Source organism: Saimiri boliviensis, chromosome X (genome assembly GCF_048565385.1).
Source record: "Saimiri boliviensis isolate mSaiBol1 chromosome X, mSaiBol1.pri, whole genome shotgun sequence".
NCBI classification, from domain to species: domain Eukaryota; kingdom Metazoa; phylum Chordata; class Mammalia; order Primates; family Cebidae; genus Saimiri; species Saimiri boliviensis.
The window spans coordinates 45,455,698-45,527,786 of NC_133470.1; the positions used below are offsets into that span (position 1 = coordinate 45,455,698).

The following is a 72,089-nucleotide window of genomic DNA, read 5'->3' on the forward strand; positions in this document are numbered from 1 at the left end:
GTTCTATTTTTAGTCCATTTTATAAAACCCAAACTGTGGTGTCCTTTGCATGCCTTTAGGGTCATCTAAATAATCTGTTGCTAAGTCATATTCCCAATTGTTATATTTCTGTTACAGGTGAAGAGCAATCAGAGTGTTAAAAAGAGACATGCTGAAATGATGCAGGCTGCTCCTATGTCGGAAATTTATTCATTAAAGTTCTCTTAATAAAGCTTTATAGTTTTCTGCAAGGAAGTTTAGCTCATCTTTTGTGAACTTTATTTCTAGGTATTTAATGCTGTGAAATATATATCATTCTTTGAAATCTTATATTCTAACTGTTTGAACTGGTATGTAGAGACATAATTCTTATATATTCATTTTCTATCCAGCAACCTGTTAAATATGCTTATGAATTCTAAAAGTTTACTTTGAGATTGTTTTCATTATTCAACATACAGAATCATATAATTTTTGAATAAGAACAATTTCATTTCTGCCATTTTTTTTTCTTTTGTATTTTTTTAGAGATGGGGTTTTGTCATGTTTCCCAGGGTGTCCTTGAACTAATGAATGCAAGTGATGCAACTGTTTCAGCCACCCGAAGTGCTGAGAGTACAGGTGTGGGCCACTGCACCTGGCCTGTTACTGGTGTTTTAAAGAGTTTTTTTTTTTTTTTTTCTTTCTGATTTTATATCATTGGGCAGATCTACCTGGCACAATGGTAATAGTGGACATCCTTTTCTTATCCCTGACGAGAAACTGACCCATTTCAACGTTTTGCCATCATATTTACTGTACTTTTTAGGTGGACTTTATCAGACTAAGTCATTGCATTCTGCTCGAATTTGTTGAGAGTATTTATTGTGAAGATATGTTGAGTTTCATCAAACAGTGAATCTATGTTGACTACCACAGCAATTTTCCCACTAATCTGTTAATGTAGTTAATTAGATTGAAAAGTTTGTACTTTTTTATTTTTCATTTTTAAAAAATTGAGACAGGGTCTCACTCTGTCACCCAGGCTGGAGAAGCGATAATCCCATCTCAGCATCCTGAGTAGCTGTGACTATAATTACATGCCACCATGCTCAGCTAATTTCCCCCCAAACTTTTTTTTTTTGGAGTAATGAGATTTTTTCATTTTTCTTAGGCTGGTCTCAAACTCCTGAACTCAGGTAATCTGCCCAGCTCAGCCTCTCAAAATACAGATTACAGGATTACAGGTGTGAGCCTTGGCCTGGCCAGGTTTTCCTTATGTAAGGGTCTTATCTATGTAAAGCCTAAACTTATCAGTCCCTCTGTGCAGATGGGCTAACAGCATGATGACATTTATCATTCCGTTGATTTTTTTTTTTTTTTTTTTTTTGAGACGGAGTCTCACTGGGTCACCCAGGCTGGAGGGTAGTGGTGCGATCTTGGCTCATTGCAGCCTCCGCTTCCCAGATTTAAGCAATTCTTTGCCTTAGCCTCCAGAGTCCCTCCAGAGTACATGCCACAATGCCTGGCTAATTTTTTGTATTTTTAGTAGAGACGGGGTTTCATCGTCTTGGCCAGGCTGGTCTTGAATTCCTGACCTCATGATCCACCCACCTCAGCCTCCCAAAGTGTTGGGATTACGGGTGCAGTCTGTTGATTTAAAGAAAACTATCCTTGACTTTCCAGCGCGTAAGCACGTGAAAACATAATTATTTTGAAAGCATATATTGTTATGGGTGTTGGGACCCCTGCACTTTCCGATGCTGTGGGAGCATGTCCTTGTAGGTACCTTTAGTCTGTTTTCTTAACTACAAACATCTTAGGACCATGTATTGTGACTGGTAAGGAAAGTGTCTTGATAGTTTCAAGATGGAGTTGATTTTCAAATGGTGTCGCTCTGGCTGTCCTTGGCTCCTGTTTCACAGGTACTGTCACTTTTCCTTCTGTGATTCTGATACTACAAATGATAGATGTTTTAGTATTTTCTTACAGGTCCTTGAGGTTGTATTCATTTTTCTTTCAGTCTCTTTCTCTGACTTGTTCATAGTGAAGAATTTCTTTTTGGGGTAGGTTGCTGTTTCTGTTTAAGCAGATGGTCTATCAGTCTTTCCAGGCAGTCACCATGGTCCTTTTCCCGATGGTAGGGCCGGGGCAAGAATGGGCCCTGGAGGGAAGGGGGGTTCAGTTGAAGATGGAGTGTTTTGAGGGGAGCACTATTTGAGATATCTGAGTCCCAGAAGCATAGAAAACAGCAGAGGGAAGTTGGTCGGATTCCGTTATCCTCAGTGGGGATGGAATCCGGGACTTGGGGTGTGTGGGTGCGAATGGCAGCCCTCCCCTCTCCGTCCCCCAGGTGCGCTTGCTCCTTGGGCTCCTGCCTCAGTGCGCACGCTCACTGGGCGTCTTCCGGTCAGCTCCTTCGCGAGCGTGGAGAACGCCAGGTACTTGTGAGGGTGTGTGGTCGTGTTCCCTCTGTCTGGGCTCTTTTTTGTCTACTCAGACTCATCTGGTAGGTCCGCAGGCTAGTCCTCCCGGGGGCTGAAGTGTGAGTGAGGCTGAGGAGGAAGCAGTGGACGTCGGGCGTGTTTGGTGGGTCCCACTGCATGGCCTGTGGCCTTTGATGGGAAATGGCCTCGTGGCTCTTGAAAGAGAAGAGCCTCTTGGCCTCCGAGGGAGAAGGGCCTCCTGATGTCCAAAAGAGTAGGTCCTTGAGGCCATCCTCCTCCACCTCACAGGCTGTGAGGCCACCATTGTCTTTGTGGTTGTGAAGGGGCCAGGAAAGGGAGGAAGGTGGGCTGCAGAGGGGAGGCAGTCAGGGATTCAGTTGAAGATGGGACGCGTGCTGGGGGTGATGTTGGAGGGATGAAAGTTCCGAGGTCCCAGGAACTCCGACACAGGGCAAATCCCTGAGTCTTGAATGGGGTCCTGGGTGGTAGGGCAGGGAGATGGGGGTGAGGCACACGGTAAAGAAGGGGCATGGCGTTTGGGAAGGCTGCGGCCTGGTGAGCAGCCCCAGCGGCGTGGAGTGGGAGTGCCAGAGTGAGAAGCCATGCAAGGTCTCACCTCTACCATGGAAGGTCTGGAAACAATGGGAAGGACTGGGCAAGGCTGTGGAGTCCAAGCAAGCTTGATTTGAGGGGCGTGAATGGCTCTAGTAAGTAGGAGTGTGCCAAAAGCAACAGTCACAAATTTGTGATTCACTGGTATTTTTATGTGGAGTCCATTTGTGAAACTAAACCTCATCTGAGGAGGGCGGTTCCCTTGAGCAGAGAGGTCGAGGCTGTAGTGTGGTGTGATTTCGCCACTGCACTCCAGCCTGAGCAACAGAGCCAGACTGCGTGTTCAAAAGAAATTTAGAAAATAATGTCCTCTGCCTTTTGCCACACACCTTAAGATGATTGTTCTGCCAGCATGGCCAGCATAAGTGGCTTTGCAGGTACTCAGAAAAGGTACACACGTATGCTTAACTGTGGGACTTATTGTGAGAGTATGTTCAAAAATACAATGACAAATTAAAATTTAGCCATGGAGGTGATAAAATATAGCTGTCCTCTCAAGTGCATGCTCCCAATCACGGTTTTCTGTTTTCAGTGTTTCAGTGTGAAATATGAGTTGGCGAGGAAGATCAACCTATCAGCCTAGACCAAGACGCTATGTGGAACCTCCTGAGGTGATTGGGCCTATGCTGGTGAGTGCTTTAATGTTAGTTTGATGTTTTCTATTAGCAGAAATTAATATTTGTGATAGTGTTGTTGCATTAGTATATAGACACTGATAAAATTCTTACATGCTGATAAAAATGATTATGGCATCTCATGAAGGAAACATTGACTCAGGAGGATTTTGTTTTTCTCTTGTGTTCTTCAGCTTTTGCCCATGACTTCTTTCTCATGTTGCCCAGGCTGGAGTGTGATTGGGCAATCTCGGCTCACTGCAACCTCCGTCTCCCGGGTTCAAGTGATTCTCCTGCCTCAGCTTCCCAAGTACTGGGATTACAGGCGCCTGCCACCATACCCAACTTTTTTTGTATTTTTAGTAGAGGTGGGGTTTCATTATGTTGGTCAGGCTAGTCCTGACCTCAGGTGATCCACCTGCCTCGGCCTCCCTAAGTGCTGGGATTACAGGTGTGAGCCACTGTGCCCGGCCACTTTGCTTGTTAATGACAGATTGTACACAGCGATTCCAACACAGAATATGATAGCTTCCAAAGTCTTTGTGAGTCACTTTTCTCACAGTAACCTTCCTGTGGGTAGAGTAACCTTATTGAGCATAGACAATAGAGTTGGAGAAATGTCTTTAGGCTAGTTATGATCAGATATATCTCTGTATTCTGTGTATATTTGTATAATCATGTATTAATAACAAATCTTTTTTTTATTTGCGCGCGCGCACACACACACACACACACACACACACACACACTTCCTAGCCCGAGCAGTTCAGTGATGAAGAATTGGAACCACCAAAACCTGAAGAAGGGGAACCAGCAACTGAAAGTCAGGATCCTGCACCTGCTCAGGAGGGAGAGGATGAGGGAGCATCTGCAGGTCAAGGTGAATGGAAAGGGAAGAAGAATGACTCTTGGGATGTGTGTATGTGTATGTGTGTCATGCATTGTCACATAGCAGGAACAGGAGGAAGTAAAACAATGGAAAGAATACCTGAAATGGACTGGAAAAGTGAGGAGGGTGTATAGTTTGCAGCTTAGCTTAGGGAAACCCCTCACTATGATAAAGTGTGTCCACTTTATGAATAAGAGAATGAAGGCTTGGGGGTCGTGAACAGTTGAGTGGTGAATGCAAAATTTTTATTTCGTTTTTTACTGTAAAGTAGCTTAGTACTGTCCCAAGAATAGACCCAGCTCAGAAGAGCAGGAGCAACTCTAAAAACCAAGTCGCTGAATGTTGGCCACTGTTTCCATTGATTGTTATTTTTATATGGTAAGTTTATTAAAAACTGGATAAATCAGGATACTGCCATACAGGTAGCTGGTTTAGTATGATTTTCCAAGTGGGTTTAGGATGTGATTCGATCCTGTTATGATTAGAAAAACCAAAAAAAAAAAAAAAAAAAAAAAAAAAGAATTATCCTTCCTGAGATTAACATGAGATAGAAATAATTTCTCCTAGATAAAATAGTTTGAAACAAATCATTTATGTAACTCAGATCATGGATTATTCTAGGGATTCACTGTTAACAGTTTCTAGACTATGAGTGACAACAATGCCCATTAATTGCTGTCCACCCACTCCCTTATTCTCCATGCAGGACAGTATATTTGCTGTGATTCACAAACCATGCTATTTTGGTGCTTTGTTCTACATGTGGTTCATTTATGGAATATTACATTTAGGACCTTTGGACCTAAATATAACTTTATTTGAAGAAATTTACATTTCTCTTTATACCAATAGGTAATGGATGTCATGAATGGAAGATTTTTCATAGTCTTCAAATCCAATCAGCTAATGAATCCTCAGAAATTTAAATTGTAATTATAACAGAATTCCTATCCATGTTGTAGTCTTCAGATTTCTTAGCTGATGCCCACTGCTTTTAGTACTTTATGGCTGAATATAGGCATTGTACAAGTCCTGTGGTTTATCCTTAGACTGTCATTTGAGAGAAAGGTCTCAACCTGGGCTGAATGCCATGCACACATAGTCCCAGCTAATTGGGAGGCTGAGGTGAGAGGATTGCTTGAGCCCAGGAGTTCAAGCCCAGCCTGGGAAACATAGTGAAACCTCATTGCTAACAAATAAAGAAATACGTAAAGGTTTCATGATATAGAAAAACAAACATAGAAAGTTTGTTCCTAGTTGCTGGTAATGTTGCAAATACAGCTCCTTCCTGAACTGTGACACTTAAAAATAGTTAAGATGGTAAATTTTATGTCGTGTATTTTTTTTTTTACCACAACAAACAAAAAAACTGTCTACCCAAATTTAGTGTAGTTGTCATATAGTCCTCTAAATTTTCATTCGTATATTTTCAAGACATAACATTTATAGAAAATTTGCAGTTATAGTACAATTAACTCATATACTTTTCACCTAGATTCACCAATTGTTAATAGCTTTTGCTCCATTGGTTTGATATATCTACCCTCCCTGTCTTACCCTGCTGCCCACACACTTGCACACACGCTCATGGATATTATGTTTATTGTTATTAATGGTGAATTGTTTAGATAAAACTTCAGGTATTATGACCCTTTACTCTATGTACTTGAGTGTGTGTATGTCATCAGAAGAAAGAACAAGTTATTCCTTGGATCAGCACTGCACAAAGATCAAAATCAGGAAATTTAACAATGTGAAAATGCAGTCATTTCATACACAGCGTGTACTCAGATTTTCCCAATTATTCAGACAATGTTTTTTCTTTCTTTCTTTATTTGAGATGGAATCTCACTCTATTGGCCAGGTTGGAGTGCAGTATTGCTATCTTGGCTCAATGCAACCTACACGTCCCAAGTTCAAGGGATTCTTATGCCTCAGCCTCCTGATTAGCTGGGACTACAGTTGCCGACTACTGCGCCTGGCTAATGTTTCTTCTTTTTTTTGTAGTTTTAGTAGATATGGGGTTTCACCACGTTGGCCAGGGTGGTATTGAACTTCTGACCCCACCCGAACTGCCCACCTTGACATCCCAAAATGCTGGGATTACAAGCGTGAGCCACCACGTCTGGCCCAGATAATTTCCTTTATAGAATTTCTTTTTCTAATGCAGAGTTCAGTTCAGGATCACGTATTGCATATGCTTATCATGTGGTTTTACTTTCCTTTAATCGTGAATGGTTCCTTAATTTTCTTTGTCATTCATGATACGGATGTTTTTGAAGAGGATAGATCCGTTGGTTTGCAGAATGTTCAGCAGTTTGGGCTTTTTCTTGTATGATTTAAAGATTTTTCACTCAGCGTTTATTGGTGGCTACTCAGGCCATATAAGAGTCTAAGTGTTGGGAGTGTAAGTGCTATGAGAGACAGGATTTCTGCCTTGAGTCATTTAATATGATAAGGACACTCAGAAGGCCAATAACAGAGCGGTGCAAAGGAGGCAACAATGTTGTGTGACGACAGTCTTCAGAAGAGGGTAATATTTGGAAAACCCTGTTTTCCTGTTTTCTGCTAACAGACTCCTGAAATAATGTTCCTGGGATTGTTATGAACACATTTATTATGACACTAGCTAAATCTTTTATTTAATACACTGAGAGCATGAATATGATTTCCTTATTCATATTTCATGTTTTACTGCTTAAATTGATAATTTTTTTTTTAATTTTAAAGGGCGGGAGCCTGAAGCTGATAGCCAGGAGCAGGTTCACCCGAAGACTGGATGTGAGCGTGGAGATGGTCCTGATGTCCAGGAGAAGCGCCTGCCAAATCCAGAGCAGGTGAAACCGCCAGAAGCAGGTAGGCAATTTATGAGGCATGCAAATTGTAGGGTGTCTGTTTCCACAGTATTACCTTCTTCTTCTTTTATTGTTTTTGAGATGGAACCTCACTCTGTGGCCCAGGGTGGAGTGCAGGGGTGCCGTCTTAGCTTACTGGAACTTTCAACTCCCAGGGTCAAGTGATTCTCCTGACTGAGCCTCCCGAGTAGCTAGGATTACAGGCGTGTGTTAATGCACCCAGCTAATTTTTGTATTTTGAGTAGAGATGGGCTTTTGTCATGTTGTACAGGCTTGTCCCAAACTCCTGACCTCAGGTGATCCACCTGCCTCGGCCTTCCAAAGTGCCGGGATTACAGGCGTGAGCCTCCCTGCCTGACCCAGTATTACATTTTTAATAACAGAGAGGTAACAGTACTGACTCCTTAATAATTGAGTTCTTATAACATAAAGGTTATTTGAAACATAGTTTAGGCCCCAGCACCTGACCTCTAGACTGTCAGATATAGAAACACACTGAGTCAAAGTCATCTTGAATGAAAACATTTGATTTTAAGTCCTTAAACCAATAGTCCCTAATTATAAGATGCTTTTGTAAAGGTCTGCTTTGAACAAATACATAACACATTGCTTCTTTCACACTCTGACCCTGTTGAATAGAATGCATAGGATATAGAGATCATCTGTTTGTATGATTTCTTTTTCATAAATCATGAAACCCTGGCCTGTGTCATCTGCAAACCTGTGAATTGAGATTTCATTGCTACGAAGAAAGTGAGCAGGCACTCTGCTTCATGTTTGTTTTTCTGTGTGGAGACCTGAATGCCTGTTGTTAGATCCTGTCAAATTCTGAATTTTCAGGCTTCTTTTTTTTGTTTGTTTGTTTGAGACAGAGTCTCACTCTGTCACCTGGGCTGGAGTACACTGGTGCGATTTAAGCTCAATGCAACTTCTGCCTCCCAGACTCAAGCAATCCTCCCACCTCAGCCTCCTGAGTGGCTGGAACTACATGCACAAGCTACTGTGCCTAATTTTGTTTTTGTTTTTGTTCTTTTTTTTTTTTTAATTTATTATAGAGATGAGGTCTCACTATGTTGTCCAGGCCTGGATTCTCTGGCTATTAATGAATAATCGCTTTTTCAATATTCTTTCAAGAAAACCTTAAGTGACTGAATTATCAAGTGGCGAGAGACTGTTTACTTTCTATTATCTGTGGCATGTTGATCAGTGATGCTTAGCATGGGTGCAAGTAAGATTCTTCTGGGCTGGGTGCAGTGGCTCACGCCTGTAATCCCAGCACTTTGGGAGACCGAGGTGGGTAGATCACGAGGTCAGGAGATCAAGACTATCCTGGCCAATATGGTGAAACCCCATCTCTACTAAAAATACAAAAATTAGCCACGCGTTTTGGCAGGTGCCTGTAATCCCAGCTACTCGGGAGGCTGAGGCAGGGGAATCTCTTGAACCGGGAAGCGGAGGTTGCAGTGAGCCGCGATCGCACCATTGTACTCCAGCGTGGGTGACAGAGCAAGACTCAGTGTCCAAAAAAAAAAAAAGATGTTAAACACCCTCCCTTCCCTACTGTCAGTCTTCATGAGGCTATTTCTAAGAACACTGTAGACACATATATGATACAATCACCTCTAACCATATCAAATGTTATATGTAAGTTTCAGCTTTTGAGACATGAGTTGATAAGATTTGAAGTTCAAAGACCATGACTTGAATACTTTCTGAGTAATCAACTGAAGTATGTTTTTCACATGTGTTTTCTGAATTACTGACTGTTAATTATAAGTGCTTTTGAATTTAAAGGAAGCACTTGATGTTTAGGGAGGAAATTACCCTTAAGTTCTGCAGGTCTACCCTCAAAGTGTGTACAGAGGTTTAACTGGATGTAAGACACAGAATCACCCTTGGGGTTCTGTTTTTAGTCCATTTTAGAAAACCCAAAGTGTAATGTGCTTTGTATGCCTTTAGGGTCATTTGAATTATCTGTTGCTAAGTCATGTTCCCAACTGTTGTGTTTCTGTTACAGCTGAAAAGCAATCACAGCCTTAAAAGAAGACACGCTGAAATGATGCTCCTTTCATGTTGGAAAGTTGTTCATTAAAGTTCTCTCAATAAAGCTTTACAGCCTTCTGCAAAGAAGTCTTGCACATCTTTTGTAAACTTTATTTCTAAGTATTTGATGCTGTGAAATATATATCATTCTTTGAAATATTATATTCTGTTTGAGGTGGTATGTAGAGACCTAATACTTATATATGGAGTTTTCTATCCAGCAACCTGTTAAATATGCTTATGAATTCTAAAAGTTTACTTCTAGATGCTTTTCAGTCTTCAACATACAGAGTCATATCATCTTTGAATAAGAGCAGTTTTGTTTCTGCCATTTTTTTCTATTTCCTTTTGTATTTTTTGTAGAGATGGGGTTTTGATATGTTTCCAGGGCTGTTCTTGAACTCTTTAGTGCAAGTGATGCACCCCTCTCAGTCTCCCACAATGATGGGATTACAGGCATGGGCCACCGCACCAGGCCTGCTGCTGCCATTTTGAAGAGTTTTATTTCCTTTTCTGAATTTATGGCATTGGGCAGACCCACCTGGTACAATGGTGATAGTGGACACCCTTGTCTTATTCATGCTGAAAAATGAAAATATTTAAGCATTTCACCATCATATTTTCTATAGTAGTTTGGACTTTATCAGAGTAAGTCATTCCATTCTGTTCTAATTTGCTAAGAGTATTCATTTTGAATATATATTGAATTTCATCAAACAGTGCATCTATTTTGATTACCAAGGAATTTTTTCCTATTAATCTGTTAATGTAATGAATTAGGTTGATACATTTGTGCTTTTTTATATTGTATGTTTAAAAATTGAGACAGGGTCTCACTCTGTCACACAGGCTGGAGTCCAGTGGTGTTATCCGAGCTCACTGCAGCCTTGACCTTCTGGGCCCAAGCAATAATTGCACCTCAGCCTCCTGAGTAGCTGTGGCTATAGGTACATCCCACCATGCCCAGCTAATTTTTCTATTTTTTTTTTCTTTTTGTAGTGATGAGATTTTGTCATGTTGCTTACGCTGATCTTGAACTCCTGGACTCCGGCGATATGCCCAGCTCAGCCTTCCAAAATACTAGGATTTCAGGCATGAGCCTTGGCCTGGCCAGGTTTTTCTTATATCGGGGTCTTACCCATGTAAAGACTAACCTTATCTGTACCTTTTTGAGGGTGGGCTAACAGCATGATGAAATTTATCATTCTATTAATTTAAAGAAAACTGTCCTTGACTTTCCAGTGTGTAAGTACATGAAAGCATAATGATTTTTAAAGCATACATTGCTATGGGTGTTGGGACCCCTGCACTTTTCACTGCTGTGGGACCATGTCCTTATAAGTACCTTTAGACTGTTTTCTCAACTACAAACATGTTAGGGCCATGGGTTGTGACTGGTAAGGAATGTGTCTTGCTAGTTTCAAGATGGAGTTGATTTTCAAATGATGTCACTCTGGCTGTCCTAGGCTCTTGTTTTCCTGGTACTGTTACTTCTGTGATTCTGATGCTATAAATGATAGACGTTTTAGTATTTTCCTACAGGCGCTTGAGCTTGTATTCATTTTTCTTTCAGTCTCTTTCTGTGACTTGTTCATGTTGAACAATTTCTTTTTGGGATAGGTCGTTATTTCTGTTTTAGCAGGTGGTCTACCTGTCTTTCTAGTCAGTCACCATGGTCCTTGTCCCCATGGTGAGGCCAGGGCAAGAGAGGGTCCTGTAGGGGCGGGGGCTTCAGTTGAAGATGGAGTGAGTTTTGAGGGAAGCACTATTTGAGGTATTTGAGTCCCCGAGGCACAGGAAACAGCAGAAGGAGGTCGGATTCCATTATCCTCAGTGGAGATGGGAATCAGGAGTTTGGGGTATGGGGCTAGGAAAGGCAGCACTCCCTTCCCCCCAGCTGCACGTGCTCCTTGGGCTCCCGTCTCAGTGCGCATGTTCCCTAGTTGTCTTCCGCTCAGCGTGTTCGCCCACTTGGAGAACTCTAGGGAGCTGGGAGGACCCTGTTCCTGCCGTCTGGACACTTTTTCTTTTACTGAGACTCATCTGGTAGGCCCGCATGGCAGTCCTCCTGAGGGCTGAAGTGTGAGTGAGGGTGAGGAGGAGGCAGTGAGCATCAGGCGGGTCCAGCGGGTCCTGCTGCGTGGTCTGTGGTCTCTTAAAGGAGAAGGGCCTCCTGACCTTGAAAGAGCAGGGCCATGAGATAATCTTCCTTCTCTTCACAGGCTGCAAGGCCACAATTGGCTTTGTGTTTTTGAAGGGGCCAGGAAAGGGAGGAAGGTGGGCCATGGAAGTCAAGGTGAAGATGGGGCAAGTGCTGTGGGTGATATTGGCGGGATGGAAGTCCTGAGGTGCCGGGAACCGCTAACACAGGGCAGATCCCTGAGTCTTGAATGGGGCCCTGGGAGTGGGGACGTAGAGGGAGGCTTGGCGGGTGGTAAAGAATGGTTCTGGCATTTGGGAAGGCTGTGGGCTGTTGAGCACTCCCCAGCGGTGTGGAGATCTGAATGCCTATTGTTAGATCCTGTTAAATTCTGAATTCTCTGGCTTCTTTTGTTTGTCTGTTTGTTTGAGACAGAGTCTCACTCTGTCACCTGGGCTGGAGTGCAGTGTGTGCTTACTGCAACCTCTGCTTCCCAGGCTCAAGCAATCCTCTCATCTCAGCCACTCATTTTGAAGAGTTTTATTTCCTTTGTGATTTTATGGCATTGGGCAGACCCATCTGGTACGATTGTCTTAGTGGACATTTTTGACTTATCACTGATGAGAAATGGAAAAAAATTCAACATTTCACCAGTATATTTACTATATTTTTAAATACACTGACTATCGGAGTAAGCCATTTCATTCTGTTCTAATTTGCTGGAAGTATCTATATTGAATATATGTTGAGTTTCATCAAACAGTACATCTATTTAAGTTTTTCTTTCTTTCTTTCTTTCTTTCTTTTTTTTGTAGTGATGAGATTTTTTCATGTTGCTTAGGCTGTTCTCAAACTCCTCAGCTCAGGCAATCTGCCCAGCTCAATCTCCCAAAATACTAAGATTACAGGCGTTAGCCTTGGCCTGGCCATTTTTTTCTTACATAGGGGTCTTACCTATATAAAGACTAAACTTATCTGTATTTTTGTGTGGGTGGGCTAATAGCATGATGAAATTTATCATTATATTGATTTAAAGGAAACAACTATCTTTGACCTTCCTGTGTGTAAGCACGTGAAAGCATAATTATTTTGAAAGCATACATTGCTATGGGTGTTGGGACCCCTGCACTTTGCGCTGCTGTGGGAGCATGTCCTTGTAAGATACCTTTAGTTTGTTTTCTCAACTATGAACATCTTAGGACCATGGGTTGTGAATGGTAAAGAATGTGTCTTGCTAGTTTCAAGATGGGGCTGATTTTCAAATGGTGTCACTCTGGCTGTCCTAGGCTCCTGTTTCCCTAATACTGTCACTTATCCTTCTGCAATTCTGGTGCTACAAATGATAGATATTTTAGTATTTTCTTACAGGTCCTTGAGGTTGTATTCGTTTTTCTTTCAGTCTCTTTTTCTGACTTGTTCATATTGAAGAATTTCTATTTGGGGTAGGTTGCTATTTCCGTTTAAGCAGGTGGTCTACCTGTCTTCCCAGGCAGTTACCATGGTCCTTGTCTGCATGGTGGGGCCAGGGCCAGAGAGGGCCCTGAAGGGAAGGGGGATCAGTCCAAGATGAAGTGAGTTTTGAGGGAAGCACTATTTGAAGTATTTGAGTCCCAGAGGCATAGGAAACAGCAGAGGGAGGTCGGTCAGATTCCATTATCCTAAGTGGGGATGGGAATCGGGGGTTTGGGGTATAGGGCTGGGAACTGCAGCCCTCCCCTCCCCTGCCAGCCGCGCAAGCTCTTTGGACTCCCGCCTCAGTGCGCATGTTCACTGGGCGTCTTCCGGTCAGCAGTTTAGTCCACTTGGAGAACGGCAGTGAACTGTGAAGGTGTGCAGTCACGTTCCTGCATTCCAGACTCTTTTTCTTCTATTGAGACTTACCTGGTAGGCCCACAGTCCAGTCTTCCCGAGAGTTTAAGTGTGAGTGAGGCTGAGGAGGAGGCAGCGGGCTTCCGGCATTCTGCGGGTCCGCTGCATGGCCTGTGGCCTCTGAGGGAGAAGGGCCTCGTCGCCTTGGAAGGTGAAGAGCCCCCTGACCTCTGAAAGAGCGGGGCCTCAAGGTCGTCGTCCTCCTCTTCACAGGCTGTGATGCCACTATCGGTTTTGTGGTCATAAAGGGACCAGGGCAGAGAGGAAGGTGGGCCATGGAGGGGAGGCGGACAGGGGCTCAGGTGAAGATGGGGCCATTGCTGGTGGTGATGTTGGAAGGATGGATATCCTGAAGTGCCTGGAACCCTTGACACAGGGCAGATTCCTGAGTCCAAAATGGGGGCCCCTGTGGGGGGCAAGGCAGTTGGCAAAGAAGCAGCCTGGAACCTGAGAATGCTGGTGAGCAACCTTTAGCCATGTGGAGTGAGGAGGGCCAGAGTGAAAAGCATTGCAAGTTCTCACCTCCGCCATGGATGGTCTAGAAATAATGGGAAGGACTGGGCGAGGCTGTGTGGTCCAAACAAACTTGATTTGAGGGGGGTGAATGGCTCCGTAAGTGGGCGTGTGCCAAAAGTAGCAGTCACAGAAATTGTGATTCACTAGTGTTTTCATGTGGGACCACTTGTGAAACTAAACGTCATCAGAAATGTCCTCTGTCAGTGGGGCCCAGTGGTCCCAGATCCTCAGGACGCTGAGGCGGGAGGATCGGTTGAGTGGAAGGTTAAGGTTGCAATGAGCTGTGATTACGCCGCTGCACTGCAACACAGCAAGAACTCACATCCAGAATACATTTTAAATAATGTCCTCTGCCTTTTGCCACATGCCTTAAGCTGATTGCTCTGCCACCTTGGCCACCATATATGGCTTTGCAAGCACTTAGGAAATGTACACACTTATGCTTAAGTCTCGGCCTTATTTTGAAAGTATTTTCAAAATTAAAATGACAGCATTTGGCCATGGAAGTGATCGAATACAGTTATCCTCTCAAGTGCATGTTGCCAGTCATGGTTTTCTGTTTTCAGTGTAAAATATGAGTTGGCGAGGAAGACCAACCTATCGGCGTAGAGTGCTACGATATATACAACTTTCTGAGGTGACTGGGACTATGCTGGTAAGTGCTTTAACATTTGATGTTTTCTATTAGCAGAAATTAATTTTTGTGATAGTGTTGTTGCCTTAGTATAGATATACTAAGTATAGGATACTTAGTATACTTAATATAGGTACACTAAGTATAGATATACTAACTATACTAGTATAGATATACTTAGTATATACCTTTATATATATACTGATAAAGGTCTTTCATGCTGATAAAAAATGATTATGGCATCCCATGAAGTAAACATTGATTCAGGAAGATTTTTTTTTCTCTTGTGTTGTCCAGCTTTTGCCCAGGACTTCCTTCTCATGCTTGTTAATTTCGAATTGTACACATCTATTCTACCAAAGAGTATAATAGCTTCCAAAGTTCTTATGGGTAACTTTTCTCAGAGTTACCTTTCTGTGGGTAGAGTAACCTTATTAAGCACATAGAATAGAGTGGGAGAAATGTCTTTAGGACTAGTTATGATCAGAAGAAGCATTTATGTATTCTCTGTGTTTGTGTGTATGTATATATATATATATGTACATATGTATGTATTTTATTGACATGTATTGATAATGAAACTTTTTTTTTTTTAATTTACACACACATTTTGTAGCAGGAGCAGTACAGTCATGAACCACCTCGGGAAGTGGAACCACCATCTCAAAGTCTGGATCCTGCACCTGCTCAAAAGAGAAAGGATGAAGGAGCATTGGCAGCTCAAGGTGAAGGGAAAGGAAAGAAGAATGCCTTTTGGGGTGTGTGTGTGTGTGTGTGTGTGTGTGTGTGTGTGTGTGTGATGCATTGTTACATACCAGGAACAGGATGGAAGAGAACAATGTAAACAATGCCTGGAAATTGACTGGAAAAGTGAAGAGGGTATAGTTTGCAGCTTAGATTAAGAGAAATCCCTCACTATGATAAAATTTCTCCACTTTGTAAACGACAGAATAAACGCTTGGGGAACACTTGACTGGTGAATACAGAATTTGTATATATTTTCTGAAGTCTGTGTCTTCCTACCGTCTATGTTGCCATAAAAGTAGTAAATGATTTTGCTTAAACTGCTTAGAACGGAAATGCTTTACTGTAAGGTAGCTTAGTACTGGTCCCAAAATAGACCCAATTCATAGGAGCAGGAGCAACTCCAAAAACCATGTTGCTGAATGTTGGCCACTCTTTCCTTTGATTTATATTTTTATATGGTATGTTTGATAAAAACTGGATGAAGCAGGATATTACCATACAGGAAGTTGGTTTACTATGATTTTATAAGTGGCTTTTAAGAAGTGATTAAATCCATTTATGGTTAGAGAAACTAAGAAATAATTATCCTGAGATTAACATGAGATAGAAATAATCAGAAGATAAAATATTTTGAAGCAAAACATTTATGCAACTCAGGTCATGGATTATTCTAGTAATTCGCTGTTAAAGATTTCTAGAATATGACTGACAATTCCCGCTAATTGCTGTTCATCCCCTCCCTTATTCTTAGTTTGGGACAATATATTTTCTGTGATTGACAAATAATGTTATTTTTTAAATGTGGGGTTCATTTATGGAATATTACATTTAGGACCTTTGGACTTGAATATGACTTCATTTGAACAAAGTTGAGTTTCCATTTACCCCAACAGGGAATGGATGTCCTGACTGAGATTTTCCATAATCCTCAAATCAATTTCCTTTAGAAATTTACAGTCAATTATAATTGAAATGGTTTTTGTGTTGTAGACTTCAGATTTTTAATTAGATGCACACGGCTCTTAGTACTCAATGGCTGAATGTAAGAATTATACCTGTTCTGTGGTTTATCCTTAGTTGTAATTTAAGAGAAAGTTCTCATCTGGGGTCAATAGGCTCAGTGCTGTGTACTCATAGTCCCAGCTACTTGGGAGGCTAAGGCGAGAGGATTGCTTGAGTCTAGTAGTTCAAGCCCAGCCTCAGAAACATAGTGAGGCCTTATTACTAAGAAATAAGTAAATAAGTAAGTTAGTAAGGAAGGAAGGAAGGAAGTAAATAAATAAGTAAATGTTTCTTGATATTGGAAATCAATCATGTAAAGTTTGTTCCTAGTTTCTGGTAATGTTGGAAACTTAACTCTTGACTGAACTGTAACACTTAAAAATAGTTAAAGATGGTAAATTCTATGTTATGTGTGATTTTTACCACAGTTAAAGAAAATTTCCTGTCTTCATAATGTTCAGTGTAGTTTTCATATATTCTTTAAGTTTTCACTTTATATATTTTGAAAATATAATGTTTATAGAAAAGTTTCAAGAATCTTACAATTAACTCATATACTTTTTACCTAAATTCGTCGATTGTTCATAGTTTTTGCTGCTTGGTTTCACAGCTCTTCTCTCCCTCTCTTTCCCTGCATCCCATATACTCACACACACACTTATTGGTATTATATTTATTGTTATTAATGCTGAATTGTTTAGATAAAATCTCAGGTATTAATGGCCCTTTACCCTAAGTACTTGAGTGTGTGTATGTTCTGACAACAAAGAAAAAGTCATTTCTTGGATAATCACTGCACAATGATCAAAATCAGGATATTTAACAATTAGAAAAAGCAGTCATTTAACATACGGTGTATACTCAAATTTTGCCAGTTATTCAGGTACTTTCCCATTTTTTGTTTTTAGAGAGGGAGTTTCACTCTGTCAACCAAGCTGGAGTGCAGTGGCTTATCGCAACCTGAGCCTCCCAGGTTCAAGGAATTCTCATGCCTCAGTGTCCTGAGTAACTCAGATTGCAGGTGCCTGCCATGGCAGCCGGCTAATGTTTTTGTTGCTGATGTCGTTTTGTATTTTCAGTAGAGACAGGGTTTCACCATGTTGGCCAGGCTGCCCTTGAATGCCTGACCTCAAATGATCTGCCTTCCTCGGCCTTTCAGACTGCTGGAATTGTAGGCGTGAGTCACCACGTCCAGTCCAGATAATTTCCTCTATAGAATTTAATTTTCTGATCCAGAGTCCAGATCAGGATCATGTCTTGCATGTAGTTGTCATGTCTTTTAAATTTCCTTTCATCTGGCATAGTTCCTTAAGTTTCCTTTGTCATTCATGATACTGACGTTTTTGAAGAGGATAGGTAGACCAGTTGGTTTTCAGAATGTTCACCAGTTTAGGGTTTTTGTGTATTATTTAAAGACCTTTTTTCACTCACCATTTATGGGTGCCTACTCATGCCATATAATCTGCTAGGTGCTAGTAGTCTAATTGCTAATGAGAGACAGGTTTAATATGATAAGAACAGTGAGAAGTTCAATAACAGAGAAGTGCAAAGGAGGCAACAAAGGTGTCAGAGGGCGGTCTTCGGGAAGGAAGAGGGTAGTATTTGGAAAACCCTGCTTTCCTATTTTCTGGCAACAGACTCCTGAAATAATGTTCTTGTGATTCTTATCCACACACTTATTATTAAACTAGCCTAAGGCTTTCATTGAATAACACTGTGAGCATGATTATTATTTTCTTATTCATATTTCATGGTTTACTGCTTAAATTGTTGTTGTTGTTTTTCTTTTAAGAGCCTGCACTGGAAGCTGATAGCCAGGAACTGGTTCAGTTGAAGACTGCGTGTGAGTGTGGAGATGGTCCTGCTGTGAAGAGGATCTGCCTGCCAAATCCAGAGCCTGGGAAACTGCCAGAAGAAGGTAGGCAATCTATTAAGCATGCAAATAGCAGGGTGTCTGTTTGTACAGTATTATATTTTTAATAACACAGAGGTAATAATACTGCCTCTTTAATAATAAGAGTTCTCTTTCTCTCTCTCCTCTCTCTCTCTCTTTTATTTTTTATTTATTTTTTTTGAGACAGAGTCTCATTCTGTCACCCAGCCTGGAGTACAGCTGCCTGATCTTGGAGGTCACTGCAGTCACGCCTCACAGGCTCAAACAATTCTGTCTCAGCCTCCGGAGTAGCTGGGACTGCAGGCACACGCCACCACGCCTTGCTAATTTTTGTATTTTAGGTAGAGACAGGGGTTTCAGCATATTTTTCAGGCAGATGTTGAACTTCTGACCTCAGGTATTCCGTCCACCTTGGGCTTCCAGAGTCCAGCTATTACAGGCATAAGCCACTGTGTCTGGCCAGTAATACAGTTCTTCCATAAAGTTTATTTGAAATGTAGTTCAGGCGTCAGCAACCGACTTATATACTGTCATATAGAAACAAACTGAGTCAAAGCCCTATTAAGTTACAGCTTTTGAGACTAAGTCCTTAAATCAATAGCTTATAATTTTCAGATGCTTTTGTAAAGGTCTGCTTTTGACAAATACACAATACATTTGTAACGCACATCAGTTTCTTTGAAATATGCTGAAGCATTGATATAGGTTCTAATACCAGCTCTTAAAACATTTGTGAGATTCTGGGTGAATTCTTTAAGTTCTAAAGCTGTCTTTGGTCTTAAAAATAATGAGTTTAGGCCGGGCGCGGTGGCTCAAGCCTGTAATCCCAGCACTTTGGGAGGCCGAGGCGGGTGGATCACGAGGTCAAGAGATCGAGACCATCCTGGTCAACATGGTGAAACCCCGTCTCTAATAAAAATCCAAAAAATTTATCTGGGCATGGTGGCGTGTGCCTGTAATCCCAGCTACTCAGGAGGCGGAGGCAGGAGAATTGCCTGAACCCAGGAGGCAGAGGTTGCGGTGAGCCGAGATCGCGCCATTGCACTCCAGCCTGGGTAACAAGAGCGAAACTCCGTCTCAAAAAAAAAAAAAATGAGTTTAAGTAAGATACTTTGATATTTTCCATTGTGGTTTTTTCATACTCTGATCCTGTTGGGTAGAATAGATAGGATACGGAGATCATCTGCTGTGCATGATTTGTTTACCCTAAATCATCAAACCCTGATCTGACTCATCTTAAAACATGTGAATTGAGATTTCATTGCTATTAAGAAAGTTAGTGGGCACCCTGCTTCATGTTTGTTTTTCTGTGTTGAGACCTGAATGCCTACTCTTAGATTCTGTATAATTCTGAATTCTCTTAATTTTTTGTTTGTTTGTTTTTGAGACACAACTTTACTCTGTAACCCATGCTGGAGTGCAGTGGTGCGATTTCAGCTTACTGTAATCTCTGCCTTTCAGGCTCAAGTAATACTCCCACCTCAGCCTCTTGAGTGGCTGGAACTAGAAGCATAAGCCACCATGCCTGACTAATTTTGTCTTCTTTTTTTGAAAAAAATTTTTATTTATGTATTTATTTTTAAAAATTATTTTATTGTATTTTAGGTTTTGGGGTACATGTGAAGAACATGCAAGATTGTTGCATAGGTACACACGTGGCAGTGTGATTTGCTGCCTTCCTCCCCATCACCTATATCTGGCATTTCTCCCCATGCTATCTCTCCCCAACTCCCCACCCCCCACTGTCCCTCCCCTATTTCCTCCAAACAGACCCCAGTGTGTAGTGCTCCCCTCCCCGTTTCCATGTGTTCTCATCGTTCAACATCCACCTATGAGTGAGAACATGCAGTGTTTGATTTTCTGCTCTTGTGTCAGTTTGCTGAAAATGATGGTTTCCAGGTTCATCCATGTCCCTACAAAGGACATGAACTCATCATTTTTTTATGGCTGCATAATATTACATGGTGTATGTGTGCCACATTTTCCCTGTCCAGTCTATCATCGATGGGCATTTGGGTTGGTTCCAGGTCTTTGCTATTGTAAACAGTGCTGCAATGAACATTCGTGTGCACGTGTCCTTGTAGTAGAATGATTTATAATCCTTTGGATATATACCCAGTAATGGGATTGCTGGGTCAAATGGAATTTCTATTTCTAGGTCCTTGAGGAATTTGTCACACTGTCTTCCACAATGGTTGAACTAATTTACACTCCCACCAACAGTGTAAAAGTGTTCCTATTTCTCCACATCCTCTCCAGCATCTGTTGTCTCCAGATTTTTTAATGATCGCCATTCTACCTGGCATGAGATGGTATCTCAATGTGGTTTTGATTTGCATTTCTCTGATGACCAGTGATGATGAGCATTTTTTCATATGTTTGTTGGCCTCATGTATGTCTTCTTTTGCAAAGTATCTGTTCATATCCTTTGCCCACTTTTGAATGGGATTATTTGTTTTTTTCTTGTAAATCTGTTTTAGTTCTTTGTAAATTCTGGATATCAGCCCTTTGTCAGTTGGGTAAACTGCAAAAATTTTTTCCCATTCTGCTGGCTGCCGATTCACTCTAATGACTGTTTCTTTTGCCGTGCAGAAGCTGTGGAGTTTGATTAGGTCCCATTTGTCTATTTTGGCTTTTGTTGCCAGTGCTTTTGGTGTTTTGGTCATGAAGTCCTTGCCGATGCCTATGTCCTGAATGGTTTTGCCTAGATTTTCTTCTAGGGTTTTTATGGTGTTAGGTTTTATATTTAAGTCTTTAATCCATCTGGAGTTAATTTTAGTGTAAGGTGTCAGGAAGGGGTCCAGTTTCTGCTTTCTGCACATGGCCAGCCAGTTTTCCCAACACCATTTATTAAACAGGGAATCCTTTCGCCACTGCTTGTTTTTGTCAGGTTTGTCAAAGATCAGATGGTTGTAGATAAGTTGTGTTGCCTCCGAGGCCTCTGTTCTGTTCCATTGGTCTATATCTCTGTTTTGGCACCAGTACCAAACCAGTACCATACTGTTTTGATTACTGTAGCCTTGTAGTAAGTTTGCTAGTGTGATGCCTCCTGCTTTGTTCTTTTTGCTTAGAATTGACTTGGCTATGCGGGCTCTCTTTTGGTTCCATATGAAGTTTAAGGTGTTTTTTTCCAGTTCTGTGAAGAAGGTCATTGGTAGCTTGATGGGGATAGCGTTGAATCTGTAAATTACTTTGGGCAGTATGGCCATTTACACGATATTGATTCTTCCTAACCATGAACATGGAATGTTTCTCCATCTGTGTGTGTCCTCTCTTATTTCGTTGAGCAGTGACTTGTAGTTCTCCTTGAAGAGGTCCTTTACGTTCCTTGTTAGTTGTATTCCTAGGTATTTTATTCTCTTTGTGGCAATTGTGAATGGCAGTTCATTCTTGATTTGGCTTTCTTTAAGTCTGTTATTGGTGTATAGGAATACTTGTTATTTTTGCACATTGATTTTGTATCCTGAGACTTTGCTGAAGTTGCTTATCAGTTCAACCGTTGTGGAAGACAGTGTGGCAATTCCTCAATGACCTAAAAATAGAAATCCCATTTGACCCAGCAATCCCATTACTGGGTATATATCCAAAGGATTATAAATCGTTCTACTATAAGGACACATGCACACGAATGTTCATTGCAGCACTGTTTACAATAGCAAAGACCTGGAACCAACCCAAATGCCCATCGATGATAGACTGGACAGGGAAAATGTGGTACATATACACCATGGAATATTATGCAGCCATCAAAAATGATGAGTTCGTGTCCTTTGTAGGGACATGGATGAACCTGGAAACCATCATTCTCAGCAAACTGACACAAGAGCAGAAAATCAAACACTGCATGTTCTCACTCACAGGCGGGTGTTGAACAATGAGAACACATGGACACGGGAAGGGGAGCACTACACACTGGGGTCCACTGGGGGGAAATGGGGGAGGGACGGGGGGTGGGGAGGTGGGGAGAGATAGCATGGGGAGAAATGACAGATATAGGTGAGGGGGAGGAAGGCAGCAAATCACACTGCCATGTGTGTACCTATGCAACAATCTTGCATGTTCTTTACATGTACCCCAAAACCTAAAATGCAATTAAAAAAAATTAAAAAAAATATGTGGTGTCCACTCACCCTCTGCGCTTTCACTGGGAGCTGCAATCCTGAGCTGTTCCTAAATGGCCATCTTGGATCTTCCCCCTGAAAAAATTTTTTGTAGAGATGAGGTGTCACTATGTTGCCCAGGCTGGGATTCTCTGACTCTTAATAAATAATTGATTTTTAAATCTTTCCCCACAGAAACCTTGAGTGACTGAACTATGAAATGGCAAGAGACTATTTAGTTTCTATTTTCTGTGGGATGTTGGTCATTGATGCTCAGGATCGGTATAAGTAAGATGCCTGTGTGAAGCATGCTCCCTGCTGCACTGTCAGTTTTCATGAGCCACTATTTCTAATAAGACCTGTAGATACGTGTAGGATATAATCATCTCTAATCATATCATATATTACATGTAAGTTTCACCTTTTTAGACATGAGTTGATAAGATTTGAGCTTCAAAGACCATGACGTTAGTACTTCTTGAGTAATCAACTGAAGTATGTTTTACATATGTGTTTTCCAGATTGCTGACTTAATTATAAGTGCTTCTGAATTTAAAGGAAGCACTTGATGTTTAGGAAGAAATTAACCTTTAAATTCCATGTGTCTACGCTTAGTCTATACAGAGTTGTAATTGGATGTAAGATGCAGAATCACCTTTAGGGTTCTGTTTTTAGTGCATTTTATAAAACCCAAGCTGTAGTGTCCTTTGTTTGCCTTTCGGGTCATCTAAATAATCTGTTGCTAAGTCACGTTCCCAACTGTTGTGTTTCTGTTTCAGGTGAAGGGTAATCACAGTGTTAAAAGAAGATACACGGAAATGATGCAGGCTGCTCCTATGTTGGAAATTTGTTCATTTAAGTTCTCTCAATAAAGCTTTATAGCCTTCTGCAAAGAAGTCTTAGGCATCTTTTGGGATTTTATTTCTAGGTATTCGATACTGTGAAATATGTTATCATTCTTTGAAATTTTATATCCTGTTTGAACCGGTATGTAGAGAGATAATTCTTATATATTGATTTTGTATCCAGCAATCTTGTTAAATATGCTTATGAATTCTTAAAGTTTACTTTGAGATTGTTTTCAGTATTCAACATACAGAATGATATAATATTTGAATAAGAAAAATTTTGTTTCTGCCATTTTTTTATTTCCTTTTGTACTTTTTGTGGAGACCTGGTTTTGTTATATTTCCCAGGCTCTTTTTGAACTATTGAGTGCAAGTGATCCACCCGCCTCAGCCTCCCAAAGTGCTTGGATTACAGGCATGTGCCACTGGGCACATTGCTGCCATTTTGAACACTTTTCATTTCCTTTTCTGATTTTATGGCATTGGGCAGACCCACCTGGTACAATGGTGATAGTGGACATCCTTGTCTTAACCCTGATGAGAAATGGAAACATTTCAACATTTCACCATAGTATTTACTGTACTTTTTTTTGTAGATGGACTCTATCAGAGTAAGTCATTCCATTCTGTTCTACTTTGCTGATTCATTTTGAATATATGTTGAGTTTCATCAAACAATGCATCTATTTTGATTACTACAGCATTTTTCCCATTAATCTGTTAATGTAATGAATTAGATTGATAAATTTGTACTTTTTTATATTGTATATTTAAAAATTGAGATAGGGTCTCACTCTGTCACACAGGCTGGAGTGCAGTGGTGGTATCACAGCTCACTGCAGCCTTGACCTCCTAGGCTCAAGTGGTCCTCCCACCTCAGCCTCCTGAGTAGCCGTGACTACAGGTACATCACACCATGCCCAGCTAATGTTTCTCATTTTTTTTGTAGTGATGAGACTTTGTCATGTTGCTTAGGCTGGTCTTGAACTCCTGAGCTCAGGTGATCTGCCCAGCTCTGCCTCCTAAAATACTAGGATTTCAGGCATGAGCCTTGACCTGGCCAGGTTTTTCTTATATTGGGGTCTTAGACTAACCTTTGTGCAGGTGGGCTAACAGCGTAATGAAATTTATCATTCAATTGATTTAAAGAAAACTATCCTTGACTTTCCAGTGTGTAAGTACGTGAAAGCATGATTTTTTTTTTTTTTTTTTTTTTTTTATATTCCAATACCAGTGATACACAACCAACATTTAAACGGTTTTTTTTTTTTTTTTTTTTTCCTTCCTTTTTTTTTTTTATTGCATTTTAGGTTTTGGGGTACATGTGATGAACTTGCAAGATTGTTGCATAGGTACACACATGGCAGTGTGCTTTGCTGCCTTCCGTCCCCTCACCTGTATCTGTCATTTCTCCCCATGCTATCTCTTCCCACCTCCCCACCCCCCACCCCTCCCCCATTTCCCCCCAACGGACCCCAGTGTGTAGTGCTCCCCTCCCTGTGTCCATGTGTTCTCATTGTTCAACACCCGCCTATGAGCGAGAATATACGGTGTTTGATTTTCTGCTCTTGTGTCAGTTTGCTGAGAATGATGGTTTCCAGGTTCATCCATGTCCCTACAAAGGACGTGAACTCATCGTTTTTGATGGCTGCATAATATTCCATGGTGTATATGTACCACATTTTCCCTATCCAGTCTATCATCGTTGGGCATTTGGGTTGGTTCCAGGTCTTTGCTATTGTAAACAGTGCTGCAATGAACATTCGTGTGCACGTGTCCTTGTAGTAGAATGATTTATAATCCTTTGGATATATACCCAGTAATGGGATTGCTGGGTCAAATGGGATTTCTATTTTTAGGTCCTTGAGGAATCGCCACACTGTCTTCCACAATGGTTGAATTAATTTACATTCCCACCAACAGTGTAAAAGTGTTCCTATTTCTCCACATCCTCTCCAGCATCTGTTGTTTCCCGATTTTTTAATGATCGCCATTCTAACTGGTGTGAGATGGTATCTCAATGTGGTTTTGATTTGCATTTCTCTGATGACCAGTGATGATGAGCATTTTTTCATATGTTTGTTGGCCTCCTGTATGTCTTCTTTTGTAAAGTATCTGTTCATATCCTTTGCCCATTTTTGAATGGGCTTGTTTGTTTTTTTCTTGTAGAAAAGCATGATTTTTAAAGCATATATTGCTATGGGTGTTGGGACCCCTGCATTTTCTGATGCTGTGGGAGCATGTCCTTGTAGGTACCTTTAGTCTGTTTTCTTACTACAAACGTGTTAAGGCCATGGGTTGTGACTGATAAGGAATGCATCTTGCTAATTTCAAGATGGAGTTCATTTTCAAATGGTGTCAGTTTAGCTGTCCTAGGCTTCTGTTTCCCTAATACTGTCACTTCTCATTCTGTAATTCTGATGCTATAAATAATGTTTTAGTATTTTCTTACAGGTCCTTGAAGTCGTATTCGTTCTTTGTCTCTTTCTCTGACTTGTTCATGTTGAACAATTTCTTTTTGGGGTAGGTTGCTATTCTGTTTTAGCAGGTCGTCTACGTGTCTTCCCAGGCAGTCACCATGGTCCTTGTCCCCATGATGGGGCCAGGGCAAGAGAGGGCCCTGGAGGGGAGAGGAGCTCAGTTGAAGATGGAGTGAGTTTTGAGGGGGGCACTATTTAAAGTATATGAGTCCCAGAGGCATAGGAAACAGCAGCGGGAGGTGGGATTCCATTATCCTCAGTGGGGATGGGAATGGGGGGTTTGGAGTGTGTTGCTGGTAACGGCAGCCCTCCCCGTTTCACCCACAGCTGCGCATGCTCCTTCTCGCCTCGGTGCGCATGTTCACTGGTCGTCTTCAGGTCAGCCCCTTCGCCTACGTGGAGAACGCCAGGGAGCTGTGAGGGTCTGTGGTCACGTTCCTGCCTCTGGACTCTTTTTTTCCTCTCCTTAGACTCATCTGGTAGGTCCACAGGCCAGTCCTTCTGGGGGCTGAAGTTTGAGTGAGGGCGAGGAAGAGGCGGTGGGCTTTGGGCGGGTCCACGGGTTTCAGTGCCTGGTCTGTGACCTCTGAGGGAGAAGTGCCACCTGACCTTCAAGCGTGGGGCCCTGAGGTCGCCCTACTTTAACTCACAGGCTTTGTGGTCGTGAAGGGCCCAGGACAGAGAGGAAGGTGGGCCATGGAGGGGAGGCAGTCAGGGGCTCAGGTGAAGATGGGGCAAATGCTGGGGGTGATGTTGGAGGGATGGAAGTCCCGAGGTGCTGGGAACCCCTGACACAGGGCACCTTCCTGAGTCCTGAATGGGGCGCTCGATCGGGGGCAAGGTGGGCGGTAAAGAAGGGGCCTGGAAACTGGGAAAGCCGAAGGCTGGTGAGCGCCCCCCAGCAGTATGGGGTGAGTAGTAACCCAGTGAGAAGCATTGCTAGGTCTCGCCTTTGCCATGCAGGGTCAGGAAACAATGGGAAAGACTGGGTGAGGCTCTGTAGTCCAGCCAAACTTGATTTGTTGGGGGTGAATGGCTCTAGTAAGTGGGAGTGTGCCAAAAGCAGCGGTCACAGGAATTATGATTAACTAGTGTATTCATGTGAAGTCAACTTGTGAAACTGAACCTCATGAGAAATGTCCTCTGTCAGCAAGGCCCAGTGGCATGTACCTGTAGTCCAGTTACTCAGTTACTCAGTCCAAGTTACTCAGGACACTAAGACGGGAGGATCCCTTGAGCGGGAGGTCGAGGCTGCAGTGAGCATGCTGCTGCACCCCAGCCTGAGCAACAGAGTGAGGCCTTGTGTCCAAAAGAAATTTAGAAAAAAATGTCCTCTGCCTTTTGCCACATGCCTTTAGAAGATTGCTCTGCCAGCTTGTCTTGCATAAATGGCTTTGCATGCACTCAGAAAAGGTACACATGTATGCTTAGCTCTGGGACTTATTTTGGGAATATTTTCCAAATTAAAATGACAAGTTAACATTTAGCCATGGAAGTGATCGAATATAGCTGTCCTCTCAAGTGCATGTTCCCAGTCACCGTTTTCTGTTTTCAGTGTGAAATATGAGTTGGTGAGGAAGATCAACCTATTGGCCTAGACCAAGACGCTATGTAGAATGTCCTGAGGTGAGTGGGCCTATGCTGGTGAGTGCTTTAATGTTAATCTGATGTTTTCTATTAGCAGAAGTTATTTTTTGTGATAGTGTTTTTGCATCAGTATATAGACACTGATAAAGGTCTTCATGCTGATAAAAAATGATTATGGTGTCTCATGAAGGAAACATTGATTCAGGAGGATTTTGTTTTTCTCTTGTGTTTTTCAGGTTTCGCACATTACTTCTTTCTCATGCTTTGCTTGTTAATGACAGATTGTACACATCTATTCTAACACAAAGTATAATAGCTTCTGAAGTCTTTGTTGCTTACTTTATTCAGAGTAACTTTCCTGTGGTAGAGTAACCTCATTAAGCATACAGAATAGAGTTGGAGAAACGTCTTTAGGCTTAGTTGTGATCAGAAATATCTATGTATTCTGTGTGCATATATTAATAACAAAACTTTTTTTTATTTGCATGTGCGCGTGCACAAACACACACACACACACATTCTCTCTGGCCCGAGCAGTTCAGTGATGAAGAAGTGGAAACACCAAAACCTGAAGAAGGGGAACCAGCAACTCAAAGTCAGGTTCCTGCACCTGCTCAGGAGGGAGAGGATGAGGGAGCATCTGCAGGTCAAGGTGAAGGGAAAGAGAAGAACAATGCCTGTTGTTGTGTGTGTGCATGCATGTGTCTCATGCATTATCATATAGTAGGAACAGGAGGAAAGAAAACAATGGAAAGAATGCCTAAAATTGACTGGAAAAGTGAGGAGGGTATATAGTTTGCAGCTTAGCTTAGGGAAACCCCTCACTATGATGAAATATGTCCACTTTATGAATGAGAGAATGGAGGCTCAGGGACTTGGTGAATACAGAATTTGTATTTTGTTTCAAAGTTTGTGTCTTCCTACTATCTATGTTGCTTTAAAAAAAAGTAAATGATTTTGCCGAAAGTGCTTATAACTCAAATGCTTTACTGTACTGGCCCAAGAATAGACCAAGTTCAGAGGAGCAGGAGCAACTCCAGTAACAGAATGTTGGCTACCGTTATGTGTGTGTGTGTGTGTGTGTGTATTTTAAATGAATGACAGGTTCTTACATTGCCCAGTCTTGCCTCGCATAACTTCACCTCCTCAAGCGCCAGGACAATTGTCCTGAGCTACTGTGGCTCCCTTGATTGATACTTTTATATGGTAAGTTTGATGTGGATAAATCAGGGTACTACCATACAGGTGACTGGTTTAGTGTGATTTTTTCAGTGGCTTTTATGAGGTGATTAAATCCTTTTTTGGTTAGAAAAACCAAAAAAAGGAATTATCCTGAAATTAGCATGAGATAGAAACAATTTCCCCTAGATAAAATAGTTTGGAACAAATCATTTATATAACTTAGGTCATGGATTATTCTAGGGATTTACTGTTAAAGTTTTCTAGACTATGACTGACAACAATGCCCATTAGTTGCTGTCCACCCACTCCTGTATTCTCAGTGTGGGACAGTATTTTTTCTGTGATTCACAAACCATGTTATTTTTTGGTGCTTTGTTCTACATGAGGTTCATTTATGGAATATCACATTTAGGACCTTTGAACCTAAATATGACTTTATTTGAAGAAAGTTAAGTTTCTGTTGAACCCAATAGGTAATGGATGTCATGACTGTAAGATTTTCCATAGTACTCATTCAGCTAATGAATCCTTAGAAATTTATATTGTAATTGTAACTGAAATCCTATCCATATTGTAGATATCAGATTTCTTAGCTGATGCCCACTGCTGTTATTGCTGATTGTAAGCATTACACATGTCCTGTGGTTTATGTTTAGACTGTCATTTAAGAGAAAGGTCTCAACCTGGGCTGAATGCCGTGCACTCGTAGTCCCAGCTACTTGGGAGGCTGAGGTGAGAGGATTGCTTGAGCCCAGGAGTTCAAGCCCAGCCTGGGAAACATAGCGAGACCTCATTGCTAACAAGAAAGAAAGAAAGAAATACATAAAGGTTTCATGATATAGGAAAACAAACATGCAACGTTCCTTTCTGTTTGCTGGTAATGTTGCAAACATAACTCTTTACTGAACTGTAACACTTAAAAATAGTTAAGATGGTAAACTTTATGTTGTGTATTTTTTACCGTAATTTAAAAAAACTCATGTCTTTCTAAATTCAGTGTAGACTTACAACTTTTGAGTATATGTCATATATTCTTCTAAATTTTGACTTTATATATTTTTAAGACATAAAATTTATAGAAAATTTCCAGGAATAGTACAATTAAGTCATGTACTTTTCACCTAGATTCACCAATTGTTAATAGCTTTTGCTCCATTGGTTTGATATCTTTTGCCTCCCTGACTTACCCTGCTGCCCCCACACTCACACACACACACAGATATTATGTTTACTGTTATTAATGGTGAAATGTTTAGATAAAGTTTCAAGTATTATGGCCCTTTACCCTGTGTACTTGAGTGTATGTATGTCGTCAGAAGAAAGAACAAGTCATTCCCTGGATCATCACTGCACAAAGATCAAAATCAGGAAGTTTAACAATGTGAAAATGCAGTCTTTTCATACACAGTGTGTACTCAAGTTTTTCCAGGTATCCAGAAAATTCCTTTTTTCTTTTTTTTTAAATACAGAGTCTCACTCTGTTGCTTAGGCTGGAGTACAGTAATGCAATCTAGGCTCACTGCAACCTACACATCCCAGGTTCAAGGGATTCTAATGCCTTGGCCTCCTCCCAAGTAGGTGGGACTACAGTTGGTGGCCACTGTGCCTGTCTAATGTTTCCTTTTTTTTTTGTATTTTTAGTAGATATGGGTTTCACCATGTCGGCCAGGGTGGTCTTGAACTTCTGACCTCACCTGACCTGCCCACCCTGGCATCCAAAAATGCTGGGATTACAGGCTTGAGCCACCGAACCTGGCCCAGATAGTTGCCTTTACAGAATTTTTTGTTTCTAATCCAGAGCCCAGTTCAGGATCATGTCTTGCATGTACTTGTCATGTATTTTTAGTTTATTTTAATCTGGAATAGTTCCTTAATTTTTCTTTGTCATTCATGATATGGACATTTTTGAAGAGGATCGACCAGTTGTTTTGCAGAATGTTCACCAGTTTGGGCTTTTTCGTGTATTTTTTTAAGACCATTTTTCACTCATCATTTATTGGTGGCTACTGATGCTATATAGGAGTCTAAGTGCTATGAGAGACAGGATTTCAGCCTTGAGACATTTAATACGATAACGACACTCAGAAGGCCAATAACAGAGCAATGCAAAGGAGGCAACAAAGCTGTCTGAGGGCAGTATTTGGGCTGGAAGAGGGTAATATTTAGAAAACCCTGTTTTCCTGTTTTCTGCTAACAGTCTCCTGAAATAATGTTCTTCAGATTCTTATCAATACATTTAGTATTATACTAACTAAAGGTTTTATTTGATAACACCAAGAGCATGAATATTATTTCTTTATCTTCATGTTTTACTGTCTAAATTTATATATATGTAAATATATATAATATTAAAAATAAGATATATATTTTATTTTTAAGGGCCAGAGCCTGAAGCTGATAGCCAAGAACAGGTTCATCCAATGACTGCATGTGAACGTGGAGATGATCCTAATATATAGGAGATGCGCCTGCCAAATCCAGAGCAGGTGAAATCACCAGAAGAAGGTAGATAATCCATTAGGCATGCAAATTGTAGGGTGTTGTTTCCACAGTATCATATATGTATATATATATATACATATATATATATATATATATATTTTTTTTTTTTTTTTTTTTTTTTCTCTGAGATGGAGTCTTGCTCTGTCACCCAGGCTGGAGTGCAGTGATGTGATCTCGGCTCACTGGAACTTCTGCCTCCGAGGTTCAAATGATTCATCTGCCTCAGCCTCCTGAATAGCTGTGATTATGGGCATGAGCCACCATGCCCAGCTAATTTTTGTATTTTTAATAGAGATGGGGTTTTGTCATGTTGGACAGGCTGGTTTTGAACTCCTGACCTCAGATGATCCACCCACCTTGGCCTCCCAAAGTGCCAGGATTTTAGGTGTGAGCCACCGTGCCCAGTATTATATTTTTAATAACACAGAAGTAACAATACTGCCTCTTTAATAATAGAGTTCTTATGTAAAGGTTATTTGAAACGTAGTTCAGGCCGTAGCACCTGACTTATAGACTGTCAGATATAGAAAGATGCTGAGTCAAACTTATGTTGACTTACAACTTTTTAGTATAAGTCCTTAAACCAATAATTTATAATTTTCAGATGCTTTTGTAAGGATCTCCTTTTAACAAATACCCAATACATTTGTAACACCCATCAGTTGGTGTGAAATATGCCGAAGCACTGATGTAGCTTCTAATACCAGCTCTTACAGCATTTGCTTAACTTCTAAACCTGTCTTTGGTCTTATAAAATAGTGAGTTCGTGTGAGATATTTTAAAATCATTTTCCATTCTGGTACGTTCATAGTCTGATCCTGTTGGATAGAATGCGTAGGATACAGAGATTGTCAGTGTTGCATGTTTTTTTTTTTTTTTTTTAATCTATCATCAGTCATCAAACTCTGGCCTGAGTCATCTTAAGACATCTAATTGAGATTTCATTGATACTGAGAAAGTGAGCGGGCCCTCTGCTTCGTGTTTGTTTTCTTTGTGGAGACCTGAATGCCTATTCTGAGATTCCATCAAATTCTGAAATCTCTGGCCATTTTTTGTTTGTTTTTTTTGAGACACAGTGTGACTCTGTCACCCAGGCTGGAGTGTAGTGTTGTGATTTCAGTTGACTTCAACCTCTGCCTCCCAGGCTCAAGCAATCCTCCCACCTCAGCCTCCTGAGTACCTGGAACTACAGGTACAATCTACCATCCCTGACTAATTTTGTTTTTTTTTTTAAAATTTGTTAGTAGAGATGAGAGCTCACTATGTTGCCCAGTCTGGGATTCTCTGGCTCTTCATGAATAATTGGTTTTTAAATTTTTTCCCAAAAAAACCTTGCATGACTGAATTATCAAATGGCTTGAGACTGTTTAGTTTCTACCATGTGTGGCATGTAGATCAGTGGTGCTCAGCATCGGTATGAGTAAGATGCCTGTGTTAAGCATCCTCCGTGCCCCACTGTCAGTCTTCATGAGGCACTATTTCTAATAAGACTGTAGACACATATGTGATATAATCATCTCTAACCATATCAAATGTTACATGTAAGTTTCAGCTTTTGAGAACATCAGTTGAGAAGATTTGAAGTTCAAAGACCATGACTTTAGTACTTCCTGAGTAATCAACTGAAGTGTGTTTGACACGTGTTTTCCAATTTGCTGACTATTAATTATAAGTGCTTCTGAATTTAAAGGAAGCACTTGCTGTTTAGGAAGAAATAAACTGTAAATTCTGCAGGTCTATCCTCAAAGTCTATACAGAGGTTTAATCTGATATAAGACACAGGATCACCCTTAGTGTTCTGTTTTTAGTGTATTTTATGAAACTCAAACCGTAGTGTCCTTTGTATACCTTTATGGTCATCTAAATAAACTGCTGCTCAGTAATGTTCCCAACTGTTATGTTTTTGTTTCAGGTGAAAGGCAGTCACAGCATTAAAAGAAGACACACTGAAATGATACAGGCTGCTCCTATGTTGGAAATTTGTTCACTAAAAATCTTTCAATAAAGCTTTATAGCCTTCTGCAAAGAAGTCTTTTGCATCTTTTGTTAATTTTATTTCAGATATTTGATGATGTGAAATGTCTTTCAGTCTTTGAAATTTTATATTCTAACTCTTTGAGCTGGTGTGTGGAGGCATAATTCCTATGTATAGATTTTCTATCCAGCAACCTTGTTAAATATGCTTAAGAATCTTAGAAGTACACCGCATGTTCTCATTCATAAGTGGGTGTTTAACAATGAGAACACATGGACACAAGGAGGGGATCATCACACACCGGGGCCTGTCAAGGGGGTTGGTGGGTTAGGGAAGGGATAGCAGTGGGTGGGGGATTGGGGAGGACTAACATTAGGAGAAATCCCTAATGTAGATGACAGGGTGATGGATGCAGCAAACCACATGACACGTGCATACCTATGTAATAAACTTGCGCATTCTGCACATGTACCCCAGAACTTAAAGTATAATAATCAAAACAAAACAAAAAAAGGTTTACTTCTAGATTTTTTTCAGTTTTCAACATTCAGAACCATATTATCTTCAAATAAGATTTTAATTCCTGCCATTTTTGTTTTGTTTTGTTTTGTTTTTATTTTTTTTTTTGGAGACTGGGATTTTGACTTCTTGTCCAGGCTTTTATTGAACTCCTAAGTGCAAGTAATCCACTCGTCTTAGCCTTTCAATGTGTTGGTATTACAGGCATGGGCCACTGCGTCGGGCCTGTTTTTGCCATTTTAAACACTTTTATTTTCTTTTCTGATATTACGGCATTGGGCAGACCCACCTGGTACAATGGTGATAGTGGAAATGTTTGTGTTATTCTTGATGAGAAAAGGAAATTTTCAACATTTCGTGACAATTTTTACTGTATTGTTTTTGTAGATGGACTTGGTCAGTCATTCCATTCTGTTCTTGTTGAGAGTATTCATTTTGAACACATGTTGAATTTCATCAAACATTGCATCTGACAGGGTTTCCCCCCCAGTAATCTGTTAATGTAGTGATTTACATTGATAAATTTGTACTCTTCTTTTTTTTTTTTTTTTTTTTTTTTTTTTTGAGACGGAGTTTTGCTCTTGTTGCCCAGGCTGGACTGCAATGCCACAATCTCATCGCAACCTCTGCCTCCCAGGTTCAAACAATTATCTTGCCTCAGCCTCCCAAGTAGCTGAGAATACAGGCATGCGCCACCATGCCCCGCTAATTTTGTATTTTTAGTAGAGATGAGGTTTCTCCATGTTGGTTAAGCTGGTCTCTAACTCCCAACCTCAGGTGATCCACCTGCCTCAGCCTCCTGAAGTGCTCGGATTACAGGCATCAGCCACCACACCCGCCCAATAAATTTGTACTTTTTAAATTTTAACAGTTGAGACAGGTCTCATTCTGTCACCCATGCTGGACTGCAATAGTGTGATCACATCTCACTGCAGCCTCAACCTCCTGAGCTCAAGTGATTTTCCCACCTCAGCCTCCTGAGTAGCTGGGACTATAGGTACATGCATCCATGCCCAGCTAATTTTTCAATTTTTTTTTTCAATTTTAGAGAATTAGATTTTTTCATGTTGCCCAGGCTGATTTTGTACTCCTAGGCTCAAAATAAACAGTATTCCTGCTCTCTTGATCAAGAAGCATTTGCTCTCGTAAGAAACATATGTACATTTGAGTGAAAGTGATATTTCTTATTGTATATACAAGAGCATCTACATTGTCTTCACTGAACATTGTTCAAGATGCTATACTTAACCTTTTGAAGTTCCAGCACACATTTTCTATCTTGAATATACCTATACAGCTGTATAGGTACTGTCTCAGTTGAAACTGTCTCAGTTTCAATGACCAAAACAACAATTGTTTGTTTTCTCTAAAGAATTCTGCATGCTTATTATTGTACAGAAGTGTATTAATATTGAAGACGACTCAAGTAAAAATCACAATACAAACAGCAGCGCAAAATGGAAATGATTAAATCTACAAAACAAAAAAAGTTTAAATTTTTGAATAAAAATTAAAAAACCCATATCTTTCAAACAACCATACTGTTCAGTCTGTACTTTCAGTCCTTTCCTTAAATCTGTTTTAAAAGATTAGACAACGTGTTTGCTGATAAAAATTTCCAGCAGGATCAAAATATACATTTATATGCAGACTTTATATTAGAGATCTAATGCATCACTGAGGCATTGCATCAACACCAGATTCATATTAAACTGGATATAGAAAATAAGTTAATGCCAGATTACAACTGCCTAGCAGAGCAACTTCAGCACTCTAGTCAACTAGTATTTAGTCCAAAATACAGACGATCAAAGTTAATACTTCCATTCCGTTCACAAAGCGAGGTTGTATCACTAATAAATAAGCTTTCTTAGAACTCCAAAGTTGAATGAGGTACGAAAGAATGTCTTCATAATATTGTAGTTCATAGGTCTGGGGAACCAGAAGGAAGGGTTATGGGGGCAAGGAGTAGGAGGCCACCATAGGTCATATTCTGAATAGGAATGAATGCTAATGTCTCCAGCCTGAGGTGCTTTAACCTGTGACAATCTCTTTGCTGTCTCCTCCATGAAGCAGGTGAAGTGGAAGTTGGTTCTCTTCTGACTGCTTGCCATTTTCTCCAGGCTGGCCAGAGAAGTACTGGGCTCTGAGTTCTAGAGGTTCTCCAGATTTCCTGTCAGCCCACCAACAGGTGAGCTCTTCCCAATGCCGAGGCTTCTGGGAATTGGAGGGATGCCACCATTCTGAATGACGGAGATCCCGTTGGCCTTCATAGTCAACCCGTTGGAGTGTGGTGCTGCATACTGATTCCAGAGGCTGGAAGGATCGCCACTTCCTGATCTTGCCGCCAAATCCTTATGGAACATTTCTGGGAACTTGACGGGATTGCCTCCTAGAAATGTCATGGGGCCATCTCCAGAGAGCCACCTACCCTGTCACACAGGGGTGCTATTCCACACGTGAGGGCCCATGTGTACCTTTCGTCATGACAGCTCTTCCACAAATAATGCAAGCAAAGGGTTTCTCTCCAGTGTGAGTTCTACAGGGCACACAACGACTCAACAAGGAGGAGGTTTTGCCACACATGTTGCAATAGTGCTGCTTGGGAGTTCTGGGCAGAGTCAGGAGCAGAACTGGGGATGTGGCAGAGAAAGACAGAGGCCCAGAAGAGATGTGACTGGTGGGGGTGTCCTTACTGTCCTGAGGAGAAACATGCACAAAGCCATTGACCTCCGTTTTGATGAGAGATAACAATGAGTTGGCAGAAATCACCACAGAGTTCTGACTGGAGCCAAGGTTGGATCTGGGCTCAAAGAGCTGTGATTGTAGATCTCGCATCTTATATGTCAACATGTGCTGCTTTAAACGACCCTTTGTGGAAAAGTCACGATTGCAAACTGTGCAAATAAATGGTCTCTCTTCTGTACATAGTGAATGTACAAGGCAGTCTGACAAGCAAATATTTTGCTACAAATGTTGCAAGTAGTGTTTTTTAAATTTACCCTGGCCTCTGAGAGGGAAGAGGATCCCCAAAGAATCTTCTTTGATGATTTTCTCTATGTGACTAGATATCAGATCCAAAGCCCCACCATTCACTGGAATGAATGACAAAGCATTGGCACACTCATTTGGGACCACTGCCTATGGTTTCTCCTCCTTGCTGGGTGACTTATGGAACTCCTGGGTGCTGTTGGATGGGGACAGAGCCTGCATGGAAGACGGAGTCTCTGAGATGGCTGGGCTTCCAGGACTTTGGCTCTCCATGTCACCACTCACTGAGGATGAATCATTGATCAGGACATCATCCTCAATGGACTCGTTCTCCACTGACTTCAGGCTGGCCTGCAGCAGCTCTGCTAGGCTGACATTTATCGTCTTCATCTGATGTTCCAAAGCAGTGATGCTTGACATCTCTAGGGGCAAAGGCAAAGAAGGTAAGCTGTCTTGGGAGTCATCTGCAAACTTGGGCATATCAGGGATGCTGCCCTCAGGATAAGTTGTCTAAGGTCAACATTTTTCTCATAGAAGGAGCCCCTGTCAGACTCCATGAACTCAGGGTAACTGTTGGGGACTGGGGCTTTGGGGACCTGGCCTCCCATATGCTTTCAAGTGTGCTGCTATGGATGACAGCATTCATCTGTCAACCTCTGGCAGATGGGGCAGGAATACTGGACTCTGAGCAGGGGCACAACACGATGGACACTGTAGCGGGTTTTAAGATTCCTTTTTGTGATGAAAACCTGGCCACAGATCTTACACTTAAAGGGCCTCTCCCCCGTGTTTGTCTAGTAGTGCCTTTACAAGGCATTCTAACAACTGAGAACTGGGTGGCAGATGATGCAGTCATTGGGGTCACAGCATTTTGTCAATGTTTTCTACCAGTTGCTGAAGCTTGTATGTCTCTGATGCCTGGGCTGAGTCCAGGGGTCCCCTGAAAGGTAACCTGGGCTTAAAATGCTTGGATGTGAGTGGCAACAAAGGGTTGGTGAAGGTGATGGTGCTTCTTCCGGGGGGCTGCAGTCTGCTGCTGGGGAGCTCAGGGCACTACTGCTCAGTTTCAGGACCGAGTTGGTGACCACACCACTCTCTTCACTTTTGCCACTGAAGAGTGGCAGAGTGGACCCTTCAGCTTCCTCTGGGAGCCCACATAGGTTTCTTATACACTGCTTGGTGACCCTGGAGTCACTTTTGACTGAACCTGTGGGGCTGGTGGCAGAATGGCTAATGGGGATGGGGGCTGGCTCTTTCGTCTTGATGAAGGATATGAGGCTTGGGAGGGTTGGGGGCAATGGGAGGCCGACTGAAGTGGTCAGAGTATCAGGACTGGTTTGGTGTCTAACCAGCTGGTGACTGGCTTCTCTGGAGGGATGGATATGCTGTATGGGATGTCGGTACTCGTGGGGATATTGTCCAAATGCTCAGGCACAGGATAGGGGTTCATCTGGATGTGAGGGTATTTCTCTTTGTGGCACTGAAAGCAGACTATCAGATTCCCCTTTGTGGAGAACGTGTTCCCACAGATGTACCTGAACAGCTGCTTTCCAGTATGGGAATGAAAGTGGATCTGCAAGGCACTGTTGCTCTCAAAGACCCTTGTGCAGAACCTGCACTGTGTTTGAAGAATGCCTCATTGAAAGTACTTTTCACTTCAAAGGCAGGGACATTTGGTGGCTTGCTTTTTCTTTGCTGAGCCAAGGCAGACAAGGAGTCTAAATCCTCTGCAGTTGTTCCAATGTTGGGCAAAGGGCTGGGGAAAACCGAGTTAGTGGGGGCCAACTGAGGTAGAAGTGGATTAGATGCAGGATTTAATAAACTGCTTATTGCAAAAGCTGGTGAGGATGATGAGGAAACTGCTGAGTTGCTGACTTGGGAGGTCCCAGCAATTGACCCAACTTTTTCTGAGGATGGCGTGGTAACTGCCACCAGCAATATGTTCATATTGGGGAAGAGCCGCTGTTGGATGGAATGCTGGTGTTGCCAGAACTACTCTGAGGTAGCTGGACTAGGGACAGCTGTTTCACACCACGAATGCTGGCAGATTGGTTGGAGAGGCTCTGCGCCAATCCAGCTGCTGCTGCCAGCTGCTGAGATAAATGAGAACTTAGCATGGACCAGGGGTTGGCGGATGTTTATAAAGTACCTTGAGAACGGTTAGAAGATGTTGGCAAGTCTGCATTCTGAGAAGCCAATAGCAATATTTGGTGATGAATCTATTCAATCAGTTGCAGCTGATGTATCTGCTGCTTCTGCAGAGCTAGGGACTGTTCCATGAGGGCTGGGATGGACAGCTTGCCCCGGGGAGCCCAGCTGCACCTTGCTTCCTGGGAGAAATGGGACACCACCACCTTGGTGCTCTGGAGGTTCTTGATGATGACGTTGCTGTTGATCATGGAGGAGTTGCCCAGTGTTGTCAGGTCCCTGAGTTGAGGTGGAGAGGTTGTGATTGCTGAGGTACCTGTGGAGGAGCTGCTGCTGCTGCTGCCAATTGGGGCAGTACTGCTGTGGCTGCCGCTGGAAGTTGCCGGGGACTCCACCTCCATGGACTCTTCCCTGTCAAGTCCGACGTGTTCTGAAAGGTCGCTGCAGTCCACTTGATCTGTTTTGTTAACTGTTTTTTTCATTTGTTCATCAGGATTATTGAGAGGGGGTCTGGGGAAGAAGGTTTCATGTGGGGAGGCTGGATTTTCATTTACTATTAAAACGAATTGATTTTTAGTATGATTGTTCTTGTGGAGCAGAAGATGTGATAATTCAAAGATCTTGGCACAGCACCGGCCACAGACATAGGTGTCCTTGATTTAGTGGGGAGACTTTATTGACCCTTTTCCTTGTCTCCATCTCGCTGGAGCAGCGAGGTGTCTTTGGTGAAGATTGGAAATGTTGAGGTTTCCCTTGCTTTCTCTGTGACATGTTGACTCAAATATCAACTGGGCAGAATAAAAAATTGCTAGGCCGGGCGCAGTGGCTCAAGCCTGTAATCCCAGCACTTTGGGAGGCCGAGGCGGGTGGATCACGAGGTCGAGAGATCGAGACCATCCTGGTCAACAAGGTGAAACCCCGTCTCTACTAAAAATACAAAAAAAAGTTAGCTGGGCATGGTGGTGCGTGCCTGTAATCCCAGCTACTTAGGAGGCTGAGGCAGGAGAATTGCCTGAGCCCAGGAGGCGGAGGTTGCGGTGAGCCGAGATCGCGCCATTGCACTCCAGCCTGGGTAACGAGAGCGAAACTCTGTCTCAAAAAAAAAAAAAAAAATCGCTAAAAAAAAAAAAAATCTCAAAATTGTGGATATTGAGCAGCGGTGGTGGTGGTTCCCATTGCCCACCCCCTCATGGGCTCCCTGGCCCCAGGCACAGCATATGTGTGTCCATGTGTCCTGCTATAATTATCTGCATAGAGTTGTTTTTTTTTTTGACAGAGTCTTGCTCTGTCCCTTAGGCTAGAGTGCAGAGGCACAATTTGGGCAGCTCACTGCAACCTCTGCCTCCTGAGTTCAATCAAATCTCATGCCTCAGCCTCCCCAGTAGTTGAGACTACAGGTGCCTGCCACTACACCCCGCTAATTTTTGTATTTTTTAGTAGAGAGGAGGCTTCACCATGTTGGCCAAACTAGTCTCGAACTCCTGACCTCAAGTGATCCACCCCCCTTGGCCTCCCAAACTGCTGGGATGATAGGCATGAGCCACTGTGCCTAGCCGGCATAGTACTTTTGATTTAATCTTGTCAGCTTAATTTTTTTTTACCATTTTATTGAGTTATAATTGTTATTCTGTCGATTACACATATTTAAAGTGTAGATAATATGGTCAGTTTTGACATATGCACGAATCCATGAAACCATCACAAGAATCAAGATAGTGAACATATGCATCACCTCCAAAAGTCTCCTCATGTCCCTTTGTCATCCTTCCATCCCACCCCTTCCTCCTACCTTCCCATCTCCATGCAACCATTGACTACTTTCTAAGTTCTATAATTTTATAAAAATGGAACCATACAGTATATACTCTTTTTCAACTGGTTTCATTCATACGGGATAATTATTTTGAGGTTCATTCGTGGTGGTGTTGTCAAACACCAGACGTTCAGCCTAGGTCCAGTTGCTCACCACATAGAAAGCCAATCGCCAAGACAAGTGTTGCCCAGGAAAAAAGGCTTTATTGCAGGGGATGTCAACCAACAGATGGGAGACAAGTCTCAAATCTGTCACTCCAACTGACTAAAGTTAGGGGTTTATGAAGTGGGAAAGGAAAACAGGAATTAGGATTAAGGAAGAGGAGTTGGTCAATAGGTAGCAGGTGTAGCACACTGTCTGGATGTGCTAATCTGGAAAGCCCCAGCCCCACTGACACCATCTAGGGGCCTATTGGTCAGTCTCCTGAGAAAGGAACTCAGACAAGACAAATGTAAGTTTCTAAAGCTTCAGTTTTATGGGAAACTTGGGCTGGTTTCAAGTTTCTTTAATGTGCTAATTTTATAGCCCCATCTAGTAAGTCTGAAATTTCTAATTTTATACTCTTTTTTTTTTTTGGCTAAAGTCTCTGATAGCTTTTATAATACATGACCTCTTGAGAAAGGTAAAATGTAGACATGATCAGATATGTACACTTTCAGGTGAGGATTTTGTCAGAATTGTTTTTCTATGAATAGGCTTTGTTAGAAGTCTGGTAGGGCTAAGTTAGAAAGAATAACGTGTCTAGCATCTGACAGGTGTCCTTGAGAAAAACCAAAAAGCAGGCAAAGGAGGCTCTAACTCCTGAAAACAAATGTTTTAGAACTTCCAATGTTGTAGAGAGCTGGCCCTCTACAGGGCTTTTCTCCATGAACTTCAACTTGCCTGTCACAAAAATCTCTTCATAAACACTCATCCTCATTTGGATCTGGGCTGTGAATACTTGCCTGGACTCAAAGATCCCCTATCTTTATAATGTACCTTTTGTGTAAATATATGTTGATCAATAACTTGCTAGTTTATGTATGCATTTCATGTAAGATCTCTTGTTAAAGCATAGATTTAAATCTTATAGAATATAAAGTATAAATGTTTTCCTATTTTCTAAAACAAGGCACTTTATTTAGAATGTTAAGATAGCCCCTGCCTGTTATGTAGAACCATAACTATCTTGAAAAATTGTTTGTTGCATATTTTTAAGAGCTCTGATTGTAATCCTGAAGTGATTTCTAATGACTGTGAGAGAGGAGGAGCTGAGTACTGCTATAAACACACACGGACACCAGGGTTCACACGTCCCAGTGGCCACTTTAGCCTTGAGAAGCAAATTATGAAAGACGTAAAACAACTCCAGAGTTCTACAAGTGTATAGGGGATGGGGGTGGTAGCAAATGCTGTAAAAGAGCAACAACAGCAACCCTGATGAAAGTATTAGGAAGAGGCTTGATGTGATGGCTCACGTCCGTAATCTCAGCACTTTAGGAGGCTGAGGCAGAAGGATCACTTGAGCCCAGGAGTTTGAGACCAGCCTGGGCAAAGCGAGATTCTTTCTTTACAAAAATAGAAAAAAAAAATGTGTCAGGCATGGTGGTGTGTGCCTTGGGTGGTTGAGGTGGGAGGATTGATTGAGCCTGGGAGGTTGAGTATGCAGCAAACTGATTGTGCCACTGAACTGCAGCCTGGATGACAGGGACAGACCCTGTCTTGAAAATAAATAAATAAATAAGTAAAATAAAAAGAAAAATTTGGGAATAATCATCTTTATTTTAAAGCAGTTATACCCTGGAACAGGGTTTCTCAACCTCAGCTCTATTGACATTTGGGGCAGATGATCCTTTGTTGTGGGGGCTGCATGTGTATTGTAGGATGTTTTAGCAGCATCCCTGACCTCTACCTAGCATAGGCCAATAATGCTTTCCCCAGTTGTGACAATCAAAAAATGTCTCTAGGCTGGGCGTGATGGCTCACACCTGCAACCCTAGCACTTTGGGAGGCTGCGGTGGGCAGATCACTTGAGGTCAGCAGTTCGAGACCAGCCTGATCAACATGGTGAAACCTCATCTTTACTAAAAATACAAATTAGCTGGGGGCATGGTGGCACACGCCTGTAGTCCCAGCTACTTGGGAGGCTGAGGCAGGAGAATTGCTTGAACCTGGGAGGTGGAGATTGTAGTGAGCTGAGATTGCACCATTGCATTCCAGCCTGGGCAACTCCGTCTCAAAAAAAAAAAAAAAAAAAAAAAAAAAAAGTCTCCAGACGGCCAAGTGCAGTGGCTCACACCTGTAAACCTAGCACTTTGAACTGCTACAGCCCGGGGAGGATTGCTTGAGCCCAGGAGTTGAAGGCCAGTCTGAGCAACATAGTGAGACTCCATCTCTATAGAAAAAATGTCTCTAGACATTGTGAAATTCCCCTGGGAGACAAAATTTCTTCCCTGCTCCCCTTTGAGAACCATTACCCTCGAGTAAAATATTCTAAAATACAATAATTTTTTTAAAAAAAAGCTTTCTTGAGATCTAATTGATATGCCATACAATTCACCCTTTTAAAATGTGCAATTCAGTGTTTCTAATGTATTTACAGGGTTGAACAACCACTGCCACAGCCTAATTTTGGTACATTTTTGCCCTCCTTAAAACAAACCCTGTACCTATTAACAGTCCTTCCCCATCCACACAACCCCTGTAACCACTAATTTATTTTCTATCTCTATGGATTTGTCTATTCTAGATATTTCATATAAATGAAATAATACAATATGTGGTCTTTTGTGACCGGCTTCTTTCACATAGCATACTGCTTTCAAAGTTCACTTTTAGCATGTATGAGTACTTTATTCCTTTTTATGGCTGAATGATATTCCATTGCATAGATAAACCACATTTTGTCTATCCATTTATCAGTTGGTGAACATGTGGTTTGCATCCACCTTTTGGCTATTATGAGTAATTGCTGCTATGAACATTCAAATACAAGTTTTTGTGCAGACATATTTTTGTTTTTCTTGAATGAAAGGAATGGCATTTCTGGGGCATATAAAACATTTTTTTTTTTTTTTGAGATGGAGTCTCGCTCTGTCTCCCAGGCTGGAGTGCAGTGGTGTGATCTCGGCTCACTGCAACCTCCGCCTCCTGGGCTCAAGCGATTGTCCTGCTTCAGCCTCGCGAGTAGTTGGGATTACAGGTGTGTGCCACCACGCCTGGCTAATTTGTATTTTTAGTAGAGACAGGGTTTCACCATGTTGGTCAGGCTAGTCTTGAACTCCTGACCTCTTGATCTGCCCACCTCGGCCTCCCAAAGTGCTGGGATTACAGGCATGAGCCACTGCGCTGGCCTTGAAAACATTTTTTTAAACAGTAAGTTCTTTTCAAGATACATCTTATGGCAAACTCCCAAATAATACATCACAGTGGAATGTTTGAAGTTAGGTTAGCTGGAGTTCCAGAGCCCTGCCTGGGCTGCCATTTGACAGCTCTGGTGGCCTTGAGATGTCTCCATAGAACACCTTCCAACAAAAAATTTTTTGAGACAGGATCTGGTTCTGTCACTCAGGCTGGAGTGCAGAGGCACGATCTCAGATCACTGCAACCTCCATCTCCCAGGCTCAAGTGATCCTCCCGCATCAGCCTCCTGAGTAGCAGGGACTACAACTGCATGCCACCATTCTTGGCTGATTTTTTTTTTTTTTGTAGAGACAGTTTTGCCATGTTGCCCTTGCTGTCTCAAACTCCTGGGCACAAGTACTCAGTCTGCCTCAGCCTCCCAAAGTGCTGGGATTACAGGCATGAGCCGCCATGCTCAGCCCAAACAATATTTTTTAAAATAAACGATTATTAACCAAGCTCAGAACTTTAATCAAAAAGGACAAAAACGCAAAACAGGTTGGCAGTTGCTGTCTGCTTCTTTGTGTCTAGGACACCTCTGTGTTAAGTCTGGCAAATTGAAATCTTATCCTTCATTTCCTTCAGGTCTCACATCTTGGCTTGACATGCCTTTCTAGTTTTCTCTTTCCCTTCCAGGACCAGTTCTACCATCTGGATCTTACTTTCATCTCCTTGCTCCATGATAACTGTACAGTTTATCATGGGTTCCCCTGCAGTCTCCTTCTTATCTCTTTTTCTCTGGCCTATGCAGCCTGCCCTAGCCATGCTAAACTTTAGAACTGCATTGCTTTGATTTTTTTCTCTTCCTCTCTGTCAACATGAATTCAGGTTCACTTAGTTTCTTCATTCATTCATCAGATATTTATGATAACCAGGATTTACTGTGCTGGGAGCTGCAGGAGTTCCAGATATATAGGGAGGTGTTCCTGTCTTTCATTCAGACAGATAAGACAGTTACAGAATGCCCATCTTAGAAGATGGTATGTGCTAACAGCCATTTGAACAGTACAAGCACAAAAATAGCTAGAGACGTTTTTAGGTGAGATTGGGGATGGCTTTATAAATGAGACAGCACTGAAGAACTGGTTGGAATTCTTTACCATAGATAGGGCATCTGGTGGAGAGGGTGGCATAAGCAAGGTCATGGAAATAGGAAAACACAGATGATATTCTGGCAATTATGAGTCAAATAATTAAAGCAGGTGAGTAATAAAAGGCAAAGTAGTATAGTTACATAGACCAACGAGAATGGAAGGCTTTGAAAGCCTGCCCAAGGGGTTGAAGTTTATGTAGCGGACATTGGAAAACAAGTGTTTGAAGGAATGACTGATGAAATCCAACCTGGAGTTTTTCTGATATTGTAGCTCCACACCCTGGCCCATGGTTAGGAAGTGTTGTGATTCAGTAAAAAGGTTTTAACCAAAGGGAACTCCCTTCATGATTTCTTCTGGTTATTTTACCACTCTGGACCTGATTTTTCATGACAATAAATCAAAGGAGACTGGACAAAATGATCTTTCCAGTATCTCTATTCCTGAATGAAGCATGGACCATGAAGCCCTGCTGCTTTTTGAAGACTTAGGGACCAGTTGGGCTAAGGGCTGTGGGAAGATGGCGAGGGTTATCTGTGAGATTTCCATGAAGAAATGAGTCATATTTGGAAACACTGGAAAATAAGACAATCTTTGTCTATAATCTATCCAGCTTCCCTCTTCCATATCTTTTTCCTTTTAGTGGCTTCCTCTTCACCTTTAATCTAAAAGGTTGTAAAATTGTTTGGGGATGAAGCACACATGCTTTGCCTTATTTTTCTATCCCAGTACATAGCACAGTGCCTCATTCATAGCTTGTCAGTAAGACTCTGCTAAATAAATAATTTCTTCCAACCCCTGTCAAAACCTGCTTTCAGGCAGAAAATAGGTAAGCAAATTCATACTAAGGTATAAATGGCTGATAACCATTTAAATTGTGATCCGTATATAAGAGAAATTTTTCTTATAAGGAGTGGAATAGCCCTTTGCTAAAAACAAACCCCATTTCTAATAGTTGCATAGATAGAACTAGGGGAGGCTTCAGGATGGCAGCAGTGATATTTCCAGCTTGGATCTTAGCCACTATTATTCCCTCTTATCCTAAAGGAGCTTCTCAATTCCCACCTAGAGACTAAGCCTTGCCTCATTCTCTACAGCAGATTCTGTCTCAGCAGAAATTTCTGGAGCCCTGTTTTAACATTCTGGAGCTCAGTGTTGGCCTCTGCTTGCTTCAGAACTGGTTCTGGGTATTTATAGTTCATTTCACAGAAATGGACTTCTGTTTCATTTCTCCAGCCTGGGTATCTGCCATGACAACATGTCCACTCTCCTGGACACTCTCAGATGCGAGGTCTGTGCTTATCTCTTTCTAGTATATCCTAACACCTTTCTCCCATCTAACTACGTATGGAGTCAACTTTTAGCTTTGATGTCTAGCCCAGTACCCATCATCTTTCTCCCTGTTGTAAGATGCCCCTGCTGCTGACTCCCAACCTACTTAGACTTCCAAGAATCAGCAGCCAATGTGTAGCCTGCCCCTGATACCATCTCCCTACCCTGAGAATCAGCCAGAATTCCTGGCACTTCAAATGGGAACTTCCCCTGCCCCCTCAGCCAAATCACCTAACTACTGACCTAGACTGCCCTCTGCCATTTGTTCCCAGAGCTCCTGGACATTACATTTGTCCTCTTGAAAGAGAATGCCTCTGCATCTGAAGTTGAGTCAACTCTCTTGTGATATGGGCTTAGTGGGTCTACTTCTAAGTCCTGGCTTTATCTTAATTGAACTGATATTGCCGTGGCCTGGAAGATGGCAAGCAAGCATTTATCTGGAGTACCTGATATCAGACCCTGGAGATAATTATCTATCCTGTTAGGTTATATGGAAAGCTTCATGACTAACATCTTCTTGTGGGGGTCACCCAGGCAACAGAGGCTGCCTTGTTGCCACAAGATAACCTTTCATATAGATATTTTTCTTCAGTTAGACATCCTTTATTGAGCTTGGGGGTTGCATTTGTCTAAAATTTTCTTCCTTGGCACATAGGAAAGTTGACCTAACTACCTACAATGGTCTTCCACCTGCCTTCTTGTGTTAGATGCCTATTGCATTTGTCCTAGGCAGAAATGAATTTCACTGATAGAGGGACCATATGTCTGCACTGGGTGGGTGGATTCCTTTATGGTGTAATTCCATGGATTCACAGAAAGTATCTATGCCCAAATATGTCTCCTGCATGATGATGTGTGTCATTATTTCCATCCAATGTATCCAGTGGGTGGGCCTCAATTGCTACTTGCTTTCAAAGACTCAGAGTGACTTGGAGAGAAGAACACAGCAGTGAGGAAGAAAACATAATTAGTAATTATGTTGACTTTTTTTGGATCCTTCCTATTACACACCAAGGTGTATAATACGAATTTAAATGAATTTATTGGCTTGCACAAGTGGGAAGTGCAGGGTTCTATGCTTTGGGGCACAGCTGGATCCAGGGGCTCAAATAGCTTCATCAGTGCTCCCCCATGGCGTCTTCCCTGGTATGCAAAAAAGGTCCCAGGGAGGATTCCAATTGGTTGATTTGTGTAATGTGCCCTCCTTTCATCCAAACACTCTGTTTAAAAGGGTGTTCGATGCTGATTGGCCAGCCTAAATCACAGGAGGCCCAGCCCAATGGTCAGTAGGGGCAAATAGTTTCACTCCAAACAAACTACAAGGATGTTGGGTTCTCTGCAGGATAAAGGGGTTGTCTTAACCAGAGAAGGGCAAATAGACTCTGAGATGGAAACAATCAGATGTCTATTTTAAGGGTTGGGGGGGAAAAGGGGCTGTATTTCATATTTGCCTAGACCTCACTTTGGGTTATCTATTGCTGACTTTTTAAAATATAAAGGTGGGAGTATGGTTAAGGAATCATGCTGAGTCTTAACTCAGTGTGAAAAGATTTGTTCAAAATGTTCTATTCCCACTGACCCAGGCCATAGAACATTTAGGAGAACAAGTCTGGAAGCCTAAAATGTGAGGATCCTAAAAAAAAAAAAAAAGCACAAAGAAGGGCACAAAGAGGGGTACCAAGAACAGATGAGATACCTCTGGCCTGTCCTTTAGCATGATCCTGGGCCAAAAGACAGTCTGAGAATTCTCACATCCACACATAAATGAACCCTAGGTTATGGCATTCGTCTTGTACAGCTTGGGGCTCCAGATGGGGCTCCCTCCCCTCCCCTCCCCTCCCTCCCCATTCCTATCCCTTCCTTTTTCCTGAGCACCTTTTCACTCCAGGAGCTGTTCACAGCTACTTTTTCAGAAGTCTTCTCTTGTCTTCAGGTAAGATTGCTTTGTCCCCTTCACTGTACAGACAGACTCCAAGGACAGTAACACATACACATCCAGACAGAATTCATGATCACATCTTGATGAGAGATGCCATTTTATCTAAAAGCATCATCTATGTGCTAATGTAAGGGCAGAAATTAAACCTTAAACCAACACAAACACATTACAAGTCAATAGTGTCATTAGAAAGGACTATCATTAAAACATTTGTGTATTATGGCTTAAATTCAATCATGGTAGGAAATTTGAGCTGTTTCTGGGAGATAAGTCTTACATAACCAGAAACTGAACGCTTTCTTCTTTTCTCACCAGCAGCCTCATCCCCACTAGTCTCTAAGAGCCAAACTGTCCTTAGCTCCACTGAACTAATAATGATTGTCGGTGGCTATGGTTACTTCAGGGTTTCACACTGATGGTATCCTTTCTACTCCTCAAAAATTATATTTGCCATAATTACCTCCCTTGTGTCCTTTTCTTAAGACCAACGACTTTGCTATTAGTGTCAAAGGAAGGGGCCAGCACTACTAAGCATCTATCCACTTGTCAGCAAGTATGTCCGTCCAGGCTACCTTTAGTATCTTCTGTTTCAGAGCTTCTTGCTTTATTTCACAGGCACTCTTGTCTCATTTCCCGCATAGAATCTCCTCATGACCAGGTTCTATAAAACTCAAGAGCAACTTGAGTGTAAGAAACATTGCTCATCAGAATAAACATCCTTCCTACTCATGATGATGCTCCTGTTTCCCTTTCATCAGCCCCTCATCCTTGATCTTCATAAATGCTTGTCCTCTCCCCCAAATTCTGTGTGGCTTGGTTTTTGACCCCAGTAGATGAGGTGACTGTCTCAGCAAGTAGACTGACATCCCTGATCTCTGGCATTCAATCATAGCAGTGGTTTCTGTCTCCAAATGGGGTTTCTCCTGCCTTGATGCTGGGCATTTCAGATGTACCCCTACTAAGAAAAATGGGGTGATATTTGCTTTGTGTTTCTGTGTGTTTGACACAGGACCTGTTTCTCGGTGACTCCTAAAGCTTTGTGTCTTAGGAGAAAAAGTTCAGACTGGTAGAAGGAGCCTGTTGAGTGCTGTAGAATTTAGAGACATCCATCTCCAGTTCAGTTGCTTTTCTGTCAAAAGCTCAGTCTCTAAATCCCTCAGAAATCCCAAACTGCTCCAATCATCCAAGCCTGCAATTTGGAGAAAATTTGGATACTTTTTAATGCTACGCTTTTTAACTTTATGAAAACCAAACGTGTCAGAATGTGTCATTTTTTGGGTTCACTGAGTGCCTGTGCACTATATCATTTATTGTCATGCATCTGTAGGGTTATGGTCTACTTAAAATTTTTTATTTTATAATAATTTGTATTCATTTGCTTTCCAACCTGCTTATTCCAGTTCAGGGTGGCAGGTGGCCAGAGCCTATCTTGGCAGCTCAAGGGGCAATGTAGGAACCCACCTTGGGCAAGATGCCATCCTATCTCAGGGTGCACTCACACAGACACTCACACTCACTTAGACTGGGACCATGTGACATACCCATCCACCTAATGGGCACAGCTTTTGGATATGGGAGAAAACTGGAGAAAACCCATACAGACATGGGGAGAACCTGCCAACTCCACACAAACAATAGCCCTGTTGGGAATTGACTTTTTCCCTGATCAAGGTAATAATGAAATAATGTCGAAACAAACATTTTTCGAGGACCTCTGTAATGCTAACTGATAAACAGTCGAACTCAGCTTTGTAAGCATTGACTATAGGTTTGTTATTGTTGTTTTTAAAAGAAGCCCAAGCAACAGTAAAGCTAAGGAGAGATTATTCAGTTTTGTTAGATGGGTGGGAGAGAAGTTAATTTGATTTTTCTGTTGCTTTGGTGTTTTGTATTTATCTCTCATTACAAAATTGGATAAAAACAATTTTATCCAATTTTGTAATGGATAAAAGGCTGCACTATACATTGACATTTATCAAGGACAGGAAAAAGTTAAACCAATATATCTCCATTATGCGGTTTCTGAAAGCTGTGCAAATATTGAACACAAGCTGGAACATCATAGGAACTATATCTCAGAGCTGTACAAATTTCCTGCTGATTATATAGAAAAAGAAAAGAGCCTTGAGGGGATGTAGGAGACAATAATGTTGAGTTAGGTATCTGGTTGGTTTATCTGATGCCAGGGCTTTATCTATTTGGATCTGATGCTTTGATTGTTTTGGTTTGGTTGGTTTTTTTTTTCTTCTTTGTTTGGAAGTGAGAGAGGCCAGTATGGGATAGAGGAAGGAGGCAAAGTGTTGGTGGATTTCCCACATTAATTGAGCCAATACCACATTTCAACATTGTAAGCTTCCTTTTTCTTTTTTTTTTCTTTTTTTTTTTTTTTTTTTGAGACGGAGTTTCGCTCTTGTTACCCAGGCTGGAGTGCAATGGCGCGATCTCGGCTCACCGCAACCTCCGCCTCCTAGATTCAGGCAATTCTCCTGCCTCAGCCTCCTGAGTAGCTGGGATTACAGGCACGTGCCACCATGCCCAGCTAATTTTTTTGTATTTTTAGTAGAGACGGGGTTTCACCATGTTGACCAGGATGGTCTCGATCTCTTGACCTCATGATCCACCCGCCTCGGCCTCCCAAAGTGCTGGGATTACAGGCTCGAGCCACTGCGCCCAGCCAACTTCCTTTTTCTTATGGCATCCTCTAATGGTTATTTTTACTATGTTATCCATCTCTAACAGCAAAAATAATCTAAATAAAATATAGCCTCAAATGTGAGGCTATTTTCCTCTAAGGAGCTAGATGCTCTTCAGGGTTGTAGACACAGACTTTATTTCATTTAATAGTGATGATTTTTCTTTTCATCCTTGTGCCTGTATTAATTGTTGCAGGACAGGGAAGCCCCCTACCAAAGTCACAAAATCAGGGCTTAGCCCCTGCAGGCTCTTGGCTTTGCCTAGGAAAGAATTCAAGAGCCAAGTGGTGGTGTTAGATGGCAATCTTCTATTGAGTGGTACTGCTTCTTGCCTAGTAGGGCTAACTCACACCTAGCAGTGTGGTTCAGATTCAGCAACTTAGGGGCTCATGGCAATTGCATTAATACTGATGTAAATCCATTTTCAATTACATGTGACTTAAGGGGTCAGTCAGTGCAAATTGAGGGGTAAATTATTTAGACCTTTCTAAGAAAGGGGTGGTAACTTCCAAGCCATTGCTATGGAAAGAGCTGGTGACTTCTGGGTCACTGCCATGGCATTTGTAAACTGCCATGGTGCTGGTGGGAGTGTCTTATGCCAACGAGCAATGAGAGCAGCTAAGGATCACTTTTGCCTTTTGCTGGTTCCTGCTTGTTTCTTCACTTTATCCCGTCTGGACAAGAACCTGTTTTGGTCAGCAGGGTTTGGACCAGAAAACAAGTCCTGCTGGTCTGCTACCTCATAAGCAGGGCACAAAATCTGGTGGATCCCACCCCGATTTGCCTCTTTGCAGCAGTCAAGATACCTGAGTCTCTGTACTTTGACATCAAATTCCACTTGCATAAGGCAGCTCTGAAAAGTCAGAGGATGGTGGGCCTGGGTCAACACTATCTGCTTTCATCAATCATATGCCTGACACCCAGAGTGGAGAGATTCACATTGCCACCATTTAGGCATGTACAGAAGGCTTCATTAGCATGTGCTTCTTGAGCACAGGAAAGAATGGGACAGGGGCCCTCATGAGTCTTTAAAACATTATTTTTTTCTAATTTTATTAATATGCATACATAATAGGTGTATATACTTATAGGGTATGTGTGATGTTTTAATAAAGGCATATAATGTATAATAATAACATCAAAGTAATTAGGGTATGCATCTCTTCAAGTATTTATCATCTCTTTGTGTTAGGAACATTCTAATCCTACTCTTTTAGCTATTTCAAAAATAAAATAAATTATTGTTGACTATAATCACTCTGTTGTGCTATTAAATACTAGATCTTATTCATTCTAACTATATTCTTGTACCTTCGTCCCCACATTAACTATCCCCACTTTCTCCCCTATCCCTGTTAAACCCTCCCAGCCTCTGGCAACTGTCATTCTACTCTCTATCTCCATGAGTTCAATTGTTTTAACTTTTAGCTCCCACACATAAGTGAGAACATGTGACATTTGTTTTTCAGTGTTTGGCTTATGTAACTTAACATAATGACCTCCAATTCTATCTATGTTATTTTTAATTTTTAATTTTTTTAAATTGCATTTTAGGTTTTGGGGTACATGTGAAGAACATGCAAGATTGTTGCATAGGTACACACATGGCAGTGTGGTTTTCTGCCTTCCATCCCCTTGCCTGTATCTGTCATTTCTCCTTATGCTATCTCTTCCCACCCTCCCACCCCCCGTCCCTCCCCCATTCCCCCCCCAATGGACCCCAGTGTGTAGTGCTCCCCTCCCTGTGTCCATGTGTTCTTATTGTTCAACACCCGCCTATGAGTGAGAATATGCGGTGTTTGATTTTCTGCTCTTGTGTCAGTTTGCTGAGAATGATGGTTTCCAGGTTCATCCATGTCCCTACAAAGGACGTGAACTCATCGTTTTTGATGGCTGCGTAATATTCCATGGTATATATGTACCACATTTTCCCTATCCAGTCTATCATCGTTGGGCATTTGGGTTGGTTCCAGGTCTTTGCTATTGTAAACAATGCTGCTATGAACATTCATGTGCACGTGTCCTTATAGTAGAATGATTTATAATCCTTTGGATATATACCCAGTAATGGGATTGCTGGGTCAAATGCGATTTCTATTTTTAGGTCCTTGAGGAATCGCCACACTGTCTTCCACAATGGTTGAATTAATTTACATTCCCACCAACAGTGTCCAATTCTATCCATGTTATTGCAAATGACAAGATTTCATTCTTTTTTTATGGCTGAATAATATTCCATTATGTATATTTACCACATTTTCTTTATCTATTTATCTGTTAATGGACACTTAGGTTGATTTCAAATCCTGACTATTGTGAATAGTGCTGCAATAAACATGAGAATGCAGATATCTTTTTGACATACTGATTTCCTTTTTTTTGGGTATATATCTAGTAGTGGGATTCCTGGATCACATGGTGGCTCTATTTTTAATTTTTGAGGAACTTCCAAACTTTCCTTCATAGTGGCTGTACTAATTCACATTGCCACCAACAGTTTACAAGGGATGCCTTTTCTGTACATCCCCGCCAGCATTCATTATTGTGTGTCTTTTGGATAAAAGCCATTTTAACTGGGGAGAGATAATGTCTCATTTTAGTTTTGATTTGCATTTCTCTGATGATTGATGATGTTGAGAACCTTGTAATATACGGGTGTGTCATTTGTATGTCTTCTTTTCAGAAATGTCTATTCAGATCTTTTGCCCATTTTAAGATCAGATTACTAAATTTTTTTCCTGCTGAGTTGTTTGAGCTACTAATATATTCTGGTTATTAACAACTTGTCAGATGGGTAGTTTGCAAATGTTTTCTCCAATTCTGTGGGTTGTCCCTTCACTTTGTTGATTATTTCCTTTACTGTGCAGAAGCTTTTGAACTTAATGTGATCCCATTTATCCATTTTTTTATTTGGATGCTTGTACGTTTGAAATATTACTGAAGCAATCTTTGTCCACACCAATGCTCTGGAGAGTTATCCTAATGTTTTCTATCAGTAGCTTCATAGTTTGAGGTCTTAGAGGTAAGTCTTCAATCCATCTTGAGTTGATTTTTGTAATGGCAAGAGATAGGAACCTTGTTTCATGCTTTGTATATGGATATGTTTTCCCAGCACCATTTATTGAAGAGACTGTCTTTCCCCCAATGTATGTTCTTAGTACCTTTGCAAAAATGAGTTCACTGAAGACGTGTGGATTTGCTTCTGAGTTCTCTATTCTGTCCTATTTCTACTATTTTAGTGTGAGATTCTGTCTCAAAAAAAAAAAAAAAAGAAAGAAAAAAAAAAAGAATCAGTTGAAAAACTAGGTGTGGTGGTGCATGGCTGTAATCCTAGTTACATGGAAGGATAAGATTGGAAGATTGGAGGATCACTTGAGCCAAGGAGTTTAAGTCCAGTGTGGACAACATAGCAAGTGATTCTTTTTTCATCAAAAAAAAAAAAAAAAAAAGAAGAATCACTTGTGTGGGTCTATTTATGGGTTTTCAATTCTGTTCCATTGATGTATAGTTATCTCTTGGACACAATTTAATTTCTTTGGTTACTATAGCTAGATGGCAAGTCATCAAGTAGAGCAATTCCTCCCAATATATTCTTTTCAAAGTTGTTTTAGCTATTCTATGGCTTGTGCCTTTCCATATGAATTTTAGAATAAACTTGTTTATGTCTACGAACAACTTGATAGGAATTGTATTAAACTTAAATATCTATTTGGGGAGATTTGACATCTTCACTATTTTGAGTCTTCTGATCCACAGACACAGTATGTCTCTCCATTTACTTAGGTCTTTGATTTCTTTTATGAGTCTCTTGCAAATTTCATCATACAGATCTGGTACATCCTTTTAGATTTATACCAAAGTATTTCATTTTCTTTAAAGCAATTGTAATGGTATTATATGTTTATTTCCAGTTTCCACCAGTTTGTCGTTAATATATAAAGTGCAATTGATTTTTGTGTATTGATCATCTTGTATCCTGCATCCTTGCTGAACTCACATGTTAGTTACGGTGGCGGGGTGGGGGGAGGGGGGTTGGGTAGATTCCTTGAGATTTTCTACATGGCCATCTGCAAACAGGGATAGTTGAATTTCTGCCATTTCCATCTGTATCCCTTTTAGTATTTTTTTTTGTCTTGGTCCACTGCTAGAACTTCCAGTACTATGCTGAATAACAGTGGTGAGATACATACATCCTTGCCTTTTTCCTGGCCTTGGGGGAAAACTTTCCCAATTAAGTATGATTTTACCTAGTTGTTGTAGATGAACTGTATCAAATTGAAGAAATTCTACTCTATTCATGGTTTGCTGAGAGTGTTTTTCTTCTTTTATTTATTTTTCTTTTATTATTATACTTTAAGTTCTGAGGTACATGTGCAGATTGTGCAGGATTGTTACACATGCCATGGTGGTTTGCTGCATCCATCCTTCTGTCACCTACATGAGGTTTTTTCCTAATGTTATCCCTTCCCAATCTTCCCACCCCCTACTATCCCTCCTCTATCTTCCCCACCCCCCAATAGACCCCAGTGTGTGATGTTCCCCTCCCTGTGTCCATGTGTTTTCATTGTTCAACACCCACGTATAAGTGAGAACATGTGGTGTTTGATTTTCTGTTCTTGTGGTAGTTTGCTGAGAATGATGGATTCCAGCTTCATCCACGTCCCTAAAAAGGACATAAACCCATCAATTTTTATGACTACATAGCATTCCATGGTGTATATGTGCCACATTTTCTTTATCCAGTCTATCATTGATGGACATTTGGGTTGGTTCCAAGTCTTTGCTATTGTAAACAGTGCCACAATGAACATACGTGTTCATGTGTCTTTATAATAGAACAATATATAATCCTTTGGGTGTATACCCAGTAATGGGATTGCTGTGTCAAATGGTATTTCTATTTCTAGATCCTTGAGGAATTGCCACACTGCCTTCCACAATGGTTGAACTAATTTACACTCCCACCAACAGTGTAGAAGTGTTCCTATTTCTCCACATCCTCTCCAGCATCTGTTGTCTCCAGATGTTTTAATGATCACCATTCTAACTGGCATGAGGTGGTATCTCAATGCGGTTTTGATTTGCATTTCTCTAATGACCAGTGATGATGAGCATTTTTTCATATGTTTGTTGGCCACATAAATGTCTTCTTTTGAAAAGTGTCTGTTCATATCCTTTGCCCACTTTTTGATGGAGTTGTCTGTTTTTTCTTGTAAATGAGTTTAAGTTCTTTGTAGATTCTGAATATTAGCCCTTTGTCAGATGCGTAGTTCACAAATTTTTTTTCCCATTTCTGTTTGTTGCTGGTTCACTCCAATGATTGTTTCTTTTGCTGTGCAGAAGCTCTTAAGTTTAATTAGACCTATTTATCCATTTTGGCTTTTGTTACCACTGCTTTTGGTGTTTTAGCCACGAAGTCCTTGCCTATGTCCTGAATGGTATTGACTAGGTTTTCTTCTAGGGTTTTTATGGTGTTAGGTCTTATGTTTAAATCTTTAATCCATCTGGAGTTAACTTTTCTATAAGGCATAAGGAAGGGTTCCAGTTTCAGCTTTCTGCACATGGCTAGCCAGTTTTCCCAACACTATTTATTAAACAGAGAATCTTTTCCCCATTGCTTGTTTTTGTCAGGTTTGTCAAAGATCAGATGGTTGCAGATGTGCAGTGTTCTTTCTGAGGCCTCCATTCTGTTCCATTGGTCTATATCTCTGTTTTGGTACCAGTACCATGCTGTTTTGATTAATATAGCCTTGTAGTATAGTTTGAAGTCAGATCAGGTAGCATGATGCCTCCAGCTTTGTTCTTTTTGCTTAAGATTGTCTTGGCTATGCGGGCTCTTTTTTGGTTCCATGTGAAGTTTAAGGTGGTTTTTTTCCAGTTCTGTGAAGAAGGTCAAGGGTAGTTTGACGGTGATAGCATTGAATATGTAAATTACTTTGAACAGTATGGCCATTTTCATGATATTGATTCTTCCTAACTATGAGCATGGAATGTTTTCCCATCTGTTTGTGTCCTCTCTTATTTCCTTGATCAGTGGTCTGTAGTTCTCCTTGAAGAGGTCCTTTACATCCCTTATTAGTTGTATTCCTAGGTATTTTATTCTCTTTGTAGCAATTGTGAATGGGAGTTGGCTTATGATTTGTCTCTCTGTCTGTTATTGGTGTATAGGAATGCTTGTAATTTTTGCACATTGATTTTGTATCCTGAGACTTTGCTGAAGTTGCTTATCATCTTAAGGAGATTTTGGGCTGAGACAATGGAGTCTTCTAAATATACAATCATGTCATCTGCAAATAGAGACAATGTAACTTCCTCTTTTTCTAACAGAATACCATTTATTTCTTTTTCTTGCCTGATTGCTCTGGCTAGAACTTCCAATACTATGTTGAGTAGGAATAGTGAGAGAGGGCCCCCTTGTCTAGTGCCAGTTTTCAAAGGGAATGCTTCCAGTTTTTGCCCATTCAGTATGATATGGGCTGTGGGTTTGCCATAATTAGCTTTTATTATTTTGAGATATGTTCCATCAATACCTAGCTTATTGAGAATTTTTAGCCTGAAGGGCTGTTGAATTTTGTCAAAGGCTTTCTCTGCATCAATTGAGATAATCATGTGGTTTTTGTCTTTGGTTCTGTTTATGTGATAGATTACATTTATAGATTTGTATATGTTGAACCAGGCTTGCGTCCCTGGGATGAAGCTTCCTTGATCGTGATGGATAAGCTTTTTGAAGTGCTGTTGCATTTGGTTTGCCACTATTTTATTGAAGATTTTTGCATTGATGTTCATCATGGATATTGGCCTGAAATTTTCTTTTTCAGTTGTGTCTCTGCCAGGTTTTGGTATCAGGATGATGTTGGTCTCATAAAATGAATTAGGGAGGATTCCCTCTTTCTGTATTGTTTGGAATAGTTTCACAAGGAATGGTGCCAGCTTCTCTTTGTACATCTGGTAGAATTCAGCTGTGAACCCCTTTGCATCTGGACTTATTTTTGTTTGGTAGGCTATAAATTGCTGCCTCAAGTTCAGACCTTGTTATTGATATATTCAGGGATTCAACTTCTTCCTGGTTCAGTCTTGGGAGGGTATAAGTGTCCAGGAATTTAACCATTTCTTCTAGATTTGCTGGTTTATGTGCATACAACTGTTTGTAGTAATCTCTGATGGTAGCTTGTATTTCTGTGGATTCAGTGGTGATATCCCATTTATCATTTTTTATTGCATCTATTCAATTCTCTGTTTTCTTTTTTATTAGTCTGGCTAGGAGTCTATTCATTTTGTTGTTCTTTTCAAAAAAACAGCTCCTGGATTTATTGATTTTTTGAAGGTTTTTTTGTGTGTCTCTGTCTCCTTCAGTTCTGCTCTGATCTTAGTTATTTCTTGTCTTCTGCTAGCTTTTGCATTTGTTTGATGTTGCTCCTCTATTTCTTTTATTTGTGACATTAGGGTGTCAATTTTAGATCTTTTCTCGCTTCTCATATGGGCATCTAGTGCTATAAATTCTGCTCAATCAATTTGGCTATTGAAACTTGTGTATTCACAAGCTATTGAACTTGCTCATGAAGTTCTCATGCTGTGTTTTTCAGTGCCATCGAGTCGTTTATGGTCTTCTCTAAGCTGGTTATTCTAGTTAGTATTTCATCTAAACTTTTTTCAAGGTTCTTAGTTTCTTTGCATTTGGTTAGAACATGTTCCTTTTAGTTTAGCTCAGAGAAGTTTGTTATTACCCACCTTCTGAAGCCTGCTTCTGTCAATTCATCAAACTCATTCTCCATCTGGCTTTGTTTCCTTGCTGGTGAGGAGTTGTGATCCCTTGGACGAGGAGAGGCATTCTAGTTTTTGGTAATTTCAGCTTTTTAGTGCTGGTTTCTTCCCATCTTCATGGATTTATCTACCTTTGGTCTTTGAAGTTGGTGACTTTCGGATGGGGTCTCTGGGTGGACATCCTTTCTGTTGATGTTGAAGCTATTTCTTTCCATTTTTTTGGTTTTCCTTCTAACAGTCAGGTCCTTCTGCTGCAGGACTGCTGGGAGTCCACTTCAGACCCTACTTGCCTGGGAATCACCCATAGGGGCTGCAGAACAGCAAGGATTGCTGCCTGCTCCTTCCTCTGGTAGCTTTGTCTCAGAAGGGTACCCGCCAGATGTCAGCCAGAGCTCTCTTGTATGAGGTGTCTCTTTGGATATACGGGGGTCAGGGAACCACTTGAGGAGGCAATCTGTCCCTTATCAGAGCTCAAATGCTGTGTTGGGAGCTCCGTTGCTCCCTTCAGAGCTGCTGGGCAGGGATGTTTAAGTCTGCTGCAGTAGAACTCACAACCGCCCCTTTTCCCAGGTGCTCTGTCCTGGTAAAATGGGGCTTTATTTATAAGTCCTTGATGGACTGCTATCTTTTTTCAGTGATGCCCTACCCAGCTAGGAGGGAGTCTAGTCACAGTCTGCCTGCAGAGGCATTGCTGAGCTGCCACAGACTCCGCCCAGCTGCTGTGTAAACTTCCTAGAGATTTTGTTTACACAGGTAATGGCGGACTGCCTCAGTAATGGCAGATACCCCTCTGCCCACCAAGCTCAACCATCCCAGGTCAAGCTCAAACTGCTGTGTTGGCTGTGAAAATCTCAAACCAGTGGCTGTCAGTTTGCTGGTCTTTGTGTGGGTGGGACCCACCAAGCCAGATCACTTGGTTCCCTGCCTTCAGCCCCCTATATTTCAGGGGAATGGATGGCTCTGTCTCACAGGTATTCTGGGCACTGGCTAAAATGGCAGCCTAGTTTTGTGCTGGAAACAAATGGCACTTGTTGGCCCCGGTGGGAATCTCCTGGTCTGTGGGCTGTAAAGACCATGTGAGAAGTACAGTATCTGAACCAGTGTGCCACAGCATCCAGAAAGTCCCCAGTGACCTCCATTGGGTAGGAGAAGGGGTGCTCTAGCCCATTGCACTTCCTGGGTGAGGCAACGCCCCACCCTGCCTCAGTTTGCTCTCCTTGGGCTACACCCACTGTCCAACCAGTCCCATTGAGATTAACCTGGTACCTCGGTTGGAAATATGGAGATCACTTGCCTTCTGCATTGCTCTTGCTGGGAACTGTGCTCTGGAGCTGTTCCTATTCAGTCATCTTGGCAGAAGTCCAAGAGTGTTTAAAATCATGAATGGGTATGGGATTTTGCAGATGCTTTTTCTGCCTCAATTGATACCATTATGTCTTGGTGGATTGATCTTTTTATTATGTGATATCCTTCTTCATTTCCAGTAATTTGCTTTGCTCTGAAGTCTACTTTACCTAATATTAATATAGTAACTCCCAGTTTAAAAAAAAATTAATGTTTGCATAGCATATGTTTTTCCATCCTTTTAGTTTCTATCTACATATGTGGTCATATGTGAAGTGAGTTTCTTGCATATGGCATATGGTTTGATTATTTTTTATACACCCTGTTAATCTCTATCTTCTAATTGGCCCAGGAATAAGTATTTACATTTTTTCACTACTTACTAATTTTTAAAAAAATTAACAGACTTTTTAAAAAGAGGTTTTAGGACCACATTGAAATTGAGAGGAAGGTATAGAGATATCCCATATACTCCTGGGCCCAACACATGCATGATTTTTCTCCCCATTATCTTCCCCCATAGGAGTGGTGTATTTGTTACAACTGAACCTGCAATGACACATCATTATTGTCCACAATCCATAGTTTCCATTAGGATTCACTCTTAGTGTTGTACATTCAATAAGTTTGGACAAAGGTATAACGACTTGTACCCACCATTATAGTATCATACAGAGTAGTTTCACTGCTCTAAAAATCCTCCATGCTCCACCTATTCATCCCTCTCTTCTCTATAACCTCTAGCAAGCACTGATCTTTTTATTGTCTCCATAGTTTTGCCCTATTCATAATATCAGATAGTGGGAATCAGACAGTATATAGCCTTTTTAGACTGGCATCCTTCATTTAGCAATATGAATTAAAGTTTCCTCCATGTCTTTTCATGGCTTCATAGTCCATTTCACTTTACTGCTGAATAATATTCCACTGATTATCTGTGCACAGTTTATTAATTCATTTACTTAGTGAAGGACACTTTGCTTCCAAGTTTTGGCAATTATGAATAAAGGTGCTTAACAAGCAATCATGCACACTTTTGCAACAAAAAAACCCAGAAAGTCCCAGTACACACACAAAAAGGATATTTAAAGAAGAAACAAATGGACATCTTAGAAGTGGAAAATATGATAACCAAGGAAAAAAATTCTCACTGAATGGGTTCAATAGCAGAATGGAGACAAAGAGTTAGTGAACTCAAAGGTAGAGAAATAGAAATGGTTCTATCTGGCCAAGAGCAGTGAAAGATAGATAAATAGAAATTGTTTTATCTGGCCAAGAGCAGTGACTTACACAGTAATCCTAGCACTTTTGTGGGCTGAAGTAAGATGATAGATGACTGCAGGGTAGCAGTTCGAGACCAACCTCAGCAACAGTGAGAGCTCATCTCTAAAAAAAAATTAAAAATAGCTGAGTGTGATGATATGTACCTGTGGTCAGCTACTGTGAAGGCTGAGGCAGGAACTCCTAGAGCCCAGGAGTTCAAGGCTGCAGTAAGCTATAATTGCACCACTGCAGTCCAGCCTGGGCAACAGAGTGAGATCATGTGTCTAAAGCAAAACAAAAAGAAGTTGTTCAATATGAACAAGTCAGAGAAAGAAACTGAAAGAAAGATGAACACAACCTCATGGACCTGTAAGAAAATACGAAAACATCTATCATTTGTACTATCAGAATCTCAGAGGGAGAAGTCAAAGCATTAAGGAAACAGGAGCCTAGGACAGCCAGAGTGACATCATTTGAAAATCAACTCCATCATGAAACTAGCAAGGCACATTCCTTGCCAGTCACAACCCATGGTCCTAAGATCTTTGCAGTTGAGAAAACAGACTAAAGGCATCTACAGGGACATGCTCCCACAGCAGCAGAAAGTACAGGGGTCCCAAAACCCGTAACAATATACGCTTTCACAATAATTATAGTTATGCTTCGAAGTACTTACACACTAGAAAGTCAAGGATAGTTTTCTTTTAATCAATAGAATGATAAATTTCATCACTCTGTTAGTCCACCCGCACAAATGTACACGTAAGTTGAGTCTTTACATAGACAAGACCCCTATATAAGAGAAACGTGGCCAGGCCAAGGCTCATGCCTATAATCCTAGCACTTTGGGAGGCTGAGGTGACCAGATTGCCTGAGCTCAGAAGTTCAAGAGAAGCCTGCGCAACATGACAAAATCTCATCTCTACAAAACAACAGAAAAACTAGCCAGACGTGGTGGCATGTGCCTATAGTTGCAGCTATTCAGGAGGCTGAGGTGGGAGGATTGCTTGTGCCCAGGAGGTTGAGGCTGAAGTGAGCTATGATAACACCACGACACTAGCCTGGGTGACAGAGTGACACCTTATCTCAATTTTTAAAAATTTAAAACAAAAAAGTACAAATTTATCAGTCTAATTCACTACATTAACAGATTAATGAAAAAAATGTGATAATCACATTAGATGCAGTGTTTGATGAAATTCCACATATATTCAAAATGAATACTCTGAGCAAATTAAAACAGAATAGAATGACTCTGTTGAAGTCAATTTACAAAAAAAAAAATACAGTAAATACTATGGTGAAATGTTGAAATTTTTCCATTTCTGATCAGGGATAAGACGAGGATGTCCATTATCACAACTGTACCAGGTGAGTCTGCCCAATGCCATAAAATCAGAAAAGGAAATAAAAGTGTTTAATATGGCAGCAACAGGCTGGGCATGGTGGCTCACATCTATAATCCCAGCACTTTGGGAGGCCAAGGCGAGTGGATCACTTGAGCTCAGGAGTTCAAGAACAAACTGGGCAAAATGGCAAAACCCCATGTCTACAAAAAAATAAAGAAAACAGAAAAAAAAGTGTCAGAAACAAAACTGTTTTTATTCAAAGATGATATGATTCTGTGTGTTGAAAACTGAAAAGGATCTAGAAGTAAACTTAGAATTCATAAGCGTATTTAACAGGTTACTGGATAGAAGCTCAATATGTAGGAATTATGCCTCTATATACCAGCTCAAAAAGCTAGCATATAAAATGTCAAAGAATGATATGTATTTCAGAGCATCAAATACTTGGAAATAAAATTAACAAAAGATGTGCAAGACTTCCTTGCAGAAAGCTGTAAAGCTTTATTGGGAGAACTTCAATTGACAAATTTCCAACATAGAATTGGAATGATGCAGACCGCATTATTTCAGCGTGTCTCCTTTTAATGCTGTGATTGCCCTTCACCTGTAACAGAAACATAACAGTTAGGAACATGACTTAGCAGCAGATTATTTAGATGACCCTAAAGGCACACAAAGAACACTACAGTTTGGGTTTTATAAAGTGGACTAAAAATAGAACCCTAAAGATGATCCTGTTTCTTACATCCAAGTAAACCTCTCTGTAGACTTTGAGAGCAGACCTACAGAACTTAAAAGTAATTAATTCCGTAAACATCAATTGCTTCCTTTAAATCCAGAAGCACTTATAATTAACAATCAGCAACTTGGAAAACAGTTGTGTAAAACATGCTCCAGTGGATTACTCACTAAGTACTGGAGTCGTGGTCTTTGAACTTCAAAACTTATCAACTAATGCCTCAAAAGCTGAAATTTAAATGAAACATCTGATATGGTTACAGGTGACTGTATCATATATGTGATATAATCTTATTAGAAATAGTGGTTCATGAAGACTCACAGTGCGGCAGGGGGCATGTTTTGCACAGGCATCTTGCTTACACCCATCCTGAGTATCAAATACCTACATCCCACAGAAAATAGGAACTAAATGGTCTCTCACCATTTGATTATTCAGTCACTCAAGGTTTCTTTGGGGAAAGATTTAAAAAGAAATTATTGATTAAGAGCCAGAGAATCCCAGCCTGGAAAACATAGTGAGACCTCATCTTTGCAATTTTTTTTTTTTTTTTTTTTTTTTAAACATCAATCAGGCATGGCGGCTTGTGCCTATAGTTCCTTAGGAGGCCGGGTGAGAGGACCACTTGAGCCTGGGAGGCTGAAGTTGTGATGAGCTGAAATTGCACCACAGCACTCCAGTCTGGGTGACAGAGTGAGACTCATCTAAAGAAAAAAAAAAAAGCCAGAGAATTCAGAATTTGACAGAACCTAAGAATAGGCATTCAGGTCTCCACACAGAAAAACAAACACAAAGAAGAGTACCCACTCATTTTCTTAGTAGTAATGAAATCTCAATTCAGAGGCTTTCAAATGACTCGGGTCCGGGTTTGATGATTTATGATAAACGAATCAAGCAAATCAGATGATCTCTGTATCCTATGCATTCTATGCATAGGAGTATGAAAGAACCAGAATGGAAAATGATTTAAAAATATCTGACTTAAACTCACTATTTTTATAAGACCAAAGATAGGTTTAGAAGGTAAGGGATTCTCTAAGAATCTCACAAATGCTTTAAGAGCTGGTAATAGAACATGCATCAGTGCTTCAGCATATTTCACACCAACTGATGGGTGTTACAAATGTGGTATGTATTTGTTAAAAGCAGACTTTTACAAAAGCATCTGAAAATCATGAGTTACTGGTTTAAGGACTTAGACTCAAAACTTACAATTCAATCTGGCTTTGACTCCATTTGTTTCTATATCTGACAGTCTGTAAGTCAGATTCTGGGGTCTTGACTATGTTTCAAATAATATTTATATAAGAACTCTATTATTAAAGAGGCGGTATTGTTACCTCTGTGTTATTAAAAACATAATACTGGGATGGGTGTGCTGGCTCATGCCTGTAATCCTGGCACTTTGGAAGGCTGAGGCAGGTGGATCACCTAAGGTCAGAAGTATGAGACCAGGTTATGCAACATGGCGAAATCCTGTCTCTACTAAAAATACAAAAATTAGCCGGGCGTGGTTGTGAACATCTGTAATCCCAGCTACTCAGGAGGCTGAGGCAGGGGAATCACTTGAACCCAGGAAGCGGAAGTTCCAGTGATGCGCCACGTGCGTGTGTGCACGCATGCACGCACACAGGATACTGTGGAAACAGACATCCTGCAATTTGCATGCTTAATGGATTAACTACCTTCTTCCGGCAGTTTCACCTGCTGTGGATTTTGCAAGCGGATCTTCTTGGCAGCAGGACCATCACCAGGCTCACACCCAGGCATCAGCTGAACCTGTTCCTGGCTATCAGCCTCAGGCTCCAGCCCTTAAAACAATGATCATTTTAAGCACTAAAACATGAAATATGAATAAGGAAATACTACTCATGCTCTCAGTGTTATTAAATAAAAGCTTTCATTAGTGTAATAATAAATGTGTTGATAAGAATCTCAGGAACATTATTTCAGGAGTCTGTTAGCAGAAAACAGGGTTTTCCAAATATTACCCTCTTCCTTTCCCAAGACTGCCCTCAGACAGCTTTGTTGCCTCCTTTGCACTTCTCTGTTACTGCACTTCTGAGTGTCCTTATCATATTAGATGACTCAAGACTGAAATCCTGTCTCTCATAGCACTTTCACTCCCAGCACTTAGACTGCTATGTGGCATGAGTAGCCACCAATAAACACCGAGTGAAAAAAGTCTTTAAAAATACACAAAAAATCTCAAACTCCTGAACATTCTGCAAACCTACTTGTCTATCCTGTTAAAAAATGTCAGTAACCTGAATGACAAAGAAAAATTGAGGAACCATTCCAGATTAAAGGAAACTAAAACCACATGACAAGTACATGCAACATGTGATTCTGAACTGGACTCTGGATTAGAAAAAGAAATTCTATAAAGGAAATTATCTGGGTTGGGTGTTGTGGCTCACACCTTTAATCTGAGCATTTTGGGATGCCAAGGCAGGCAGATCACTTGAGGTCAGGAGTTCAAGACCAGCCTGGGCAACACGGTGAAACCCGAGCTCTACTAAAAATTTAAAAAAAAAAAAAAGGGGGAAAGAGAGAGAAACATTTGCCAGGTGCGGTGGTGGGCACCTGTAATCTCAGGACTTTAGGAGGCCGAGCTGGGTGGATCACCTGAGGTCCGGAGTTCAACAACAACCTGTGCAACATGACAAAACCCTGTCTCTACTGAAATTACAAAAATTAGCTGGGTGCAGTAGCACATGTCCATAATCCCAGCTGCTCGAGAGGCTAAGGCAGGAGAATCACTTGAAGCCCGGAGGCGGATGTTGCAGTGAGCTGAGATCGAGCACTGCACTCTAGCCTGGGTGGCAGAGTGAGACTCTGTCTCAGAAAAAAGAGAAAATTATAATACTGTGGAAACAGACGCCCTACAATTTGCATGCTTAATGGATTACCTACCTTCTTGGGGCAGTTTCACCTGCTCTAGATTTGGCAGGTACACCTTCTTGACAGCAGTACCACCTCCAGGTTCACAGCCAGTCATTGGCTCAACAAGTTCCTGGGTATCAGTTTCAGGAGCCGGGCCTTAAAGACAAAACAAAATTATCATTTTAAGCAGGAAAACATGAAATATGAATAAAGAAATAATATTCATGCTCTCGGTGTTATTAAATAAAAGCTTTCACTAATATAATAATAAATGTGTTGATAAGGATCTCAGGAACATTATTTCAGGACTCTGTTAGCAGAAAACAGGAAAACAGGGTTTCTCAAATATTACCCTCTTCTTTCCCGAAGACCGCCCTCAGACAGCTTTGTTGCCTCCTTTGCACTCCTTATTGCACTTCTGATTGTCCTTACCATATTAAATGACTGAAGGCTGACATCCTGTCTCTCATTAGCATTTAGACTCCGAGCAGCTAGCAAGTTATATGGCAGGAGTAGGCGCCAATAAATGTTAAGTGAAAAAACAGTCTTTAGAAACTATACGAAAAAGCCCAAAGTGCTAAACATTCTGAAAACCAACTGGTCTATCCTCTTGAAAAATGTCAGTATCAGTTGGACACAGTGGCTCACGCCTGTAATCCCAGCGCTTTGGGAGATCAAGGCAGGAGAATCACTTGAGGTCAGGAGTTCGAGATCAGCCTGGCCAACCTGGTGAAACCCCATGTCTACTAAAAATACAAAAGAAAAAAAAAAACATTAGGTAGGCATGGTAGTGGGTACCTATAGTCCCAACTACTCAGGAGGCTGAGGCATCAGAATCCCTTGAGCCTGGGAGGCGGAGGTTGTAGCGAGCCAAGATCTTGCCACTGCACTCCAACCTGAGCAACAGAGTAAGACTCTGTCTCAAAAAAAAAGAATGAAAAAAAGAAAATTATCTGGATAACTGGCAAAATCTGAGTATACACTATTAAATCACTGCAGTTTCTCATTGTTAAATTTCCTGAGTTTGATCATTGTGCAGTGATTATCCAAGGAATGACTTTTGCTTCGTTCTGAGGATATACACACACTCAAGTACCTAGGGTAAAGGGCCATAATACCTGAAACTTTATCTGAACAATTCAGCATTAATAACAGTAAACGTAATATCCGTAAGTGTGTGTGTGAGTGTGTGGGTAGCAGGGTAAGACAGGGAGGGAAGAGATATGAAACCAATACAGCAAAAACTGTAAACGACTGGTGAACCTAGGTAAAAGGCATTATGAGTTAATTATACTGTTCTTGTAACTTTTCTATAAATTTTATGTCTTGAAAACATATAAAGTAAAAACTTGAAAGAATATACGACCACTACACTGAATTTAGGAAGACAGTAGTTTTTTTAAAAATTATGGTAAAAAAAATACACATAACATAAAATTTACCATCTTAAATATTAAGTGTTACAGTTCGGTAAGGAGCTATGTCTGCAACGTTACCAGAAACTAGAAACAAACTTTACGTAGTTGTTTTCCTATATAACGAAACATTTATTTATTTGCTTGCTTATTTGTTTATTTATTTATTAGCAATGAGGTCTCACTATGTTTCTCAGGCTGGTCTCGGACCCTAGGCTCAAGCGATCCTCTCACATCAACCTCCCAAGTAGCTGGGACTATCATTGCACAGCACTGAGCCCAGTTTGAAACCTTCCTCTTAAATGACGATCTAAGGATAAACCACAGGACTTGTACAATGCCTATATTCAGCCATAGAGTACTAAAAGCAGTGGCATTAGCTAAGAAATCTGAAGTCTACAACATGGATAGGATTTCAACTACAATTACAACGCAAATTTCTGAAGGATTGATTAGTTGAATGGATTTGAAGACTATGCGAAATGTTATAGTCATGACACTCATTACCTATTGGGGTAAATAGAAGCTTAACTTTGTTAAAATAAAGTTATATTTAGGTCCAAAGGTCCTAAATGTAATATTCCATGAGTGAACCCCATGTAGAACAAAGCACCAAAAATAACATTACTTGTGAATTACAGCAAATATACTGTCTCACACTGAGAAAAAAGAAGTGGGTAGACAGCAATTAACGGGCATTGCTGTCAGTCATATTCTATAAACCTTTAACAGTGAATCCTTAGAATAATCCATGACCTGAGTTACATAAATGTGTCGCTTCAAAATATTTTGTTTAGAAGGAATTACTTCTATCTCATGTTAATCTCAGGATAATTCCTTTTTAGTTTGTTTTTTCTAAACATAAAAGGATTTAATAACCTCTTAAAAGCCACTTAAAAAATCATGCTAGGCCAGGAGTGGTGGCTCATGCCTGTAATCCCAGAACTTTGGGAGGCCGAGGAAGGCAGATCATGAGGTCAGGAGATCAAGACCATCCTGGTTGACACAGTGAATCCCAGTTGCTACTAAAAAAACAAAAAAATTACCCAGATGTGGTAGTACATGCTTGTAATCCCAGCTACTCAGGAGTCTGAGGCAGGAGAATCACTTGAACTCGGGATGCAGAGGTTACAGTGAGCCAAGATCGCTCCACTGCACTCCAGCCTGGGTGACACAGAGAAACTCCATCTCAGAAAAAAAAAAGAAAAGAAAAGAAAAAAAAAATCATACTAAACCAGCTACCTGTATGGCAGTATCCTGAATTATCCAGCTTTTATCAAACTTACCACATAAAAATATCAATCAAGGGAAACAGTGACCAACGTTCAGCAACCAGGTTTTTGGAGTTGCTCCTGCTCCTCTGAACTGGGTCTAGTCTTGGGCCAGTACTAAGCTACCTTACAGTAAAGCATTTGATTTTTAAGCACTTTCAGCAAAATCATTTACTGTTTTTACAGCAACATATGTGGTAGGAAGACACAAACTTTGAAATAAAATACAAATTTTGTATTCACCAGTCAAACGTTCTTGGATAAAACACAATCCTCAAGTCTCCATTCTGCCATTCATAACGTGGACACGTTTCACCATAGTGAGGGGTTTCCCTAAGCTAAGCTGCAAACTATATACCCTCCTCACTTTTCCAGTCCATTTCAGGTATTCTTTCCGTTGTTTTCTTTCCTCCTGTTCCTGCTATGTGACAATGCAGGAGACACACACACATACACACACACACACACACACACACACACATACACACACACACCCCAAAAGGCATTCTTCTTCCCTTTCCCTTCACCTTGAGCTGCAGATGCTCCCTCATCCATTCTCTCTGGAGCAGGTGAAGAATCCTGGTTTTGAGTTGGTGGTTCCATTTCTTCAGGTTCCTCATCACTGGACTGCTTGTGATAAGGGCATATGTGTGTGTGTGTGTAAATTTAAAAAGTTCTGTTATTAAAACATGTCAAAAAATTATTTATATACATATACACGCACAAAATGCATAGATGTTTCTCATCATAACTGAGCCTAAAATCATTTCTCCCACTCCATTCTACATGGTTAATAAGACTAACCACAGAAAGGTTACTTCGAGAAAAGTTACCCACAAGGACTTTGGAAGCTATTATAGTCTATGTTGGAATAGATGTCTACAATCTGTCATTAACAAGCAGAGCATAAGAAGGAAGTACTGGGCAAAAGCTGCAGAACACAAGAGAAAAAAGAAATCCTCCTGAGTCAATGTTTCCTTCATGAGATGCCAGAGTAATTTTTTATCAGCATGAAAGACCTTTATTAGTGTATCTAGACTAATGCAACAAAACTATCACAAAAATTAATTTCTGTTAATAGAAAACATTGAATTAAAGCACTCAACAGCATAGGCCCAATTACCTCAGAAGATTCTATATAGCATATCGGTATACGTGGATAGATCAATCTTCTTCGAAAACCCATATTTCACACTGAAAAGAGAAAACTGTGATTGGGAACATGCACTTGAGAGGACAGATATATTCGATTACTTAAATGGCCAAAAGTTGTCATTTTAATTTTGAAAATACTCTCAAAACAAGTCCCAGAATTAAGTGTAAGTGTGTACGTTTTCTGAGTGCTTGCAAAGCCACTTATGCTACCCGAGTTGGCGGGACAGTCATCTTAAGGCATGCGGCAAAAGGCACAAGACATTATTTAAAAATTTCATTTAGACACTGGGTCTCACTCTGTTGCTCACGCTGGAGTGCAGTGGTGCAATCATAGCTCACTGCAGCCTCGACCTCCCACTCAAGGGATCCTCCCGCCTCAGCATCCACAGTAGCTGAGACTACAGGCATGCGCCACTATGCCCTGCTGATAGAGGACATTTCTGATGAGGTTTAGTTTCACGAGTGGACTCCACATGAAAACACTAGTGAATCACAATTCCTGTTACTACTGCTTTTGGCACACTCCCACTTACTAGAGCCATTCACCCCCTCAAATCAGGTTTGCTTGAACCGCACAGCCTCGCCCAGTCCTCCCCATTGTATCTGGACCATCCGTGGTTGAGGTGAAACCTTGCAAAACTTCTTACTGGTGCGCTCCCCACTCCACACCATGGTGGGGGGAGGGGAGCTCACCAGCCCCTCAGCCTTTCCAGGTGCCAGGCTCCTTCTTTACCACCCACCTTGCTCCCCCCACCCGGGGCCCCATTCAGGACTCAGGAATGTGTCCTGTATCATGGGTTCCTGGCACCTCGGGACTTCCACCCCTCCAACAGCACCCCCAGCACTTGCCCCATTTTCACCTGAGCCCCTGACCGCCTCCCCTCCGTGGCATACCTTTCTCCCTGTCCTGGCCCCTTGACAACCAAAGAGCCGATGGTGGCGTCACAACCTGTGAGGAGGAGACGGCCTTGAGGTCCTTCTCCGTCGAAAGCCATGGACCACCACACCGAAGGACCCATGGGACCCGCCCAAAGCCCCCTGGCTCCTCCTCACCCTCACTCATTCTTCAGCCCCCCTGGGGGACTGGCCTGCGGACCTACCAGACGAGTTTCAGCAGAGGGAAAAGATTCCAAACAGCAGGAAAGCCACCGAGCACCCTCCCAGCTACCAGGCATTCGCCACATGACAAAGGGGCTGACGGGAAGATGCCCAGTGAACATGCGCACTGAGGCTGGTGCCCAAAGAGCATGCGCAGCTACCAGGGTGGGGATGGGAGGTTTGCAGTCCCAGCCACATGTTCCACACCCCCACTTTTCATCCCCAGTGAAGATAATGGAATCCGACCTCCCTCTGCTCTTTCATATGCCTCAGGTATTCAAATACCTCAAACAGTGCTGCCCTCAAAACTCACTCCATCTTCAACTGTCCCCGCCCCCGGGCCCTCTCTTGCCCTGGCCCCACCATAGGGACAAGGACTATAGTGGCTGCCTGTGAAGCCAGGTATATCATCTGCTAAAACAGAAATAGCAAAATACCCATAGCATTTACACAAGACTAAGAGTCTCATAACCAGATATTCATAATGTCCAGCATATAAATCAAAATTACTCACAATATGAAGAACCAGGAAAACAGGGCAACTGAAATGGGAAAAGACAATCAACTGACACCACTGCTAAGATAGAGTTGTTGGCCAGGCGAGGTGGCTCACACTTGTAATCCCAGCACTTTGGGAGGCCGAAGCGGGTGGATCACAAGGTCAAGAGACTGAGACCATCCTGGTCAACATGGTGAAACCCCGTCTCTACTAAAAATACAAAAAATTAGCTGGGCATGGTGGCGCGTGCCTGTAATCCCAGCTACTCAGGAGGCTGAGGCAGGAGAATTGCCTGAACCCAGGAGGCGGAGGTTGCGGTGAGCCGAGATCGCGCCATTGCACTCCAGCCTGGGTAACAAGAGTGAAACTCCGTCTCAAAAAAAAAAAAAAAAAAAAAAAAAGACAGAGATGTTGGGATTATCTGGGAAAGCCTTTAAAGATGCTATTTTATAAACGTGTAGGTTGGGCGCAATTGCTCATGCCTGTAATCCCAGCACTTTGGGAGGCC

General features: G+C 41.3%; 2 protein-coding genes and 2 pseudogenes across 2 annotated transcripts in view; 3 read left to right on the top strand and 1 right to left on the bottom strand.

Moving 5' to 3' along the window:
• The window catches only part of LOC101036045 (G antigen 10-like), a 16,645-nt gene extending 16,505 nt beyond the window's left edge, over window positions 1-140 (top strand). The window contains exon 4 of the mRNA XM_010350243.2: window positions 118-140. Within this exon, the coding sequence (XP_010348545.1) occupies window positions 118-140 (23 nt within the window). The remainder of the gene's footprint in view (window positions 1-117) is intronic.
• A 3,425-nt stretch (window positions 141-3,565) lies between these two features.
• LOC141579903 (G antigen 10-like) lies at window positions 3,566-8,519 on the top strand. The gene is made up of 4 exons (XM_074391585.1): window positions 3,566-3,646; window positions 4,388-4,511; window positions 7,251-7,376; window positions 8,431-8,519. The coding sequence occupies exons 1-4, from the start codon at window positions 3,566-3,568 to the stop codon at window positions 8,517-8,519; spliced, it is 420 nt and encodes a 139-aa protein (XP_074247686.1).
• Window positions 8,520-27,211: 18,692 nt separating this feature from the next.
• Window positions 27,212-30,930, top strand: LOC101048484 (G antigen 10-like; annotated as a pseudogene).
• Window positions 30,931-35,447: 4,517 nt separating this feature from the next.
• Window positions 35,448-39,323, bottom strand: LOC101048809 (sal-like protein 1 pseudogene; annotated as a pseudogene).
• Window positions 39,324-72,089: the final 32,766 nt, after the last annotated feature.

What these genes read in the sequence shown, in the direction of transcription:
- LOC141579903 (XM_074391585.1), top strand. Translation starts at nt 3,566, where the DNA reads ATGAGTTGGCGAGGAAGATCAACCTATCAGCCTAGACCAAGACGCTAT. An exon ending in AGGTGATTGGGCCTATGCTG is followed by an intron (nt 3,647 to 4,387) that starts GTGAGTGCTTTA and finishes CACACTTCCTAG; the next exon opens with CCCGAGCAGTTCAGTGATGA. An exon ending in GGTGAAACCGCCAGAAGCAG is followed by an intron (nt 7,377 to 8,430) that starts GTAGGCAATTTA and finishes AATTTATTATAG; the next exon opens with AGATGAGGTCTCACTATGTT.